This window comes from Triturus cristatus, chromosome 9 (genome assembly GCF_964204655.1).
Source record: "Triturus cristatus chromosome 9, aTriCri1.1, whole genome shotgun sequence".
In the NCBI taxonomy this organism is placed as follows: domain Eukaryota; kingdom Metazoa; phylum Chordata; class Amphibia; order Caudata; family Salamandridae; genus Triturus; species Triturus cristatus.
Window position 1 is genome coordinate 848,126,849 of NC_140592.1, and position 72,089 is coordinate 848,198,937.

Sequence of the window (72,089 nt, forward strand, 5' to 3'; positions counted from 1 at the left end):
TCATATCAGTAGCGCCATACAACAAATGAAATACACATGAGCGAGTAACTATAGAGAGATGAGGGGCACTGGACGAGGGTAGCAGAGAAGGATTCCGAGGAGGAGGGCATGAGTGAGAGCATGAGACCTGTCACTTGCCTACAACTCTCCCCACATCTATTTACCGTCGGGGAGGAGAGGAGCACACACATAGGTGCACTTGCGAGAGACGCACCTTGATGCAGTAAGCGGGTGACTGAAAAGATTGCTTAGAAAGGGGATACTTTTAAACTCTTTTCAACTTCCTGTTCATGACATTTTTAAGTTGAACTTATACAATTGTGTTCTTAAATTTCTTCTACTTCCAGAGTTTGACTACAGGGGTCTTCCCTTCTTTTGCCCTCCTCCCATGGGATATTTAGGTCTCTACTCTAGGGTAAGATGGACCCTCTCTCATGTATTATGTTTAAAAAATGTACACAAAAGAACATCACGTGTTACACATATAGCCACTCACTATTAATCAATTGTACATGTGGTTGAATGGAATATTGGCAAAGTGACCATAAAGGCTTTTCATTGTATTTTCATTTTACATTTGTTTTCCAGACTTCGAAATGAGTCCTTTCCTCTGTGGAGTGTGACATAGTCCCCCCACCTAGTGGCATCTTATCACCACAAGGCTGGTAAAAATGGAGCCCTTCATTAATTATAGGTCCTGATGAATGCCACGGACCCGATTGGGCCACACCGCAGAAACATGTCGACCGCACCTACAACGGTAACGGGACAGTAATTTCCCCATCCCACGGTTCACTTGTTTTTAATACCATATAGCTGCCTGACACATTAAAATTAATTTGGTAACTATAATGGTTTTTAAATCTGACTCACTTGTCACGGGCCCCCACTTAGTTTAGAAGTGCATCCCTGTAGTCAGGTGTATGTCCGCTCTCCACCAAACCGAGTTTCTGGTGGGCGAGGATTGGTCAATGATGAATCATGACACCAGGTGGTGTGTGAGACCAGTCCATCACATTTTGTGAGGTGCCAATACTCACAATTTAAGCTTCACCTAGGTCACTACACTGGGAGCGGCCCCATTTTGTGTTGAGCATTGTATGTTGGAGGCTGGCCTGCTCCTAGCACCCCGTGCCTCTAGTTCCCTACCCCAGGAACCCCTGGGAATAGTGTGGTTATTCAACTTGCCTGATACTGCCACCTCAGGAAACCTCCCCCTCCCATCAGGATGACCTATAATGGGGAAAAATACTTCTTGAGAGTGACAACATCTAGAATGAGAATTAGTAAGGAAAGAATGCATCTCCCTGGCCCTTGTAAAACTGAGGAGAGATAAAGGAGGGCCCTGAAGCAGGCCTGGCGAGAGACAGAAGTGACAAATCGGGCACGCAGTGGCCCACCCGAATGCCTTGTTAGACAACACAAATAAAGCTACCCTGAGCCGGCCCTGCCTGTGAGGCATCACAAATGTCGATGGCAGCCATTGATGGTACACACATTGGCCTCGTACCACCCCTACGCACAGGACACCATTGCCATACTGTCTCACTTGCTCCCCAACTCACTCTGAGGCAATCAAGCGCCTGTACACAAGCAGACAAGTTGAAGACAAGAAACGTCTCCAAAAGTGAAGTTGTTACTACAGTGTCAAAGCAGGCAACATACGTGCCACAACATGTTAAAAATGCAAGACTACCCAACCAGTAACCACAGTGACACATCCATTTAATATGAAGCTAGATGTCGCATCAACAATCCCTCTGGACGTCGAACCACATGCATATACCCCCACCCCTTGTCAGAGGAGTTGTATGGGATGTCCCTGGTCCATGGCCTTTGTCAGTAGAACCCATTACTCAGCCTATACATGGTGAAATTACACCACATTTGCTGTGTCAAACTCATCACTGGATGGATCACCCTCCAAGTGTGGGGCATCTGGCCCGCAAACCATTGTCATTCAAAGGGGATCCGTGTCCTCCTGCAGCTGTGAGACCATGTCCAGTTGGGGTGCTAGGGCCTGAACAGAACTGAATGACAAGGGACAAGGCTCTCCGACCATGGCCAGAATGTCCAGACAGTTCTCCAGGACCGTGCAGAGAACAATCTCTGCGGACACCTCTCATGTGACAGACATGTACTAAGGGACTTGCAGGGCACAACTCCTAACAAATTACGTGGGTGGCGACTGACCAATTAGGACAGAATGCAAAGGAGCTCACAACGTAACGACGTAGCGCTATGAAAGAAGCTAAGTAGTGTGAATAACATGATGTTTGCAAATACTGGGACAGACTAACCCACCCAACAGTCTAACAGTGTCCGCATTGAGACACAGGGACTGTACAACGGCAAAAGCTTGCCTACCCTAAGTACCTGTGAAGAGCCGGCAAGCTGTGTGCATATGATTCCCTCTGTGGCATCTACATCTAAATGTAAGGTCCAAGGCGGGGCCCAGTCAGCATGTACACACAAAAGGAGGCCGGATGGACCCTTGACCTTGGCCAGGCTGGAGGTGAGAAAAGGCTCCGTCGCTGCCTGCACGTTGCTGCTGGGAATAGACAGCAGTCAACGTGCAGGTGCTGCTGAACGTTCACCGGTATCTGGAGGGTACGCCAGGACAAGTTACGCATATCCATGTGGGGACCAACGTCCTGGCTGGAGGGACGGCACCCACCCCATGCAAAGAGGTGGGGGTGCCGTGTACCTGTGTGTACCCACGACTCCAGCCCTGTGTAGTTGCAAAACAACAACGCCATGTAATGTTTGTGCGCTACAGCTGCATCATGGAAGCCGGGCTCATGCCAGCCGACAATGTCCACAATGGTCAAATGACAGCCTATCCTTGCTCCGGTCTGTGGTACCAAGACAAACAGACCGTATAGCACAGCACAGTCCAAGCCAATGCAGACTGGGCCAAAGTCAGAGAGCTGTTTGCCAATTCTTGTCAGGAGGCGTGAAGAAAGGGAAATGATGATTGCATTAGTCACCAACAGTTCCTCTTGCTGTAAAGTAGTTACGAATCCAAGAGGGCACAGGCAGCTTCGAAGGCAATCAGTTCCAAGAGATGATCCAGTTCATTTGCCGCAAAGAGGACCTACATCCAATCCAGCAGTATGAAGGAACAGATGTGCTCCTCGCAACACGAGGTTGCAAGGTGCATCCCATCGCAGAGGTTCGATGTAGGCATTGAACAGGAGCCATTGCAAAAACACATAGGTGAAGCTGTCAGCCTGCCTGACACATTGTAGGGCATCCCATAAATGTGTCTCACCACAGCAGACTTGCACGTGGACCACCAGAGGAGTCACCCACAGCTCATGATCCAGGTCAGCAAGGGATGTGTTTGAAAGGCAGACATCCATGGCCCACTGAAACAGACATCTTCTGCAGGAAAAGACAGGTTGCAAGCAGGTGAAATATGTATGACAGAACGTTAGCCTATAACTGATGCCCAGCACAGCCAGTGGGACACATCCAAAGAGAAGCTGCATGCGGGCACGGTACAATTGCAAATTACTGGGCTCTGCCTGGACCACTGGATGGTCAGACATGGCGTGAGAGCACCTTTAGAACCAGCGCTCAGCTGTACAGCCAAACCTATGATCAGAAAGCGCGAAATGCGTTGTGCTAATTGGAGGACTGACACCCGGAGGTACTCCCTGTAAATCATGGAATGAAGTAACGAGGCCAGAGCCCACAAATCTGAAAAACGTGTGCAACGGCCTTCAGTATCAGACGCTATCAATACTCTGTGTCTCAGTTCACCTTGGAAATAGTGGGCGAGCCGTGTTCAGCACTGGCTGCATCGCGCGAGACAGTCAGGACACCTGGTATCCAAAGGTCTTAGGGCTGGTGTGGGAGCAACTAATTGTCCAAACAGAGGCCCATTGTAGATGCACACTCATGGTAGTATGCTTTCGCTGTGGGAATGTGAGGCCACGATTGACTATCCACAATCACCTATGGGGAAGTTAGCAGAAAATTGGTACAGAAAGAGCATGTTGTGCAACTGTTACCATGTGCGTATTGCCTGGCCTATGCACGCAGGAGGGGCAATGTAGGTCCTCCTCACCTGACCAGACCAGAGACTATGCATCCGAGGCTTCTCCTTACGGGGGAAGGGGGGGCAGACTGGGCTCGTCCATGGCACGGTCGCCTGCTGTTGCTATCGAGTCACCTTTTTGGGTTTGGTCACTTTTGTCAGCATGTTCTGAACACTGCACAACTTTGCTGTTCATGTGTGCCACATTTGAATTGAGGTGACATGACTTTTGCCTTGACTGTACTGGCATTCATTTCAGAATGTCATCAGTCGTACATGGTGTTGATGTACATACAGGGCTTTCAGTGGGCCTGTTCTCATCAGTGCTGTGCACCGTCCCTTTTTCAGAGTGTGCCTCGGTACGGGTCTCTTTCGTGCTCTGCTTTGTGCCCTGCCACAGGCGGTCCGTTCTTTCTGCTGGAATGCATAGCCAGCAGGCACATCAATGTGCGCATGGTCACACTCCTCACTTCTCACTGGTGGAGTAGTTAAGGCATGACGTCATGCCAGGTGAGCGTTGTGGGGAAGTGAAATCCTTTGTGGCTTCAGTTTGACTCTGGAAATCACTCCTTTGGAGACTCATGAGCAGCGTCAGGCGTTAGTTGCAGCTTCCTTATCTTGTGCAACTGACAGACATTGCCAAGGCCAGTAGTCCGGAGTTGTAGTAGGTATCATGTTCCTTGTTGTCTCATGTATCTGGGTGCAATGGCAGTGACAGGAAAATGCTAGTGGGGTAGCCCAATCTGCTAAAACCAAATTAATGTCTGAGTTTTTTGGGCCATGCCCTCAATTATATTGTCCAGGTACCTTTGAGGGACCCCCCCCCCCGTTTTTTAAGCCCACTTAAAGCCCTGGGTACCTACATTGCTCGTTAGTGATATGACATGGCTAAAGGGCCAATTTCATATGTGCCGATGTTGAATTTTCGAGGACATGTCCTCTGGTACTGACATGTTGCTCATCCGATTCAGTTAATGCTTGGACATTTCTGTCTTTTCTATGTGGGTCTGACTACTCTGCCGCCATTTCATGCTTTGTGTTGTGTTTTTTGTGCATGCCTCCTGTGTTTTTGTGATGTTTGACACAGTTTCCATGCATGTGTTGTGTTGTCCCGAGTTTTTCTGCTTTGAGGCAATGGGACTTACACATAGATTTTTCTGGTCGCGTTCTTGTATTATGCTTTTCCTTTTATCAATGACACTGTGAATCCTGTGGCCTCTGGATGTATTTCTCTGTATGTGCACGGCCTAGTAACTGATGGGGGTTTCCAGAGCTGGCTACAAAGAGCGGGATGTGGGGGTCCTTTGGCTCCATGCTGTGGCGGGAGGGAGACCAGAGTCCAAGAGCTCGCCACCTACCTGTGAGGTTGAACTGATTGAGGAAATGCTGTCCTTGTTACTCATTCATATTGTAAGCTTGCATTCCACATGAGTTTGATGTGGGCGGGCGATTGGGGCTCACTTGTTGTGCACAACAGTGTATTGTAGTGTGATGTGATCATTTTGTTGCGACTTACCAGCCTCCAGTCCCCCCTTGATTCCTATGAGACTCTCTGGATGCATTATGGCAGACACCTTCTTCTCCTATTTGGTGTGAGTTGGTGGTGGAATGGGAGGGCTGCCACCAGTGCTCTATGCCATCTCGTGGTTCCTCTGGGCCGGATGCTTGTACCGGCCCTTGGGGTCGCCCCGCCGCTTCCTGCTTTTGTGCACAGTGTGTAAGGGGGTCCCTACAGCCTTGACTTTGCTGTGGATCCCTGCCCACATCTTCTTGTGCGCAGGTGGGGTGTGTTGGACCAGGTGCCCGGACAAATATGGTTCTGCTCTGATTGTCTCAAATGCCATCGCTTTCAACTCTGAGTCGGTGAAGTTGTGCATTTTCGGGGGGGCATGGTGCAAATGGATGAGGGGTGCAAGGTAATGGTGGAAATATGTGTAGTATGTGAGGTGTGTGGGTGTAAGTGGTGTTGTGTGGAGATGGGTGTGTGCGATGTTGTGCAGTGTGAGTCAATGGTGTCCTGTCTCTCTGTCTCGGCTTGTGGTGTGCTGAGGATGCTGGTCCAGGTAGGGGGTTGGTGTCATCTGTGGTATTTGGGTGTGTCCACATGGGTGCTAACCTCCTGATGTCTCTTCCATGCTGCACATGGCTTAACCTACCAGGACCAAGTTGGGGTGTGTCATTGTGGTGAGTGTGTTGTGATTGAAGGCGGCAGGGAGTACAGGCACACTTCGGCATTGCTGTGGGGTTGGTTCCGCCCGACATTCATTTGGCCTATGTGCGTCTGAGGCAGTCGGATGGCAGTGCTCGGTCCGCCAGCTCCGCACTCTCATCGTAATTGGCTGTGCGGTCATGACGTGGCAGGAGCGGCCTTTTCGGGCCATTGTACAGCTATCCACGTGTTCCGCGGTCGGATTTGCAGATGTTCCGACCGTGGTGGACGGTGTTTTGTGTCATCCGCTAGCCATGGTCTGATTTTCTGGACGTTGTATCATAATTTGACCGACGCACATGCCGAGGGCCATGTGGGGAGATATTTTCCGACACCATGGCGGACGGATGGCTTTTTCGTCCTGCATCGTAAGAGGGCCCTTAATTCAGGCAAACCTGAAAGGAACTTTGGGTGCCTAGGCTCTGGTTCAAATAATTTGTTTCTACAACTCCTTTCTTATACTAAGAGTTTAGGAGTTTTGACAACTGAAATATAATAGCAAACTCCTGCGTTTGGAAACTAGTGACTGGTACGTTGCATATCTTATGTTAATGAAAGAATGTTTATGAATGCATAAACCAGGTTTATCTTGTAATTCTATTGCAGGCTTAGAAAGTCTACACAACTTTTTGGTTATGTTGTTCAATCATAATTAATTGGGAAAATGTAAAATACATTTCAATTTAACAAACGTTCAGTTAATCAAGAAAAAATAAGGTCTGGTTGATAATTTTTTTTGATTATTTTCCAAAAAAAGCAGTGTCGTCTAAATCATTATCAACTAAGGTATTTTGTTGCTGTTGAAATTTTCTAAAAGTGCCATTTTCAGAATTGCAATTTAAAATCCGACTTCACCATAAATTAGGATTTTAAATTAGGATTCCAGAATCACCAAATATAAACCAGTTGTATCTTCCCATTTCGAAATTATGCTTATGAAATGTAATAAGGTATTCGCAGAGTTATCCTACGGGCGATCTAGGCCTTGGAGTAGTGAAAAACGAATTTAAGAGTTTATCACCAACAAGACATGCAAAACTTAAAAAGTACATGTCCTGCCTTTTATGGACATTGCAAGCTTACCTCTGGGTTGTCCAGGGTCTACTTTAAGGCTGACGTATATGTACAAAAAGGGAAGGTTTAGGCTTGGCAAAAGGTTTATTTAAACTGCACACGGAGTCACTGCAATCGCAGGCCTGAGACATGGTTAGAGGGCTACTTAGGTGGGTGGCACAATCACTGCTGCAGGCCCACTAGTAGCATTTAATTTACAGGACCTGGGCACATGTAGTGCACTTTACTAGTGACATATAGGTAAATTAAATATGCCAACTGGGTTTGACCCATTGTTAGTGATGGAGCGGGTAGTACAAAATGTTGTATACCCCCCCAATTCTGCATGAATATACTAATTGAATAATCTATTAATTATAATATTACTAAATAAGTTTGCATGTGTATTAATCAACCTTATTAATATACGAAATAAACGTGGGATTTGCATTTTGCATGGCTGAATACTTGTTATTACTAAAATACGTACGCATACTAACAGTAATATATGTAGTAAATAGAATACTGCATGATAAATGTGGCTTTTGTGATGTTTTCGTTGTGTTGCCCCAGATGACATCAAATGGGTGAATATAAACTCTTCAAATGTCGCTATACGCTAGATAACTGCAAGCACATAGAGGGATTAGTAAGGGGTTAACATTTCATTCATTATTTCTATGTATTAATTACTGTTATGTGTTTGTTTCGCTTAAGTTGTCCATTGGGCCTAAAAAACAAGATGGCCGCCAACATAACACGACGTGATGGCCACCATTCCACGAGGTTTCGGGCGAAGTGCGACTGCGCAACAATTTGTTCCCGTGGCCTCGTCATGACCCTTGTCGTACTGTGCCCAAGCAAGGCCACGGTGGGAAGCTGGCCAAGTACCATAACAAAGGACAGTTACAAGAAAGCGGAAAAATCTAAAACGATGACCTAACCTCTTGAACTGTGTGAAACCTCACCGGACGATCCCAACCGACCAATGGGAAAAGCCCAAATCCTGCAAAAATGTTACATCTTGACTTTACTTTATTATAAAAATGACGGTAGAATAGAGAGACTGAGCTGTGCTTTCCCTTTCCTTTTTGCTGACGGAGTCGACGGTGACGCTACGTGACTGCTGCGTTCCTGAATCTTTGACAGACTGAATGCTGCCCATTTCTTTGATGAACTGCAAACTTTATGAAATTTATAGGCACTGGTAGATGCTTGCACGTCTCTGGTCCATGTCCATTCTTGTGACTGTAGCGTGCTGTATGAAGAACTTCTAAATTCCGACTGATTGACAGCTAATTTGATGACTTAGAGAACGCCCGATAGACAGTTTAGGTAAATATGGTGTTCTTTGATTTACATGAAAATTTAATAAATTTACTAGATGTAAACTAAACTCTTTGCGATAAATAGATAAACAAATATTGATTAACAAGCAAATGCATTCTGTGTTTATTGAAGAGAGAAGATCAAGATCCTAAAATGTGGTTTTAGCTGGTTCTAAATCACCAATTACTAATCCAACTAAATGATCCATTGATCACGTGGGAGGAGTATCTTGATGTTTAGGATTGAGATCGGTAGGATATTAGTGTGTAGATGTGTAATATAACTTTTCTTCCTATAGGTTATAAGATATTCCTTTCATGTAAGCGCATGGAACATTCATCTCTCCTGTAAGTGCAGACTAGTGTGAAGTGATGTGTGACTGTTGGTGTTATAGGCCCCACCAATGACTGCAACAGTGAAAGAGTTAGGGTGATATTTGGTCTGTGACGAATGGAGGATATTTGGTACAGGTTTTGTCATGTTCCCCATTACCCAGGTTTCCGCGCTGCAACAGTTTTTCTGGTAGCAGAGTTATGGTTTTTATTGTTTTGGTTTGGTGATTATTGCTTGTAAATAGCTTATTGATTATTGGAAAGTATTGGTCTATGTATTAACACTCTATGTTGAATCGCGTCAGGTTCTATGTTGTTTGCACGGCTTCTGGAAGGTAGGAAGTCGGGAGTTTGTAACGGTTCCGTAGTAGAGCAGAGGTAAGCGCTGTTCTCGGGAAAGACGGAATTGTTGTTGCCCTGTAGGTACACAGGGGAAACGTGTAACGATTGAAGTTGCACGACGCATTGTCTGGATTCGATTTGGTGACATCGTCGTGTGTTGCCATTAGAAATATCTCCTATATGAAAGAAGTGTATGGTAGCGAAGGTCACCTGTGAAATGTTGGTCTTAGGTACCAGGAGTCCAGAAGGAGCTCTGATAACACTTATCACTGGAAAGGTAATAGGTGTTCCCTAAGCTTGTTAGAAGGATAAAGTAGAGGGAAGTGCTACTTTGTTAACAAATGTCATAATTCTGTAGTAGGACAGACTGTTCGCTGTTCTCGGGAAAGACAGAATTCTGTGTGAATGAACTACATTTTCCCGTGTGAAAGTGCGTGAATGAAAAGGCATTCGGGTTAATTGCGAAACTCTGGCTTTATTTCTCAGGAGCATTGGGTCTCCAACTAGGTGTCTTAATTCTGGAGAAACAGTTAGCTAATGCTTGCTAGAAGGGTAAGGTAGAGGGATGTGCTACTTTATCAACGGAAGTAACGATTCCGTAGTAGGGCAGAGGTAAGCGCTGCTCTCGGGAAAGACGGAATTCTTGTGGTCATTAACTATTCTTTGGTTAGCGAAGCGGACAATGGTGGCGTTTTTATGTCGTTACTAACAGATTTGTAAATAAAAAGAATGTAAGAAAAGTTACTGATAAAATTTAGTAAAGGAGGGGTCAGCAGGAGCAGGAGCTGCGATAGTGAGAAAAGCTGACGTCAGAAAAGCCGCGCTGGGATTGGCTAGTCAGTAAGAAGCGTAGACACCCCTGATTGATGTGCTAGTGCATGCTGCGCTAGGAGTGGAGAATTAAGGGGTGACGTAGATGCTGCTGATTGCTGCGTAAGTGTGAGACGCTCTGGGATTGGAGAATTGAAGAGATGACATAGACGCTCCGGATTGGTGCGTTGGTGTGAGTCGCGCTACGATTGGTTGAAATAACAGAACAGTCGTAAGGAAAAGACTAGCGATACACGAAAAACAAAATTATGTATTACGATCCACCTGAAAAGGAGAAAAAGTCCTGGTTTGGGAAAATCAAGAAATTGTTTAAAAAGGACAAACCGATTGTGACTATGGAGGGACAGTTGCTTCCCCCACCGAAAACCCCCGCATCCTTTATGGTTGTGAAATACGGATATCATACTTGTATTTGGTTAGATAATTGGGTGAAATACACAAAGAATGATGGAATTCCCAGAGCACGGTTCGTTTAATTTAGCGGTTTTGAGAAATTTGAGAGAGAAAATGATGAATCTAGAACCCAGACCTAGACCAACACAGTTTGAAGCACTAACGGAATGGGAAGATGAGATGCATGACAGAGAGAGACAGAGGAGTGGCGGAAGATACAGATACATGTTTGGTAGATATGGACATGAAAATCATGATGACAGAATGAGGAGATGGAGAAATGCAAGTATGACTGATGGGTTGTTTCCTGTAAGAAACGTTGAAGAAATTGGAGGTAAAAAATGTACGGAAAAGAGACATAATATAGAATCAAGAGGTTATGGAGTGAATGAATCGGAGGATGATGTTCTTGATGACATGTTTTATAAGAATCCACCCCCATATCAACCAGAATCTGAAATGTTTACACCAAGTACCCCAATGAGAGAAACTTTGCGAATCATTAAAGACTGAACCAGTTCCTCAAGAATTAGGGAAAAATAATTCTTTCAGAGAAATAGAGAGAAAATCAGATGATAAAGTGAGTGGTGAAAATTCGGCAGAATTAGCAAAAACAACTTTGGAATTAACTGAAAAGATAAGAGAATTGACTAAAAACCTAGAAGCTGTGACTGTTCCCATGACTAAAGGCCCAGTAATGCCTATTTTTGATAAACAGAAAGATAGTGAACATTGTTTAACGGTTCTTTACAACAGTAATAAACAGAATGAGAGGCCAAAGCAAAGTATAGATGAAAATCCATGGAGACAAACAGTGAGTACGATTGAGCCAAATGTTCCTAGAAACCTGATATTAAGTCCAAATATAACAGAAAGACCTACAAAGACAATGGAATCAGTATTAGAAACTCAAAAAGACTTAGAACGAAGTAATGTAGAGAAACCAGTAGGTCCTACTTCAGAGGAATTAAGTGAATGGTTGAGAAGCTTGCAGAGAGTAGACAAAGAATCCCAATCAATAGATGTGGCCAAGCTACGAATGGTTCTGGAAGAATTAATAGTAGGGACTCTCCCCACAGAGAAGTTAAAAACAAGATGAGGAATTACTATTTCTGTGTAAAAGTATAAATTGGAGAGCAAAAAATCTGCATGAAAGATTAGAAGAAGTAGCAAAGGAAATCGGTATAGATATTGAAAAGGTAAAGGCTCTAGAGAAACCATATCGAATAGATTTTACTGAAAAAGATATTGAAAATTTGAATACCACAGGACGAATAAGTCAGATTAAGGAAATAATTATCCTGTTGAGAAAATGGGGAGATGTGGATAAATGGAGAAGCAGGTGGTATCGAAAACGAGATGATGCCTCAGATAAAACTTTTGCAGCTTTCCCTGAAAGAGAAAAAGAAAAAGTAGTAACAGAATGCCCCATGAGAGAAATTCCAGGAGGAGGATATGTACATGTTCCATGGACTAGGCAAGATATTTTGTCATTTACCAATGATTTCCCTCGACTACGCGAAAAGCCTGTCGAGTGGTATAGGCAAGTGGACAGATTTGTGAAATTATCTAAAGTATTATGGATTGATCTAAACTGTCTGTTTGACATAATAGTACCAGCAGATTTATGGACAGAGTGCAAGCTAATGATAAATTGGCCTACACAAGAGTACCCTAGGGATCCAAAGACAGGTGCCCCTGACCCAGAAGTTATGAAGAAATATGAACAGGTTATTGCCTTTCTGAAAAATAAAGTACCTCCCAAAGAAACTGATTGGGTAAAAATTGACAGAACTCATCAAGAAAGTAAGGAGTCAGTACATGCATATTACGAGAGGTTAATCCTGGCCTTTAAACAGTTCAGTGGTGATGAAAACCTGAGTGAAAAGGATTTGAGCCATTTTGTATACAGATTTGTATATGGTCTGCGTCCAGAAATTAGTGAAATGATCAAGCAACATACCGTAGATTGGTAAAACAAGAAAATAGATGAAGTATTGAGACATGCAAAATATTTTAGTGATGAGATTGAAGCCAAACAGCTTAAACTAAAAGAGAAACCTATGTGGGCACAAGTAAAGGTGGCAGAAAGACAGGAAGCTCAGTTAGTGGAACAAGCGAATAATACAGGACCCAGATCAAAATTCATTCCTGGGAAAGGTAAGGGAAATTTTAATATAGAAGAAGCTAAAAAGAAATTTCCATGTCATAATTGCGGAAGAGTTGGGCATTGGAAATTCGAGTGTAAATTTCCCCCAAGTACTAATAATGAAAATGCATCATTGAATCCACAGGTGCAGAATGAGTTGAGTGGTTAACCGCAGCGACACCAGCAGGTTGTTACCCAACAGAATCAGGTGCCAAAACCGCCATTTCCACAAAGCAAAAATTCACAGAAATACAGTAAGGAGACAGGATTCTACAATGAAGAACAGTTAACCAAGCTGCCGCGCGCTAGCGCTGTTTCGCAGTATTGGCTACAACGCGAGGAGAGTGAGTCAGAAGAAGGTTATTGATGGTGCCGAGGGGAGGAAGAAGAGTGCGTACTTGGCGCAACACTAGAAGTAGACCAGACAGGCCCATTTGTGGATGGGAAAATAAATAATGAAAATATTACTTTTCTAGTAGATACTGGTGCTACACGATCAACTGTTAGGTCAGCTGATATTAAGGAACTTCCTCTCTCGGATGAAACAATCCAAGTAGTTGGTGTATCCAACAGACAGATTAAAACTTATTTTACAGAACCAGTGAAAGTTAGCATAGGGAAATTTCCTGAAATGCACCGCTTTGTTGTGTGCGACACAAGTCCTGTGACTTTGTTAGGTAGGGATTTGATGTGCAAAATGAATTGCACTATTTTCTGTACCCCTGATGGTATAGCATTTGAGACCCCTGATGAAGATGTGCTGTATAAGATGACTATGGCAAACAGGGAAACTGAGGTTACTGAAGCTTATTCTGTATTTAACCCTGATGAATTACCTAAAGAATTGAAACAGACTGTAAAGGCAGAAGTCTGGGATTTCACGGGAGAAGATGTGGGACTAATGAGAAATGTGGACCCAGTAAAAATAACAGTGAAGGAAGGAATAAGCTATCCAAATGTCCCTCAATATAAACTGACACCTGAGATAATTGAAGGAATTACTCCTATAATTGAGAAAATGTTAAAACAAGGCATTTTAAGAGAAATAATGAGTAGTCTATGTAATTCCCCAATTATGGGACTGAAAAAGCGTAATGGGAAGTTCAGGATAGTGCAAGATTTGAGAAAGATAAACAAAATCGTTGTGTCATGCTGTCCTATTGAACCAAATTCATCTGTGATTTTGTATCAGATTCCCCATGATGCAGAATGGTATACTGTAATTGATTTATGCCATGCTTTCTTTTCCATCCCATTGCACCATGACAGCCAGCAAATGATTGCGTTTCGTTTTGGCAAACGTATTTTGGCTTGGTGCCGAATTCCACAAGGGTATACAGAAAGCCGCTCAATATTTAATCAGATATTGAAAAAGTCCTTAGAAAGCCTAGAAATGCCTGAAAATTCAGTGTTAGTACAGTATATCGATGACCTTCTTGTGGGGTTGAAGACTCATGAAGCTTGTGTAATGGACACTATAGCCTTGCTGAATCATCTGGCCGATGGAGGACTCAAAGTGTCACCATCAAAGTTACAATTTTGCTAAAAAGAAGTACATTATTTAGGCCATAATATCAAAAAGGGACTGAGAAAAATAACAATAGATAGAATCAGGATCATAAAAGGAATGAGAGCCCCCATGACGCAAAGAGAAGTGAGAATGTTTCTTGGAATGGTTGGATATTGTCGTCAGTGGATAAGCAATTTCTCCCTGATAGCAAAGCCTTTGGTACGTTTGACATTAAGTGATGTTAAAGATCCCATTGATTTGAATAAAGAGGAATTGGCAGCTTTCAAATGACTGAGAGATGGTTTGTGTGAAGCACCAGCATTAGGAATGCCTGATTACGAGAAGGAATTTGAGTTGTACTGCAGTGAGAGGAATGGATGTGCACTTTCTGTTTTAATACAGAAGCATGGAAAACTGAGGAGACCAATTGCATACTTTTCATCTATGCTAGACCCAGTAGCTGTAGCTCTACCTGGGTGTCTGAAAGCAGTGGCTGCTACCTGTAGGAGTTTGGAGCAGAGTGAAGGAATTGTGATGGGATATCCTGTGAAAGTGTTTGTACCTCATGATGTGTCAATCCTTTTAACCAGGAGTCGCACTCAGTTCATGACACATAGTCGGCTGACTAAATATGAAAAAGTCATATTAGGTTCAACGAATGTGAGCCTTGAGAGATGCTTGAATGTGAATCCTTCAACGTTGCTGCCTGATGCTGAGAATGTGGAAGTCAGAGATGAAGCAGATCGTGATTGTCTGGATGTACTCGACTTCTGCACCAAACCACGTCCGGATATAAAAGATGTACCATTGCCAGAAAGTGATTTTGTGATGTTTGAAGATGGGTCTTGCTTGAGGACAGATGATGGAATGCTGAGTGCAGCATATGCAGTATGCACAATTGCAGCAGTAATGTAAGCATCCTACCTGAAAGGTGTAAGATCAGCCAAAGTAGCTGAACTTGTTGCTTTGACTAGAGCATGCAAGATTGGAAAGAACGTGAGAGTGACTGTGATAACTGATTGTCAGTACGGTTTTGGTTTAGTGCATGACTTTGGCCAAATATGGCTACAGAGAGGATTTTTAACATCGAGTGGAACTCCCGTCAAGAATGCTGAAGTGGTTGGGAAGTTGCTTGAGGCGATACAGTTGCCTAAGCAATTGGCTGTTGTAAAGTGTGCTGCACATAGTCAATCTGGCGATTATACTGCCATCGGTAACAAATACGCCAACGATATGGCCCAATACTGTGCACGTAATCAGAATTCTGTGAATCGGGCAAAGGAGAGAGATTTGAAAATCTTGCACCTTAATGTTTACTAACATTGTGGGTACCTGGGGGGAAGTGAGGTAATTGCAGGAAGAAGCAGGAGATGAGGAAATGAAGCAGTGGGTAAAAGCAGGATGTGCACCAAGGGAGAAAGATCATGTGTGGGTCTATCAGGATGGAAGACCAGTTATGCCTGATAGCATGGTGTCTGCCATGGCACGGATGTATCATGGACAGGGACACATAGGGAGAGGTGCCATGATAAGGTTGTTTAAACAGACCTGGTACAATGCAAAATTTAGACTTGTAGCAGAAAGTCTTTGTCAAAGATGCCTTATATGTCAGCAGTACAACCCTGGAAGAAAAACAGTGGTGAGTATAGGATCAATAGGTCGAAAGGAGGGCCTTTCACCAGAATGCAAGTAGATTTCATTGAAATGCCTCCCTGCAACAGGTTGAGGTATGTTCTAGTCATGGTCTGTTTGTTTTCTAGATGGGTAGAAGCATACCCAACAAGAAGAAGTGATGGAATCACAGTGGCAAAATTGCTTTTGAGGGAATTCATTCCTAGATTCGGGTTTCCAGTGACAATTGAGTCAGATAGAGTAAAACATTTTCATAATGAGATCGTAAAATTGATTTGTGAAGCACTGAATGTACAGCAAAAATTACATTGTGCCTATCGCCCAGAAGCTTCTGGTGTGGTGGAACAAATGAATGGAACTACCAAAAACAGAATAGGGAAAATGTGTTTAGCCACATGTATGAAATGGCCTGATGTTTTGCCTCTAGTATTCATGACTATTAGATAAATTCCAGACAGAACTACAGGGTTGAGTCCCCATGAAATTATCATGGGCAGAGCAATGCGTCATGTGTTCATACCAGTCAACAAGCTGTTACCTATAACTGATGACATGGTGTTGGATTACTGTAAGGGCCTGGCTGACGCAGTTCATTCTGTGTTTCATCAGGTTGGAGCGGATGCCACCACCCTTGAAAAGAAGCAAGCTCATGATCTGAGCCCAGGGGACTGGGTGAGAATCAAGGTACACAGAAGGAGGAACTGTTTGGTCCCAAGGTGGGGAAAACCACGACAGGTGATTTTGACTACAATAACAGCTGTGAAGTGTGCCGGAATCAAGAACTGGATTCATGCGAGTCACACAGTGAGGATTCCAAATCCAGTGGATAACAAAGAAAAATAATATTTCGATGAATCAGAATCAAGTTCTGAATCGGATGATGAAGAAGCAAGAATAAGAGAAAACTCTGAAAGGGGGGAAACAGAGTCAGATCTAACTTTTGTCCCAAGAAGTATTTCCTTGAGAAGAAGGTTACAGATTTCTGATACCAGCTCAGACTCAGAGACTGAACAAGTAACTTTGCGTTTGAGAAAAGAAAAAGACAGTGAAAAGACAATTAAAGAAATTGTTGATAAAGAAGTTCCAGATGAAAAGTTGAGAGAAATTCCACCTGAAATAACAAAATTAGATGGGCAGGTGCCAGATACAGAGAGAAAGGGAAAGATTCTTGCGGAAGACCCCCGAGGAGGTGTAGGGAACTCCAACATCCAGTTAGAGAAAGGTACAAGTAGTCAGCAGGAAGATTGTGCGTCGGAAACTCGAGGAGGGACACAAGTAGGGAAATCGAAAAAAGCGGTGGAAAGTAAAGCTGTTGAAAGTAAAAAGCAAGCTGAAACAGAGTCAAGGGAAAGCGAAGACGAAGTGCCAGAAGGTCGAGTCTTAAGAAAGAGAGCATGGAGAACTGAAAAGAATGATAAAAGTAAACTGAAAAGATCAGCAAAAGATGAAGTTTGGCCACACAAAATAAAAAGGCTGAGATATCGACTGACACGAGTAAATTCACCAAGAGCTGAACAGGTGAATGAAGTAACTAGTCAAGAGAAATCAAAAGATGAAGAAATAATTGTAATAGAGGAAAGCAAAAGAACGAGAAAACCTAACCAGAAGTATAAGTCGCCGGAATAAACGTATGTTGCCCTGCCTGAAATAAAAGAAGAGGCGGATAGCCAAGAAAATCCAGAGATGACTGTACCGGAAGTGGTTGAGGAAGACGAAGAATCAAGAAGTCCTGAGAGTTATCTTGTCCATATTGGAGAGGAGATGGATGTTCAGGAAATTCTGTATTCAGATCACGAAGGAAAAGTGAAGGATGATGAGATGCCAAACTGAATAAGACAAGAATGCTGCTAATGGAAAGACAATAAAATACGGGAAAAAGACAAAAACTGGTAGAACCAAGTAGGCGCTTAGAGCCTTGGGTTAGACAAACTAGCTGTGAAGTAGATTAGGCTAAGTCAAAAGACACTGTTCATTTTTACAAAAATGGCAAACACAGATAGTAGAAAAGATAGATGTATATTCTTGAAGCGATGGTGTAAAATGTGTTGTTGTTGTACAGGGTTACTAATGCTTCTGTGGAGTGTACTAGCTCTGATGATCTAATTTAAGGTTACCATAGACACAATAGAAGGACATAGTGAAACAAGACTAATATAAAGAAGATTCAAAAGGTGGTTCCGACTAAAATAGATAGAAATTATTTGCATAAAGACAGGTCTATAACTGATTTTCCTAACAATGTATTTTCAAAATTACTGTATGAATATGTAAAGACAATGGACGTAAGGGACTGCTACGGTTGTATGCCGTTACCTGCATCTGTATCGGAGGGATTGACCTATCACCACCTTCCAGTAACTTATGGAATAACATGTAGTGTAATAGCTAGTTTATTTTATCAAACAGGGAAGTTAGAATATTATTTCCCAGATGTAGATAACATATTTTCACAAGTACCATCAATTAACAAGCTAAACAAGGTAAAACCTGCAAAGGTTTTAGGTGAATTTTAATTAGAGACTAAAGAACTAACATTAGAGTATATATTTAGAAATAATTTGACTTGCAGTTTAAAGAAAGAAGAAAAGACGTTTTTGGATATGGTTGAAGAAAGGGGATTGAAAATGCAAAGAAAGGCATCTGAGGGAAAAGTGGAAAAGACAGTTTGGGATGTAGAAATGGAAAAACACTTGAAGGGAGAAGCTAGTCCAACTATGGCTTTAGATTGGACTCAGATAGGAAAATATTGTATTAGAAGGAATCAGACTGCATATGATAATTACTTTGTAGGTAACAGTGAGTGCCATGATACATACCGAATCATGGGTGGATGGGGATTTAAAGGAGGAAATGATCCAGTTTTTCCTGGGTTATATTTTATCTGTGGGAGCAAAGCATATTATCGTTTGCCAGACCATTGGTATGGCACATGTTATGTAGGCCTGGTTTTCCCAAAGATTTTTCACATGGGAAGAGGAGAAGATGGTGCACATAAGTTAGGTAGTTATTTAGCACGTAGAAAGAGAGAATCTTGGTCAGAAATTGTAGGTGACATCTTTGGAGCATTGATACCAGCAGTGGGAATATCTCTGAATGCAAACAAAATTAGAAGGCTATCAACAGTAGTGGATCGCTTGTCAACAAGCACCGCTGGAGGATTTCTATTGGTAAGCCAAAAAAGCGGAGATAAAGCCCTTGTAAATATGCCCCGCACTTTTTAAAAGTATTTAATCATGTGTAAACGTGCAACATTTACTCATCTGTAAATCTATTCATGTGAGATTTGCAGCTTTTAACAGAATGGCAAAAAATTGTAAATTAACTCCAAACAGTAAAGTAAACCTACATTTACAGACGTAAGCTGGAATGGGAGAGGTGTGATGCAGCGGCCAGAGCGGCTGACTCCGGAGTGTGGGGCTCAGGGCTCAATCCCTGGCCGCAACTCAGCTCAGTACCTGGTGACTGTGGGCAATAGCTCACATAATCTCCCCAAGGGCCCACAGCGTGATATGTTTGTGCTTTGCAAATCAGAATTATTTTAGTATTAAGACAGAATTCCAGAGTGGAGCTGACTTGCCATCCCAGATGTTAATTTTTGATACAAATTCCGCTTGTTTTTGGTGGGGAGGCTGTTTGATGTTTACATGCTTTATTCCAAAAGATTGAAGCCCCCAATATTACACCAGTAAGTTGTAAGCACTAAACTTTAAACCTAATTCCAACAGAATGATAACCAAAGTGGTCAAGGGGTAAGAGATACAATTGTGTAAGTATGCTCTGTGTGTGCTCCACATTTACAGTCCAGTCACCTCCTCTGTTGATTGGGTAGCTAGTGATCGCATATTTATGAAATGAATAGCAATCAACTCCCCAGTGCACCATGCAGGGCACTGCATACCTTTACAAACTCACAAAGTTACTGTGGGAAAAGTATTTTAAATGTATGTTAATAGCCTCAAATTAAGACTGTGGGTGTTGATCTCACTTGCTGTACCTTTTCCTTCCCGCCTCTCTGAAGGTCTCTTGAGATTCACCACAGACACTTTATTGGACATCACTTACAAATGCAAAAAATCAGATGTTACAGTGAATTGCCCACATGCATAAATGAAAACTGACCTTCCAAATCACATTTCTATTTTACTTGCAGTTTTTCAACCTTTTCTGATGTACATGCCTGACTTCACATTGAGAAAGCTTTAGGCTTCTGGTCTATTGAGTTTTTAACACATTTGGCCAAGGCCAAACAGTTTGATCTAAAGGTAGATAGCATCTACTTGAAACCTTTGGTCCATATGAATTCGCAGAGCTGTGCAAAATTATAATAAGGGGTCATTTACCATGCCTACACAGATGGTGTAAAATGTGCCATGGCCATGTCACTGGTGACATTTTGGACTTAAACTAAATAAACAAAACACGTAATTGCCTTCATGCGACTCTGTGTTTAAAATTCAGAGCTGCCCTGCAACTTGAAATGAGAGCTCATTTGAACCTTCAAGCCCAGTCAGGGCTCGAGGAGGCCGGATACATTATCTCAAATGTTTCCCTCTTTCACTCAGTGTGCACAGATTACAACAAAGGGTTGTGTTCTATTGGGTGAAGTGCATGCGCCGGACCACTGTGTCACAAAGTGCCCGTGATGGGATCCTGCAGGCCTAGGAATGCCCCACCCAACCTACCTGGGTTAAGAAGCTATTACCAGGCCATGAGTCAGAGCCCCTCAGCCATGGGGATGAAAGCCCCTTGACATGGGCTCTGCCCTCGGCGTCCTGTGCCCCAAAGTGCCTGGGATGGGGCCCTTTTGTCCTGGGAATGTCTGCACTGCCTTCCCAGGTTAAGAAGCTCTCACCGGGCCTCAGGTCTGAGCTCTGGTTGGACCTGGGGTGGCAGACACTGGCTATGGGCTCCATTCCACAGCCTGCAATGACCTAAAGAGTGTGGGACAGGGTCCTGTGTGCCAAGGAAAGCCTTCCCTGCCTGCCTGGGTCAAGAGGCTCTGATCAGGCCCTGGGTCGGAGCTTCGGCAGGCCTGAAGTGGAAGCTTCAGTCCCTGGACTCCCTTTCCTGGCCCACTGCATCCTAGTGTGACCGGGAGGATGTCCAGCAGGCCCATGAAGGCCTCCCCTGCCTGCCTGGATTAAGACACTCTGACCGTTTCCCAGGTCAGATCTGAGGCGGGCATGGGTGTCGAATCCCCCAACCCTCTCCCCAGCCTGCTGAGCCCCACAGTGCCTGGTACTGAGTTCTGCAGGCCCAGGAAGGGCTCCCATGCCTGCCCAGATTAAGATGCTCTGACCAGGCCCTTGGTCAGGGTTCTGGCAGGCCCTGAAGTGGAAGCCCCTAGGCTCCATTTCCCAGGCATCAGTGATGCAAAGTGTGTATTACAAAGTCTCACCTGCCAAGGAAAGCCTTCCCTGCCTGGGTTAAGAGGTTCTGACTGGACCCCGGGTCAGAGCTCTGGCAGGCCTGAGATGAAAGCCCTCTGGCCCTGGGCTAAATTCCAAAGCCCGCCAGGTCCCAAAGGGCCCTAGTCAGGGTTTCATCAGCCTGGGAAGGCCCCCCTGCCTGCTCAAGTTAAGAAGCTTTGACTAGGCTCAAGATCAGATATCTGGCGGACCAAGGGGTGAAAACCACTGCCCCTGGACTCCGTTCCCTGGTCCGCAATGTCTCAAAGTGCCTTGGATGGAGCCCTGCCACCCGAGATGGGTTCCTTTGCCTGCCTGGTTTAAGAAGCTTTGACTGGGTCCCATGTCAAAGCTTTGGCAGGCTCTGGGGTGGAAGCATGCAGTCCTGGGCTCCCTTTCCTGGCCTCGCAACCTGGACAGGGCTTCCCTTCTTGGCTGGGATAAAAAGCTCTGACCAAGCCCTCGGTCAGCTTAGTGAGGCCCCTGACAGCCCCATGCCTGAGGCCTGAAACAGGCTCTGAGAACCTGGCCCAGAGAGACTCTGGCACTTCTAGGACCAAGTTGAAACTGATTCAGATGACAGTGCAGCCAGATGGCCATCCTTCAAACCCGGTCATTAGGTCACTATTAGTCCAGCCTGGAAGTTCAGATGAGAGCTCATTTGATCCTTCGAGCCCAGCCAGGGCTCCAGGAGGTTGGACACATTTTCTCGAATGCCCCCTCTCTGTCACTCTGGTGCACAGATTACAAGAAAGGCAGGTAGCCTTCCTCCAGATTGGTAGGGACAAGATGCTAGGGACACTATTGCCATCCTGTTGTTCTCTGCGGGTGCTGCAAGGAGCCTGTCCAGTCTACCCCAGGCCTGGTCCACTGTTCCATACCAGCCCTGTCTGATGGACATTTTCTTCTGAGCCTTCCTTCCCGGAGAGCAGACAGGGATGCAAAACTGACATCCTCATGTGGGCCGGCCAACTCAGGATGGTTTAACTAGCACTGTACTCTGATTGATTGGGCACATTTGGTCCATTTAGGCATGGACTGCTTGGCCAGCCTTGGCTTTTGTTTCAGGCAGAGCTTCCACCCTGCCTGTACTGTCTAACTCGAGGGATTGCCTTTTGTGGAGGTTGCCGAACAGAGCAAAGGCCAAGCAGCCTGGCAGTTTCTGCTTGCCAAGTGGTCTGACCAGAGCAGATGAGTCAGTTGATTCTAGTCCTGGATCTGACCTGGCAGCCTGGGCCTCACTCGCATTTCCATTGCCCTTCTCCACCCAACAAATTTCCACATCAGCTTGGAACTACCGCGCAATGGGGTGTCCTTGCTGTCCACGCCAGCACCCCATTGTCTTGCTTAGGCTCAAATCTCTGTCCACCTCTCTCATCAATTGTCAGGGACAAGGCTGGACCTGCAGGTGCCTGTGTGACTGCCCTGTACCCCCAGCCCCTGCAGAGAAGCAGGGGCTTCCACAGCAGGCTCCTAGGGGGTGTGAAGGTTGGTTCAGGACAGGAGCATGGCTCTGCCCCCCATCCAGTAGGTGCAACTATCTGGTTGATCCCAAGAGTAGCATGCGCTTGTCTCAGAGACTAAGCCATGCACATGTAAGTACACATTGCTGGTATAGTGAAACTGCGAATAGCTCATTGAATCAGTTATGTTTCTTTTTATTGGTCCATCTATTATTTGAATAACTGTAATAATTATTGAGTTAATACATGCCGATGAGTGCTGACCTCCTGTGATGCATACATTTATTAGAACAAGACCAATCCAGACACAACTGGTCACTTTGATGACCCTAGATAACCTTGGGACGATCGCACTTCTTTGTGACAACTACGATAGATAAGGATGCTTGCCCTATAAACGCAAGATGTTACTTTCTTCGCCCACCAAGGTGACCACAGGTAACGTGCAATCAGGATTAGATTTTGGAGAGGGAGCCTGAGAAAAACTACCACATTCAAGGAATGCGGCACGTGCACAAATTACCACTCCTGACTCAGGGAGTTAGTGATGAAAAACAAACAAAACATGATTCTTTCGAGGCCCTTTAGTTGGAATGGGTACACTCTAAATCATTTAATGGGGATACATTTCAGGGCTAGTCTGGTCCCAGCATCTGTGATAATTTTAGCTCCAATATCTTATATTAAAATTGTTGCAGTTAAAAAGCTTGAAGTTGGATCTTGAGATTGAGCTGGCAGTCCATCGAGAGGCCTGTCCCAACCCCTGCCTCTCAGTGCCCACTTGATTGAGTGTTCTGGGGGTCTGAAGCATTTACTTTGAAAATATTTGAGTGCTCAAACCAGGCCAGTCACCTGAACACTTCAGCTATGAAAAATGGAATAGGAATCCGGTTATATTTTGTTGTTTTTTTGGAACAGGGGCTCTGATTAAGAGCGACAGCCGCGGGCATCCAAATTGTGCCACAAGAGGTGAAAACTTGGACCGGCGCAAGACAAATCAAAGCAAAAGCATTTGCCAGGAATGTTTTCATTAATCAAGAAAGAAAGTCAGAAATTTGAAGATGACCAGATACCGTCGTAATTCAAACCATTAACAATGCTGACTAGCAATCCATTGGTTCTATTCCCATCACCTGCTGAGTAGCTTTTGTTTTGAGTAACCAAAGTCTTTGGGTTCTTTGGTGAGTACGGTCGCAAAGCAAAAACATAGAAGAATTGACAGAAGGAAACCACATGGTGTGGTGCCTGTAGCTTACATTGACTAAACATGGGAAACTTCACCCTGCCCGGACATGAAATGATTAGCAGATCAATAGGTCTTTCTCGATTCTGTGGGTGGCAGTGCATGGCTGTTCCTAGTTGGTGGAGCAATTTGTTTGGTTAATTCTGATAAAGAACGAGACACCTCCATGCTAACTAGTTATGTGACCCCTAATAGTCGGCATGCAACTTCTTAGAGGCACAAATGGTATTCAGCCACACAAAATCGAGCAAAAATAGGTCTGTAATGCCCATAGATGCACATGTGCTATATTGAATAGATCAGTTTATGTCTACCCTTCGCTGACAGGTGTTGGTAACCCGCTGAACCCCTTTCCTAACAGGGATTGGAGATTGCAATTATTTCCCATGAATGAGGAATTCCCAGTGAGTGTGGGTCATAAGCTTGTGTTGATTAAGTTCCTTCCCTTTGTACCTTTCACTACAACCTATTTGGGTGATAAGTGGGTGGGGTCCATCCAGCCAGCACAGAAGATTAAAAACGGAGGAAAGGAAGGTCACCCAGGGAAGGGGATTGCCTCCACAGGACTGCTTCCTGTGTGTACCCGGCTCCTGCAGGGCATATTTTCACCACAGCAGTGCGATGTGACTTGCTCCAGGTTGGCTGTCTGCTCTGGTTTGGAGTGCTACATTCTACTGGCAGCAGCTTTGCCATGTCCGTAGGGAAAATGGAGATTGACCACCCCTGTGTCTTCCCCTGCAACTGCCCCAGCCCCTCTCAGGATGCACCACTGCAGGTAAGAGGGGATGGAGCAGCCTGCTGCAGGTCTGACTGTTGACTGGGGTATACCATACTATGTATGTGCCCATTCTACTGCACTGCTTGGCGGGGAATTCCACGCCGGGTGCAAGTGGTCTGCGACAATGGTGGTTACCAAACTGACTTGTCTTGAAAAATGACCAAGGTGTCGAGCACATGCATTAGTCAGAGGGAGAATTGAAATCATGCAGCACAATGAGGGAAAGGGGCGGTGCTCTCCCACTGAGGTGGGATCCTGTCATGGACAGGTACGCCACTGCCCGTCTCCTCCACTCTGTTGGGAGCTGTAACATGAGCATGTATGATAGGACCCAATCGATGTTGAACTATGCTCGTGAAGGGCAAATCCAGAGAAAATTCTTGTAGAGGTCTGTACTGGTCCTGACGTGCAAATCGTTCATCCAACTTGGGTATATGGGCAAAAGACTAATCGAACCATCTAGTAGCTAGTTCCTTCCAATGTTTCCCTCAGGATAGCTGTCACTCGAAAACCCTAGTTTTACCTGGTATGGTGCATGATTAAAGGTCTTTGGGCTAAAACGATCACAACCTATTCTCAAACTTTAAGTGGGTAAAAAGCCCAGTTAGCTGACTCGGAGTTGGGCATCAAAGGGTGTGCCTAGTAGGCCACTTTTGATAAGTACAACTGCCATTGTGGGATGAAGCGAATGCCAGGTTAAGGCGCCTGATACCGATGCTCATCAGATACCAGAAATGGTGCTGGTTGATATAGACAGGAGGGTGGTGACCATGGAAATTGAAAACCACTAAGGAGTGTGTGACAACGCACTTGCCAAATCATCCAACCCTGAAAATGGATGTCTCTGGAGAGGCCTTTGGCACTAAGAACAATGGGGGCTAACCTGCAATGAGTAGGAAGGCTGCAGCAATGTGTATAGAAGCGTGTGGTGAAAGCCCAGTTGGAGATGCCATAGGTGCAGAACATGGGGTAATATTCAAGCATGATCTTTAAAGACCAAAGTACAGAAGGGTTCCATGTGAACCACAGTTGAATATGGGTCAGACGGTTTTAAGAAATGGGTGGGCACACTTTGGAAGGGACGCACCATGGCTACCTTTGCCCTCGGCTGATTAAAAGTGAGTCAGGTTCAGATCCACAAACCCAGAGAGGCAGAGATGGATGTCCTTGCGGTGTCCAGTGCAATAATGCAAATAATCCCAGAGAAGCCAGTGGGTGCCCCGTGGAGAGTTCTCTTCTCTTTGTTGCAGGGCAGGGCATCCTGAAATGGGTTCATCTCAAGGCGCCTTGGAAATTGTCATGGTTCCAACAACATCCAGTGCACTCTGGCTGATCCTTTAAAATCTGGGAGAGTGGTTGAATCTCCATCAGGCTGTACCCATATCTGCAGCAGGTCTCCAGGGTGAACAGCTTCTGGCATCTCAGAACAGTATAGGTGAGGGAAGTCTGCAAGTCAGATCCATACTTCCAAGGTAAGGATTAACTCTAAGGACTGGGTCTATTGAACTTGAGGGAGAAGTGGGGCCGGTACACACAGCAGCTGGATGATGCATCCCCCTCAGATGCCTTCTTGGACACACTTGTGCTGACCTAGAGGTCTGCCTCCTTATCAAGCTTCCTGGAGTCAGTAAGCCTGCTATCTAATAGATGTTGGCGCAGCTCTGTGAAACAAGTATTGAGCACGTGATTCCTCCGAATCAATTTGTACAGACCAACAAAATCATCAACTTTGCTGCCCCTCACCCAGCCATTCAGCGCCTTGCTGGAATAATATATGACATCTCCCACAAAGTGGTTTGGGAGTTTGTGGCCTTCCCTGAACCTCTGTGTGTATTTCGCAGGGGTCTTCCCAAATTTGGTAACAAGTATGGCTTTCATAGGGGCATACTTTGTCAGGTCATCTACCTCAAGTGTGAGAAGTGTGCCTCTCCCCACTGTATGCATGGACTTCCATAAGCTACCCCTCCCCCCCAGTACTCTTCAGGACCCTTGTGTACCCTGTACCTTCAGAGCTACCTCATAAGCAGAAAACCAATTGTCAATATCACCTCCTCCCACATAATTGGGCACCAGTTATTGGGGTATAAGGACCCTCAATTTTCAAAGTGGACACAGCAGGTATGCCACCACCATTATTGCTGGACTCTGGAACCAGTCTGGCCTTCAGCTCCAGCTCCTTCAGTCTCATTGCATGCGCCAAATGCAAAAAGAACAATTGATGGACAGAATGCAGTACAATGTCATACATTCACCCCAGTACAGAGATCTGGGCAGAAATCCATCGTTTTTTGCTCCCCATGCCATTCCAGCCATATGCACATCAGTTTCGACCCTGCTCCCTATGGGAGCAGTCCAGCCCGAGCTGCCAGGCCAGGTCCTTCTTGGACTGGAAACAAGCATCCTAGGACCGGTTTCACCCCTCATCAGCCAGGCTAGCTTGACTCCAGGTGGGCATACCCGCCCCACTTGGGTGATAAATCCAAATAGATCAATTGATGAACAGAATGCAGAACAATGTCATACATTCACCCCAGTACAGAGATCTGGGCCTAAATCCATGTTAATTTAGGAACATGGTCAAGACTGATTTGCATATGGCTGGGTCCAAATGGGGTGGTGTAGTGAGCAAAAGAACAATGGATTTAACCCAGATCTCTTGACTGGGGGTGAATGTTTGATTCATTCAACATTCCATCCATCTTTGTTGCTGCATCACTTTCCGCCCTAAGTGGGATGGGTATGCCCAGACATGGGTCCCTTGCTCGCTGTGCCACCGGACTCAAGCTAGCCTGGCTGATGAGGGGCGTTACTGCGAAACCTTTCCCAGGATGCTTGTTTCTGGTCCAGGGAGGACCTGGCTTTGCAGTTCAGGCTGGACTGTTCCCATGAGGAACAGGGTCAAGACTGATTTGCATATGGCTGGGTCCAAACTGGTGTGGCGTAGTGAGCAAAGGAATGATGAATTTAACCCAGATCTCTTGACTGGGGGTGAATTTTGATTAATTCAACATTCTGTTCATCATTTGTTGCCGCAGCACTTATCTCATGTGCCAGCATAAGTTTCCTCTCAGCCAAGGCCCTCTCTGCCAACTGCCAACTCTGTGCTTCTTCCAAAGCTCTGAGGGCTGCATGGATATCCAGTTTGGCAGCCTTTTTGTCTGCTGCAGCCCTCTGTTTGGAAAGCTTCAGCATCTCAGCATGGCTGAGGGTGTCAAAGTTGCACAGCTCCATCTCCATGGTGCAAAAATTAAGGTAGGGCACTTAAATTTAGAAAAGGGAGAAAACAGTCAATGGATATCTAGGATGAATTTAAAAAGAGGCTCACTCTGGTGTCAAAATAATTATCTGGGATTTTTGTATAACACAAATCACTGTATGGTACTGCACAAACACAAGTCCTGATCTACACCACTGGACACGAATGTGAGAAATTGGGTTGTTGGTTCACTGGGGTGTGAGCCCTGGTGAAGCAACAGTCACGATTCCTGGCAGGGTCAACCACAAAACATTGCTTGTTAACCTGTGCTAAACCTTGGGTAGATTGGCACAAAAAGCAGTAAGCCTTAACTGAGAGGCAATGCGTAAAGTATTTATGCAGCACACAAAAAATAACAAAGGGAAAACACAGCATAAGAAAAATCCTACACCAATTTGGGGAAATAGGTACATTTTAATAAATTATTTTACACCAAAACGACAACAATCCAATTGGTAGAAGCGGAGTTATAATTTTTTTTAGTAAAAACTGGCGTCAAAAAGATCAAAATGATAACTGCAAACATCTAGTTGCGCGAGACCGTGATGGAGCGTGTGTCGGATACAAGAAGTGGATTTGGCCCGGTCAGAGCCTACCTTCAGACTTAGAAGAATTTTCAAGAAAAATGTTCTGAAAAGGTACATTTCAGCAGGAAAAAGATGCAGGCTTCATCCAAGGAAGGAGTGTTGTTCCCAGGTAGCCACTAGACAAAGTCGCAGTGAATATTTCTTTGTTCGGACTTTTATGGTAGTCGAAAATCTCCAGCAGGACAAGGAAGGAGGCTGTAGCCAACGCGAGCTCTAGAAGGCAGATACCCCTTTGGCGACTGCTTCACAGGATTTGCTGCTGTTCCTAAGAACATAACGGGAGAAGCTGCAAAGTCAGGCCAACCTGCGATGCACCTTGGGCGGATAGACAAATTGATTGGTCCCAGTCTTCCATCGGTTTTCAGAGTAGCTTTAGCCAAACAATTTCTAAGTCTCAAGTTTTCTATTTTGGCTTTCTGGGTATCTTTAGCACCACCACCAAGGGACTAGCACTGGAGGGGCACCACTTGGTGGGTTAAGACTCCTGTAGGTTGGGTCCAAGTGCGGCTTCAAGATGGTGGGAGCTTGTTATGTCCCTGTGGCTCTGAACAGGAGGATAGCAAACTAACCCTTGAAGTCACTCTGGTAGTCCTGTGTACAGGAAGAGAAGCAAGGCTCAAGCAACAGGGCAGGCCTCTGAGGGTTCAAGCAGCAGAGCAGTCATTCTACGTGCAGCAAAGCAGTCTTGTGGAGTATACAGCAGGCCACAGCAGAAGGCAGTCCTCTAATGTTATCGGCCGGGCGCTGTATGCTGGAAGTGTTGAGATCACAAGCTATCTTCCTAACATGCTTCCGGAGGTCTGACTCACGGAGACAATCCCGACTTTTGAAATCTTGGAAAGAGCTACTTTTCGTGCTCGTTTCCAGAGGTCTGACTCACCGACACTCTTTCGACCCTTAATATTCTGGAAAGAGACGTTTGCCTTCTTTATTACAGCCATGAGATAGATTTTTGAATTCTGCGCAGAGTTGAAACATTTATACACTGGGACTCTTTAAAGCTCGGGAATAGATCACTGCAATTCTTTTTGAGATTGCCAAGCTTGGCTTTCTCTTATATATTCAAACGAAATAGGGGCCTACAGTGAGGCCTTCTGTGTGTTCAATATTCGATCACTCCGGCGTGAGTTATTTGCAGAAGTATATAGGAGGGACTTGTTTTTCAAACAATTGTATGTCCTGAGGATGGTCTGATGGATGAACTCACTAATACAGACTGAAACGTCGACTGTTACATCCTTTTCCTGCACATTTGAGTTGTTTGAGGATTTGTTCTTTATTTTCTTAGACTCACCCTCTTTCCTATATTCTTTTGGAATGGTTATGTGCACTCATGATTTGTAGGCTCTTTTTATGTACACTCCATCATGGTGTTTTATTGACTTTAAACGTACCCCTTACATTTGTGTTTCACATTAAAACTGTGTTTCTAGAAAAAAAGATATACCCGTGTTTCTCTAACTATTTTGTTTAATATCTACTCTATGAATAATCACATTGATGTTTTTGATTTGTTCAATGTTTAGTCACTCTTTAGGGCTTAAACTGACTATTGACATGTTTATATTAAATTTGACTAAGATTTGTGAATAAAATCCCTTGTAGGCATCTCTACCTAACACCGCTGGAAGAATGCATCCTACCCGTTTGTTATACTTACATTTATAATAGTTAATATGTATGCAAATGATATGTAAACCATAGGCAAATGATATGTAAAACATTTTTAGAAGATTTGGCTAGAGAAAAATGTTTACTTTCTCAAAGGTGAACAACTGTTATTAAAGAACGGTGCCATTTCAAAACAGCTATTTAATTCGGAGAAGTAAACAAGGCAACCACATGGAGACATCATCACTCTACTATTAACAATGAAAGTTTCACCTTCTTTCAACTCGCAGGCAAAGTGGAGTAATGCACTCTCTGAATTAGAGGGACAAAATGTGGCACGTCCACTACTCACAATCCCCAAATCTAACTCCATGCACATAAACGATGTATTTAACCCTAGGAGTGCTAAAGTGCCAGTACAACAAATTGTAAACTGCCAGGCTTGGGTAAGGTCAAAGTGCGAAGACTGAAAAGTAAACAAGACACCAGAACCCTGTTTGCTTCCTTTTCCTGATGCGGCCTTCAGGACCTCTGATGAGGGGTAGCAAGAGCAGTGTCAGGGGTATTAATGGGAAAACCAGAGGTGCTGAAACTAGTGGCACTCTTAACTGAGCCCACGTTTAACTTGTCCTTACTGCTGATGGAAAACTACACAAGGGCAACTGCAGACGAAGCATTGCACGTGCACCAGGACGGACATGTATTCAACTGGGTAAACATGACAAAGTTACCCCTCTGTCTAACTAATGGCAGGTTTTCTTAGCTCACGGTAGTAGGTGCAAATATTGTGCTAGGCATATGAGGTTGGATTAAATAGAATGTACATGTGCAATTGTACAGCATTGTTTCTGGATTACATCGATTGCATTGGAAAAATAATCTTCTAGAATATCAAGACTTCAATATAAACTCATAAATGTTGTGGCCAACATATTTACTGCCACTATTTCAGGAAGGTAAGTACAGATCAATGAGTATAAGTTTACGATTCTTAAATCCACATCAATGTACCTTGGCAATATATTTATTTACAAGGAACATCAAGAATAGTACATCTATACTAAAGCATTATAGCCCGCTGCAAAGGGGTATACCAATGCAGTAAAGTCCTAAACCCGAGTTATGGACAGGTGAAGGTCTATAACAAGGGAGAAGTCCTTTATGTACCGGTATAACCCAAGGCAGAAAAGCTATAATGCTGTTATAACATTCTACCTACTCAAGGCAAAATGTCTAAATTAAAAAGGTAGGAACATAAAGACAAAAAATGGAATGTTGGAGCGGTAGGTCGGTACCAGCCATGCTAGCCCCAATGTCACTCCATTGTCTTCATTGCAGTTCTCAACATTCCAAGGTTCTACTTCCTTATATAGAAATGCCTTCATGAGACAGTGGTAGTTGTTGTACTGTGTCTTCTCCTCAGGGCCGGCTTTAGGGCGGTGCGACCGGTGCCACCGCACCGGGTGCTGGCTTCCTGGGGGCGCCGTGTTTGAAACTTTATTAAGCTTTTGAAGCACCTGCTGCAGCGTTTCTTTCCGCCTGCAATTACCAGGCCTCACATAAATGTCAAGAAAACGCGTGTGATTAATTATCTTCCTGGAGAGAGATCAGTGTTTTGTATAGTTGAGGTTTTGACTTAGGTGAAGTTAGTGCAGAGGGTTAATATGCCTGCTGCAAAGAACTTGTATCAAGTAGATTACATATGATGTAGACAGGTCAGCAGATTACTGCTTTCAAAAGAGACATCCTTTTGTTACTTTGAATTTTTTAACTTAAAGTCCTAATATACAACAGTGAGCTATTAACTTTCATCCCAGAACTGCATACACACTGCAAAGTATGCATTATTAGAACATTGATTAATGTTGCAAAAAGGGTTAATTTGGCTAGAAATCGATTCTTATTATTAAAGAAAACTCCCAACTATGCTGTTTCTTTTTCGACTCTGCGTTTGTGCTTCTCCACACCAAGCACTCTTAAACTATACTGCCTACCAGTATGGATGACATGTGACTCCTACACTTTTGGTCCTTTGGCTTATGTAACATTTCCTATACACTGATTTATACAGTATGATTGATTGTCTCTGTGTAATGTGCGTGTGATGCAAAGTGCTCGGACACCCTACACTGGTATGAGTGGCGCTATATAACGAATTCAATGCATCTGAGAGAGTGTGGTTATGGTGACTTGGTCACTGTTAAAGGGTGCTCGTGAGAGAATCCGTGGTGGAGGTGGTCATTGGGGGGGGGGCGCCAACAAACATTGTCGCACAGGGCGCCACCAGCACTAAAGCCGGCCCTGCTTCTCCTTACTGTATCATCTCTCTCGTGCCTCTGCATCCTGCAGGCACGAGAGCGTCTTTCATCTGCCATGCATTGTGTCACCAGTCTCACGCCTCCTCTCACGCCTCTGCTTGTCAAGGGTGCTAGAGCGGGTCCTCTATTTTTAGGTCGACAGCGCTTGCGCTGTTAGGCGATCTGTTGTCTCTACTTTGTGGAGTCTGACTCCTCGCACATTTTGCATTGGCTTTTGTGTGTGTCATTTTGAAATAGTAGCCTGCAAACGGCTAATGGTGGGTGCATGTCCCAACTTTTCTGGGAAGTTCACTCCCATGGAGTATTGCGGCAGGAGAGAGCAGAGACGTGCACACAGTCCCTCCTGAAGTGCAGCTGGTGAGTGCTTGTCGTCTCCTGTTTCTTTCCGGCGCGCCCGCTCTGTGGAGTCTCTATTCACGGGAAAAGGAAGGAATAATAGAGCACGCCTCTAGCACGTGCCTCTTTACAGAAAAATAAATTGCGGGAACCCGTGACATCTGCGAAGTAAGGAAACATAAAACTTCAAGAGTGTAAAAAACAACAAACGCGCTTGTGCGTCCAAACAACCATCCAATGAAGAGCGACAGGACAGGAGTCAAGTGTCATTGATGGAGAGCGCGCGGCGTGGCGATTCAAGATGGCCACCGGGTGACGAGCTCCGTGAGAACGAAGCCGATCCGAACGTGAAGGCTGCTTATATATGCACCGGAACTCTGCTTCCAGGATGGAATTCGCAATGAGAAACTGCAGAGACTGATTTGGCAAGTTTTTTTTTACCAAAATGCGGTCTTTTTGTCTTTTTAATTGCGCATTTTCTGCTTCCCTCAGATGGCGGCCGCCATTTTGCTTTTTCTACAGCGTTTTTTTCTGCGACACTGCTGCCACTGAGTTCTTTGACCAGCTCCCTGTTGTTTTTCAACGGTGTTACTATGGTTGCTGCGTTGGTTTATAGTATGTCATCTTTTTGCGCAAAAATCGTCAGTGGTGAGACTCCTTTGCTGCCTCTGTGGATTCCTTGGATTATATTCTTGTAAAAGAAGCCAGGTCTGTTTACCTCAAGAATCGTCCCCAGCCTTCTTCAATTTTATGACATACCCCCATCTTTTGGGGTCAATTTTGGCTGTTGGTATTGCTGGCTCCTTTTTCCTTTGCCACTTTCTTCGCCTTTTTCTTCAGTTGCGCTTTCAGCGCCCCAGTGTCCTTCGCTGTGCTGTGTCCTGACACTTCCATCTTCGGCTGCGCTTCCTCTTGCTATTGACTAACCAACATCCTGCCTGCATTCCTCCATTTGTTATTTGTGACATTGTTGGTTGTGATACCATCAATATGGAGGGTGCACACTCAACTAAATCTCATGGTGGCTCGGCTGGGGGTAGGAAGGACTCAGGTAACCCTTCTGTCAAGCGTACTAAAAAAGACCCGCCTTCCCCAAATAAATCTCCGCTGCCTCTCACTCTTGAAGACATCATGGAGGAGTTACGCCTTATTCGTCCTTTTATGACAGACACTGTTGCTACGCTTCAGAGGTTAGATGAAAAATGGTCTAGTTTGGACACAAGACTTTCTGAGGTGGAACAGAAGATCAGTGACGCCCAGGATGTTGTTACTAAGGTGGACGCTCTTACCAAAGAGGTTGGCCTGCTCAAGAAGGTTGCGGAGGACTTGGAAAATCGCAATAGGCGCAACAACCTGTGCATTTATGGTATTCCGGAAGGTTCGGAAGGGTCGGACATGATTCAATTCTTAAAGTCCCAGGTTCTTCAAATTGTTGGTCTCCCGAAATCCTCTGACTTCAACATACAACGAGCTCATCGTCTGGGACCTAGGAATACATCTTCTGCATCTAAACCTCGGGGAATTATTGCATATTTCCTCCTTTATTCAGACCTTATGTCCATCCTCCAGGCTGCTAAGCAGCACAAGCAAATGATTTGGTCGGGGCACAAGGTCTTCTTCACTCAGGATGTCTCCAAGCCTACGGCCTCCCGTCGCAAGGAATTTTTGGATCTCAGACCTGCTTTGAGAGCTATGAATGCACGCTATGGCCTAATTCACCCTTGTTTTTTCAAAGTGATTTATAAGGAGAGAACTTTTAGTTTTGAAGATCCTGCTGATTTGCGGAAGTTTATACATACTCACAAGGGAGAGCTCATGGAACTGAGCAAACCTTAGATGTATTTCTTTTTTGTGGTATTTGACCACTGTGTTTGTCTTCAAGTTGTTCTGCTATAAGTTATGTAGTTTGTGCGCTTCTTTTGCTCACTCCTGGTTTTGCCTCTTGTTTTGCAGGATCTCCCTCTGTAGTGTTCTTGTCAAGGTCGTCCTCTGTCCCATCCTGCCGTATACAGTGTTTATCCCTTCCCGTTGCTGTTCCTTTCTCTAGATGTTTGGTAAGTTCCTTCACTTGTCTTATTCGAGACTACCAGTTTTAGTTTTATATTTTATAGTCTTGTGTCTTTCAGTTTATTTATTTTTTTTTTTTTTTTATTTATCTGGTGAGTAGACTATTTAGTAGTCTGTTCTCGTATGAGCCCCTCTCGATGCGGCTGTCTTGTTCTTCGTCGCCCCCCTCTCACAGTAATGTTTTTTGTTCAATCGTTTTTTGTGGCTAAAGTCTGCTGGCTTTTTGTCACCCTCCTTTGGATGCCTTCTGGGGGTTTATGTACCCCTGTACCCTCCTCTTCATCCTTCCCCTTTTCCTCTTCGCTTCTTCCCCCTTTTTGCTGCGTATTCTCCCTTTCCTCACTCCTTTTTATCCCTGTCATCTCTACTCTTTTGGCAACCTCTTCTCTTTTTGATACACTTCACATTTTCTTTTTTTCTTTTTCCAATCATAGTATTCCTTTGTCTGTTTTCTCTTTTATATTTACGTCACTTCATTTGTGGTGGTTACTTGCTTTAATTTCTCCGTTTCCTGCTATCTCTACAGTGTCCTACTTATTTAACTTCCACTTTCAGTCTGCTTTTCATTCTATACCTTGTCTTAACTTTCACTCTTTCTTCTGCTTAGCTTTGCTTTATTTCCAAAAATGAATGGTCTTCGTGTAATTTCTTGGAATGTTAAAGGCATTCGCAACCCTGTCAAATAACAATGTGCACTATCTCATTTAGCAAGATTGAAATGTCAGGTTACACTGTTACAAGAAACCCACCTTAATTCTCAAGATTTGTCTTCACTGCGCAGACAATGGGTTGGGGAGGCGTTCTGTTCCCCAGCAGTCAATAGTAAAAATGGTGTTCTTATTTTGTTCCATAAGTCATTATCTGTTCAGTTGCACAGTGAGCTCCATGATACGTGTGGTAGATGGCTTTTTTTAGATGTTACTGTTAACAATACGCAATTTTCCTTTTGTAATGTTTATGGTCCTAACGGTGTTGATTTATCCTTTTGGAGGGATTTCTCGAAGCTTCTTTCCTCTCACGCAAGTGACAATCTGGTGGTGGGTGGTGACTGTAACCAACTAATGGATCCATTTTTAGATCGTAAATCACATACCAGATATGTTCCCAATAAGATGCAAAAATCCTTTTTTAATGCTATTTCCTCTAGAGGCCTTATTGATTCATGGAGACTTTCTCATCCAGACACTTTAGAATTCTCCTTCTTTTCTCCAGTACTCTCCTCACATTCCCGTATAGATTATCTTTTTCTCACACAGCATTTACTCCAATTTATGACTAACTCGGAAATTGGCTCAATTCTTATATCTGATCACGCCCCGGTGATTATTGATATGGACTTTCCCTCACCTTCTCCCATTTCCAAACGTTGGCGCTTCAATAATTCGCTCCTCCTAGATTCACAGTTTGTTGAGCAATTTATTTATTTTGCAAAGGAATTTTTTATAAATAATCTCCATTCCACTCCTCATTTTCACTTTATTTGGGATTCCTTCAAAGCTACTGCTAGAGGTTTTATTATTGCTTTTGTCTCTCGGAAAAGGAAAACGGCTTTATCAAAGTCGACCCAAATTCTTAAACAAATTAAGGACCTGGAGCATCTCTATTTTACCACCAGTTCCTCAGACTCACTCTCTTCCCTCATCAAAGCAAAAATGCAATATAATAAACACTCTTGGGACTCTGCTTGTAATAATCTTCTTAATTTTCATTCCAAAATGTACGGGGGACGCAATAAGGCCGGTAAGTCTCTTGCTACTTATCTTAAAATTAAAAAACAAAAGTTTAAAATAACAACTATTACTGACTCTCACGGGACTCCTCAGTATACTGATGATAAAATTCTTGATTGTTTTGTTCAATATTACTCCACACTTTATACGCCCGAATCCGCTCCCTCACCTTCTCAAATTGACTCCTTCTTTCAGTCTCTCCCCAAGGCCTCGGACAGCTTTGTGGATCTTTCCTCCTTGGACGCTCCCCTCTCAGAAAAAGAGTTACTTAATGCTATTACTCTTCTTCCCAAAGATAAAACTCCGGGCCCAGATGGTTTTACGGTTCGTTTTTATCTCCATTTTAAGGACATTCTGCTACCTCATTTGTTTTCTTTGATTAACTCCTTTGTTGCTCAGGGAGAGTCCCAGGGTTCTTTTACTCAGGCTATGTTATGCTTAATCCCTAAAAAAGATAAAGACCCCTCCCTTTGCAAAAACTATCGACCAATTTCTTTAATAAATACTGATTGTAAAATTTACGCAAAAGTTTTGGCCTCTCGTATTAATAAAGTTATTCCTGATCTCACTAACATTTATCAATCCGGGTTTGTTAAAGGTAGATCCATTACTGACAATTCGAGAACTTTTCTTAACATTATTCATCTGGCCTCAAAGATGGATTCTCCAATCGCTGCCATTACTTTAGATGCTGAGAAAGCTTTCGATAGAGTCTGTTGGGATTTTATGTTTGGTCCTTTGCGGTGGCATAGCTTTAGTCCTACCATCATTCATCATGTTAAATTGTTGTATTCTGCTCCCTCTACTTCCATTTGGGTTAACGGGTCCCAATCCCCTTATTTTTCTTTGCATAGAGGCACTAGACAAGGTTGTCCTCTCTCTCCTCTTCTTTTTATTCTTGCGTTAGAACCCTTTCTGGAAAAAATTCGTCGTTCACCATCCTATACAGGTTTCATATTTCGCAACATTGACATTAAGTTTACGGCCTATGCAGATGACATTTTGCTTTACATTTCTAACCCATCTACTTCTTTACCCTCACTCTTTTCCTTGTTACAAGAATATTCTTTGGTTTCTGGATATAAGCTCAATATAGATAAGTCTGAGGTTCTACCACTTAACAATTTTTGCCTTCCTCATATGTTTCAGGGTTCAGGCTTTGAATGGAACTCTGGTAATATTAAATGTTTAGGAATTCTTTATGCTAGCACTATTAGAGATACTATTAAGCTTAATCAGAAGGACATAGTTATAAAGCTCTCTTCTCTTATAGAACGCTGGTCCCCCCTTTTCTTGTCCTGGTGGGGGAGGCTCGCCACCATTAAAATGATGCTTCTTCCCATTGTCAACTTTTACCTTTCAATGCTTCCAATTTCCCTTCCATTCTATTTTTTTAAAACCATCAACCGTATTTTTACCTCATTTTTGTGGAATAAACGTAAGGCGAGGATTTCTCTCTCCCGTCTTCAGCAACCCAAAAATTTGGGTGGAGTTAACTTCCCTAACATTACTCGATTTCACTCGGCTTTTACTTTGAAACAAATCTGGCCGTTTCTATCTGACCTGTCTGACCCCCCTATAACAGCCTGGAGCGCTATAGAACTTGCGCAGCTTTCGCCCTTCTCATTTGTCGCGGCTACTCGGCTGTCTCATCCTCCGCAACGTTTTCTCACTCCTATCTTCAGACACTCTAAAGCACTTGCCCTTTCTGTCTTCCGCTCTTCCCTCTCGCAGTTGGAATTTCACTCCCTAACTCCAATCTGGTATAACAAATTCGTTAAGGTTAATCATAAAGCGCTTTTTTGGAAAGAATGGATTGATAAAGGCATTATTACTTTTGACTCTTTACTCAGCAATAATTCCCTGCGTGACTTCTCAGACATTCGTGCCTCTTTTCACCTCTCCACGCTCACTCTTCTCAGTATCCCCTGCTTAAAAACTCTTTAGATCTCTTTATCTATCATGGTGCTTCACTCTCCACTGCGGACTCAACCACTTTCCCTTTACCAGACTTCTCTATTCCGCTTAAAGCTGCTGCTATCTACAAATTGCTCTCCCTTTCTCCTGCCGAAAGAACCAAGTCTAAACTTGAACTTTCCTGGGAAATGGATCTAGCTCAAGAGTTCTCCCTTCAGGTTTGGAACTCCTTATGGTTAAAATTGCACACTGCTTCGCGTTCTGCAAGCACCACTCAGACTTTGTATTTTTTTTACAACAAACTTTTTTTTACCCCCTCTGATTTGTTTCGTTTCAAACTAACTGATTCTAAAAAATGTTGGTCCTGTCCCTCTGACAACAGTGACTTTTTTCATATGTTTTTTCACTGTCCGATGGTTAGATCCCTCTGGTCCCGTATTTGGTCTAAATTGAACGAAATCCTAGCCACTAACCACACTTTTGAAATTGTCCATATCTTTCTGGGTGGTATTGCTCCTATATGGAATGTTTCTAGCAATGTACGCAAATTTATAGATTTGTATATAGCCATTTCTCTACAGATAATCACGACTAACTGGAAAGATACTTCTAAGATCTCATACAATGCGTGGTGGAACCTATTGTGTCATCATCACCGGCTGGATCGTGCATTTGCCACCACTGCTCCTCTTTTGATCAAAAAAGACTTGTTATGGTTGCCATTAACTAATTTTCTCTCCCAATCTGCCCCTTAAACAGTTGTTTTATTGCTTTTTTTTTTTCTCTCTTCCTTGGTCATTGTTCTCATACCGTTTCTTTTACTTTATATTTGCATTTATTAACTTACGGTAATTATATGATGCTTATTTTGTACATTGTTTGCATTTCCCCCTTCCCCTCCCTTTCTTTCTCCTTTCCTCTCTTTTCTACCCTCCCTGCCCTTTAATCAAAACCTTTTAAAATGCTTTTTCACTAAGTATATGCCCTATTTTTGTATTGGCATTTGCCAAATTGTATGATTTGAATTTTATTATTGTACTATTGCATTGCCTTTGTTTTTCTCTGTACTGATGTTCTACTTGGTTTATGATGCTTAATAAAGCTTTCTAAACTTAAAGTGTCATTGTGGCTCCCAGCGATCAGCCTGTTCAAATCTGAGGGCAGCGCCAGTGTCAGGACAGCAAAAATGCAAAGGAACATGTTTGTAGTGAGTGAGAAACGAACGTGCTCGTCTGTCACAATGTGGAAACAAAGATCACACATTTCTGACGTGTAGCACTTAAAGCCGGCCAGCATTTGGCCTGTTTGTGAAACCAATGAATGATTTATGTTGAATAAGCGGTCTGAGGCGCAGGAAAGGCAAAATGATTTTCCCAAGAAAACACAGTTTGCTCAGGTGCAAATTCAATCCGAAGGCATTAAAGAGCTTTACGTAAACACCAGTTACATTACAGAAGGACGCATTCATTTTTGGTAAGCACGGATAGATTACGTGATTTACCTAGAATCACAGGATGCTGAGCCGATGCCGAGACTTGAACCCAGTTCCCCACTTCTAAAGTCGGCGGCTATGGTTGTTACTCAAAGTGGCGATGCCCACAAAGAATTACATTTTTCTGAACTTTTGCTTTTATTCCGAAGCGAAAAAAAGTGTTTTATAGTGAACACTTTGGTGCTCACAGGTTTGGGGCTTTGTTAAATCCAACGCAAACTCTTTTTACATCTGTCCCATGGGTTTTCTCGACAGAAAGGAAAGGAGGAGACAAAATAGTAGAAAGAGGAGACAAGGCTTCCGGAGGATTTAGAAACCAATGGGGGAGGAAACTGCATGACCATTTAAGGCTGGTGGGAGTCAGGATACGTGGCTGACTATTAAGAGATGCTTGGGAGAGCCAGGTACTCACGTGTACAGATCAACACACAGAAGTGCACACACACAAACTATAAACAGGCAGACAACATGGTCTTGCACAACTCAGACGCAGGAAGCACACCAGAAGTGAGGGACAGTGAAACCAGCCGCGGTCGGTAGTAGGAGTAGAAGCAGGGCGGTGACGTGGGGAGGGGGAGGGGCAGGGTGGGGGGTTGTAAACTATGGATTACGGAGGTTTACAGGTAAGTTAACATATAAATAATAAAATAAATTTCGTTGTGTGCACTGCATCGCATTTGGGGATACAGTGCACGCAACGAAATTCAGCCAGGCATGAACTCTACATCTGTGTCTGCCCTGTCCTTACCATAGGCCTACACACACGTGGCTGCCCACCTTCAACGCACAACATCACTGTGTCGTTGTCAGGCTTGTGGACATGCGCAGACAGGCATGACAATGGTGTGCCGTAGGGGTGCAAGTGATGCAACCGTGCTGCGCACACTAGTGAATTTGCTCGGGGGGAGGGAGGAGCAGCAGTGAGGCTATGTACTACACATTGATGCGGCTCATTTGCAACAAGCAGTACATGTCATACAGAAATCACAAAGCCACACATATTACACACCAATGAACCAGTGAGCCTGCCAACACATCATGCAGAACCAACTAGTGACTCATGTGTCTCTGCACTGTCACAGGTGACCAAGGATACGCATTCTGCGCTTGGATGACGACACCCCTCCGAGCCCCGAACACACAGGCCCAGAGGCAGTACAATGCCACCCACAAACGCACCAGGGGCATCGTGGAACACACATTTGGCGTGTTGAAGTCACGTTTCAGGTGCCTGGACCTCACGGTGGAAGTCTCCTGTACAGCCCAGGCATCGTGTGCAAAATGATCGTTGCATGTTGTGTGTTGCACAACATATGTGTACGCAGCAATGTCCCATGGATACAAGTGCCAGATGCACCGGACGATGATGATGACGATGAGGCAGGTGGACCACACCCCACTGCAGCCGCAGCAGGAATAGCCTGTAGGAACATCATCATTGGCAATTTCTTCACATGAGCACGTCACATTGTGACAGTCCTTAGCAATCATGGGTCAGTACAAAATGACCACAGGCACAGCATAATGAGGATAGCCTAGTGTTGTCTTCCCATAAAGGTTCCAAATATGTTTTCTAGACGTGTTTCTTCACCAAGACCCAGTCGCCAGGACTGAGGTCATTGCACTGCTCCTGATGCACTGGGTTGGTAGAATCTCCAACCTGGTGAGACACAGAATGCACCACATCAGCTAGTTCTATCATCTGCAATGTTCACAAGCGCATTTGCAGGCGCAGCTGGCAGTCTCATTGTTCTACCCATGATGATCTCATGGGGTGACAGTCCTGTCCTCTGATCAGGAATGCTGCGAAGACTCATTAACGCAAGAGGCAAAGCATACGGCCACTTCAGAGATGTTGCGGCCCACACTTTAGCCAGTCAGAATTTCAATCCCGTTGACCTGCTCCACCATACTAGAAGCCTCAGGTCGATAACTGCAATGTAGTCTTTTCTCCACTTGTAATGATGCACAAAACAATTTTAGGATCTCATTATTGAAATGAGTCCCTCCGTCTGACTCCAGCTAAGTTGGGAAACCGAACCTGGGGATCAGGTCCCTCAACAACAACTTTGCTACTGTGAGACTGTCATTTCTTCCGCTCAGTTTAGCTTAACCCGCCGTGAAAAGATACAACCAATCACCAGAGCATATCTCAGCCCATTGCACACTCATGCATCTCAATAAAGTCCAACTGCATTCTATCCTGTTGAATGGCCCATCTGATCTTCCTATGCTGCTCAGTGTTACTGCGGTTTTTTCCCTACGTTCATCTGTTGGCAAATAACACATCTGTGACACAATCTTTTAGCCAACAACCTAAATTGGGGGTTGAACCAAGTTTGTTGAAACAATCTGACCATGGCATCTCTCCCTACATGTACAGGGCCATGACAATTTCTAGCCATTGGAGACAACAAGCTTACTGGCAACACAGGTCTTCCATATGTTGAAACCCAGATGTCATCATCTCTTTTGACACAGCCTGCTCTGACCCAACTTTGCTGTACTGCTTGTGGTACTTTCTCCTGTAACCTCTTAACTTCCACCCAAGTATGAGCTTTTGTTAACAAAAGGTTGTAATTGGACTAATTTTCAGATTCGTTAATATATTTACCATTAATTCTACAAGCTCTTCTACTTCATCAGAGTAATGGTTGCCAACTGTCACATAATCAACTCAGCTGCGGTGGGTGGAACGTTTCACAACCGCAATGTTGACAGGCAGTTGCTATGCTTCCAACAGTCTCATGACATGTGCACCATTGCATATGGGGGATTCTGACAAGGCCATAAATCCCCCTTGTAACCATAGCTGACAGAAGTCATGAATGACACCAAAGCCATACTGACTATCAGTGAAAATTGTCACATTCAGCTGTTCAGAAACGCCCTGGTAAGAGTGATCAATTCAGCCACTTGTACGGATGTTACTCCTTGAAGCCAGGAAGCTTTGACTACTCCTGTGACTGTACAGATAGCATATGCAGCTCTTAGGGTTCCTCCATCATCTTTCAGGCAGGACCACAACAAACAATATGAGATCAGATTCAGTTAACAGCTCACCTTGTATATCTGGTCTTGGCTCTGTGCATAGTTCAGTGACTTCGAGACGGTCATGCTCAATAACCTTGCCATCACCTTCAATTTCTGGTACAGCAAAAGAGTTGTGGCACACCATTTAAGGGACACATTCTCAGCTGCGAGAATGATCTGTTCATACTTAGTCAATCGACTATTGGTAAGGTGTTGAGTGCATGTACGTGTTAACAACAACTCAACTAAATGGGGCACAAATACAGTAAGGGTTTGACCCATGACAATGCTTTCACAGCATTTGATGCTGACACCACACATGGACTTAAAGGCAGTGATACTCACAGTACGGCCTGGGGGCCACTTGCGGCCCTCTTGACCTATACATGCGGCCCTCTTGGTGAACAGCAGAACCAGCTGCTGTTTATTTGCTGAGCACAACTATTCAGAAAACAATGTTAAATAAATGGCAAGCATTTATTAACCTGAAAATAAATGCTTGCCCATTTATTTAACATGTTTTTGAACTGCCTTAAACAATCCCTGCACCACCCTGCTGGCAACAGTGTGGCCCCCGGTCACACCACAAACTGTAGTTTGTGGCCCCTGGGCCAATGTTTGTGAGTACTCATGCTTTAAGGCTTTAAGCAGCCTTTCAACTACGGGGTCAAAGGTAGCAGAAAAATAGGCAACTGGTCTTTGGGCATTACCATGCATTTGTGAAAGCAATGAAAGTGTGCAGCCCTGCCTCTGACTGCAGAAAAGAGCAAAAGTTTTATTGTAATCAAGCATTCCCAGTGCTGGGGCCCCAGAGATACTTTCTCTCAGCTTTAGGCAGGCAATCAAACAATTGTTATTCAATGGTACCGGATATGACACATCTTTGTGTGTCAGCCTCTGTAAAGGCTTGACAACTTGGGAAAAGTTAGGTATCCACGGACAACAGTAGCCCACCATTCACAAAAACATCCTGACTTCTCTCTGAGAGGTTGGTGGATTCATTTCCAGAATTGCAAAGATTCTTTTTTGTGAGACTTTCCTTACTCTTTTCTCAATGTGATGTCAAGGATACAGAACTTCTTTTTGACAAAACTGCAACTTACCTGGGGGCACTTTATGTCCATTCTCAGCCAGATGGTTCATCAATGCAATTGTGTCTTGTTTACACGCTTCTTGTGTTCCTGATGCAACCAATAGGCCGTCAATATACTGCATTAAAACTGAATTACAAGGGTTCAAGATACTTTTTAAGGATGTAATTAAATATTGACAGGCTTTCTGTATACCCCTGTGGGACTCAGCACCAGGCCAAAACACGTTTCTGGAATTGGAGGCCAAAAGGTACTGATTGTCCTCATGCAAAGTAAAAGATAAAAAGGCCTCACACAAATCAATCACAGTGAACCACTCAGTTTCACCTGGAGTTTGAAATAAAATTACATCTGGATTCAATACCACGGGATAACAGGGAACAATACTGGTAATTTTTCTCAGGTCCTACTATATGGTACTTACCGCTAGGCTTATGCAAGCCACTAATGGATGACTTACATGGACTTCCCATTCTCTTTTTCAAAATTCCTTGGTCTATCATTGACTTAATCACCGGTGTAATTCCAGCAATCGTTTCAGGAGTCGAATTGCACTGAGGTATTCTTGGGTACTCATTGTTAGGTTTGGCAGTTATTCAGATAGGCTCAACTCCTTTAATGAGACCTATATCTTTTTGTGAGAAGTCCCAGGCTTCAGGCTTAACTGCATCTATGAGATCCAGTGTTAAATCATCACTTGTCATCAAAGGGTACAATTCAATGGTTGGCCCTTGACTCGCAAATCTAAAGGCAATAGCTTCATCGTGACTTCCTTTAATGCAATGAAACTTGCACAATAAATCATATCCCAAAAGATTTACTGGGCTAGAATCACACCCCACGTACTGGTGTTTGTATCTTCAAAGGGCCCTATTTTAACATGTACTTCTCATGTTACTGGGTTTGTCATGCATTTATTTGCAAATCCTACAACTTGGATTATTTTTGCCGAGAGAGGTAGGTCTAGAACTTCTGCAGTTCTGACAGTGGAACCGGTAGCCCCAATATCAATCAAGAATGATACAGGCTGGCCATTCACCTCAACTTCTACAAATGGACCACTCTGGTCTAGCTCCAAGACTGCGCCAAGAACGCAAGCTTCCTCCCCTCTCAGGCACCATCATAGTGACTGATCTGACCTAACCCTTAAGTGTATCAAACATAGGAAACTGCTGAAATGGGTTTGGGTTCTGGAAGGTATTCTGATTAAAATTTAGGATCTGGTTAGAATGAAATCTTGGAATGTTTACATTTTGCTGTGGAAATTGGGCTCAAGGAACTTGCATTATGGGGACTTGTTGTTGCACATCGGGACTTAGCATTCTCTGCCTTGGCAAATTTTTGTTGGTGAATAGGGTTATTAACCTATGTCTGTGCAAGTCCTGAAACTTGATTCTCATTTATTCTTCAGTTGGGATTAAGACAACTTTCCCTCTTCCAATGCCCTAACTTGTTAGAATAATGCCATGGATTTGTTTTCTTTAACGTGGCAAAATCAATTCAGGTACTCGGATCAATGGGGACACCTTGTTCTCTACCCTGTTGTGCATCAAACCATTTTCAACTTGCATTATAGGAACGCCTTGTGGATATACACCTTGCATAGCACCAATATTCTCTACATATGGTTGACTCTGATTTCCTCTCTGTTCTCTGTGCTGCTTACATCTGTACAAACATCAATTTCTCCTTTAACCACTTCTGTTTCGTTTCCAAATCATTACTTCAATACTTTACATACCTCAAAATTTCATCAATCGTTTTGTTCTGCCAACAAATCAAATGTAGTTGACTCCTCAGGCTAACCTCAGGTCTCAATCCTGTCACATACCTGGACACAACACTTTGGATTCAAGACTCTCAATTCCACTGTGTTGCTTGAACACCTGCAACAATCTCTCATAAAAAGAATGCAACAGTTTCCTTAGGTTCTTAGGTTGTTCTGTAATTCTTAACCCAATCAATGTCTTTCGCTGGTAACTTTCCTTTCAAAAAGGTAATTACCTGTTGATACTTTTTCACCAACAAAAGCAACCGACATGTGCAATCAAATTTCTGTGTGTCTCCTTCTCTGGCCACTGTACAGCTACTTTACATTCTGCCCATATATCACTCGGAACCACAATGTCGAATAGGGTGTTCAAATCTATCCACATACCTGTGAAATTTTTGCAAACTGATCAAATTGGCTCTACCATTCCACTGACTTCTCTCTCAGTTTGGTGAAACCTTTTGTGAATGATGCAAGAACCCAATAACAACTTCAACTTCCCAACATTAAGCGCATTCACATCTGTACCACAACTAAAACATCACCTCATCACACCACACAATCTCAGCAAACTACTGCAAACTTGACATCAACAATTGCAATGTGCAACCCTATTAATACTCACTCTCCTGCTGTTACAACTCTTTTCCGAACCGCTGGCACTCACCCGATCCTCAAAATCGGGACATGGGCTCTAAAGGTTAGGGCTGGGTTTGGGTAAGTCTAATATTTCTCCAAGAGATATATTAACGCCATTTGCTTCAGTGGCTAACCATCTGACATGCTACTATCTTGCTGGAGTGTTGTGGTCCTTACAAATGTGGTCTCTCTTAGCCAAGTCGTTGACAATCTACTCACAAATTTCATGGATCTTTCTAGCTGACATGAATCATTGAATGGGAGAAAACATCAACAACCAATTTAACTTGTGAAGCCCACATGGCTCCACAAAGAGGACCAGGAATCAATGGATATGATTAAAGGGTTTTATTTGGATTACCAATCAATCCAGTCAATACTCAAAGTATATGTAAATGCAATAAGTACATCAGTAAAATAGGCAGAGTAAAATATCTTAGCTGATTGAGATGCCATAGAGCAATATACAGAATTGCAACAGCCACAGTCATATAATAGCAAGTAAAAGCAAACAGGTGTTCCATAGAGAAACTACAGTTCTCTACTATTACATGGGTCAAAGATAGGATCATCTATTAAGGTCTCTAATTTGGGAGCATATAAGCAGAAGGTTTCAGCATGATCAGACTCCAGTAGAAGTCCAAAAGAAATTGAAGTAAGTGTTTAGCATGAATCCTCACGCTCACAAGAATAAAGAAAGCAGAGAGGGCTGTACCTCTCCAAGTCTAAAGGGGATCTCTCCTAACGCCTAACTTCAACAGAACTAACTCAAAGCTATGAAAGCACCAATTTAAAAGAAACATGAGATTAAAATGTTTGTTTTCTCTGTTCACACCACCAGCATCCACTCAGAACACTGTTTGTGTGTTTCTGTAACATTGCTCTAAGTTCCTAACGTATTGAACTAAGGCTACTGTTCTCAGCATTGAACATCTTGCCATCTTGGTACATGGTGAACAGCAAGCTTCTCTCGACCTTTGTTTCTCAATGTTCAATGTCAAGTCTCTCTCAGGCCCCTGTCTCAGTCATCTGATACAGACAATGAGTCTTTCACTAACTAAATTAAATAATAAACCTGCAAATAAAGGAACAATCAAGCAAGCAAGAAAATACATTTCGACTCAGGCCTGTAGTCAGGCTAACTAAATCTCTAAGTTCTATAGTGAAAACATTTCAGTAATGAGTTTAAATGCTACACACACATAATAAGATTAAAGTACACAGTGAATATAATGTCAGGTGTGCGCATTTAATCGCACTTCTGTGATTTGTAGTCAAATTACGCTGCCCCAGATGCATTTTGCTCTAAACAAAATAGCACAAAACAGTGCTGATCCCTTCCTGCCTCATTGGGTTCACCACTGTTTCCTTCCTCCATGTGGGAGCCATTCTGTATTTTCCAGGCACATGGCCACATGCTTTGCATAGTGGACACAAACATGGAAACAGAGTGAGCATTGTCTCACTTTCAATATGGCGGGACTCTTATCATATGGGACACCAGTTCACAGGTTAAGCCTGGCAGAGTCAGTAAAGACTCCATAATGTAAAGACGGCACTTTGCCTGACTGTAATAGAGAACGGGAAGCACAAGCTTATCCTAAATCAGTGGTGTTCCTCCTCTTCTAAACTCTAAATAAGGCCCTCTCTTTTCTTTTTAGAAATTTCTGAAAAAATTAAGGGCTATTATTAAAAGAGTGCATGATTCTTACCTGTTCACCTTACTATCTCGATTTACAAGATAGATCAAAGATGTTTTTTTGTTAATATTTCTGAAGCCACGCAACACTTTATGAAAGAATATTTTGATTGTTTACATGGAACCACATATTTTTACCATGTTGTCTTTTGTTGTATTCAATACTTGAAGTGCATTTTGATATATTCATAAAATTAAAAACATCCAAAACTGTGAGACTTATTTATTGGGTTCTCAGGCCGTCACAGATTATTTTGTTCCTATTATGCCAATTTAATTTTTTTATTGAGCAGAATCAGAGATGAGTTGTAAAATGCAAGAAAACATATCATAGCAATAAGATATAACTAACAATCAAAGGTTCATATTAAGTTCTGCAATAATGTGCCTTCGTGCCCTATTAGGTCCAACCTCCCCAGTGCCTTTTTGATATAATAGAAGGACAGATTATACAGTACAATTATAGTAGTAGCCATCAGAAAGAAAGTGCCATTGTGCCTCATTGAATCCCCTTTCCTGACATTAAAATGACCTCCTTCCCCGTCGAGAGGCACATTGAATAGGTTTTACACTTGCACTAGTACTACTTCAGCGGCCGCCTTTGCTATTGCATCCATAAATTGCCATGAAGCATTTAAGCTTTTTAAATCCCCTACCTGTTCTCTGACCTAATGATTTTTTAATACCACTCTTGGCATGTTGGAACACTAGATGAATTCCAGTTCTGTAAAATCAGTGAGAGAGCAATTAAAAAACTTACGCTATGAACACCTGACTCCACTTTAGCCCTGACTCTTACTAACAAACCCAAACAGTGCCACACAAGCCTCCAGATCGACCTTAATCTGGAGACCAAGACTGAGAGCATAAAACGCCATTTACCCAAACGGTGCCTCTATTTGGCAGGTGAAAAAACATATGCAACAACCTCCCATCAACTGTTTCTGACAACAAAAGTAGTCAGCCTCCACTGCAGGGTACATTCTGTGGAGAGCCACGAGGGTGTAATAAGCCATCCTTTGTTTTTTTTTTATTTCACCATCGGTAGGGTACATTCATATAAAAGAATCCATAACAAGAATACAACAAGCATTTACAATGCAATGGTCTCGGCATTGGTAAAGTTAGAGCTATTGGCATTGCTCATGACATTATTTTTGTTTATGTTTTTTGTTTTTAAAACATTTAAAGAAACGGCATTGTCAGGAGCAATGGCAATAGCTCTAACTTTAACAATGCCGAGACCGTTGCATTGTAAATGCTTGTTTTGGGTAGGCACGGGCGATTAAGTGATTTGCCCAGAATCACAGAATGTGAAGCGTCCCTGCTGAGACTCAAACCCGATTCCCCAGCTGCGAGGTGACCGCCCTAGCCGTTAGGCCACATTCTCTCCCCATTAATGGAGCCAAGAAGCTTTACGTGGATAACACGTAAAATTTACAGAATAAGAGTAAGTGAATCATAGACTGAGTAACACCATTACAACACAGGCATGCAATCACATCTAAGTTGGTGTGATACCCTATTGGAAAGCAAAGTAGGTCTTTTAGTGTCTGCCCTGGATCTAAATAATAGAGAGCGCTCCCAGGTCCTCCTTGGTTTCGATATGTAGCTACCTGATGTAACCTCCGTATTCATGGACCGATATTTTCCAATCAATGCTTTCCTATACTCCTCCAAAACCCTCTTATCAAGCGATTGTGCTAATAACATTGATGAAACTTTTCTTTTATTAATGGATACATGTGTGGTGGTATCAGAAAAAGCATATGACAGACCATCCTCATCAAAAGAGCTTTTCACGTAAGCCAACCATGGGATTGACATACCTTTGTCACAATTCAAGCAGTCACTAATTATAGCCCTTGTTAGTCAGGCGTCCTCATGTTAAAAATATGTAATAGTTCATCCATTAGTTCCCTTCTTAATGATTATTTGGCTTTTATCTTTGAGCAAATTCACAGGACTGGTGAAAATATAAACACGACTGGGACAATTTAATTTAAAAATGTATGAATAAACCCATCTAGTTTTATGTTAAAAGAAGCCTGTACACTACGGGCTAGGGACGTTCTATCTTGTGTACACCACAGTCTGATTCTCCACATTGCCAATTGAAAACGGGATACTGCATAGACAGTTAAGTAACTTACATCGTTCTTAAATATTTGGAATGCAATAATATGAGCTGTGGTGCCCATGACCTGGCAAATAGGGATAAGCCACTTTTTCCTGGATAATGTATAGGTGGGGCAGAGAAAGAATACATGCTCTATAGTTTCCCTCTCTGCTCCACAAGTGGGGCAAAAACGTCCCATTAAAGCCAGTGTTTTTTTAGGGGTTTGATAGCATCAACAAAAAAATTCAAGGCTGTTGGATACTTTAACTTTGAGAAATTGGTCCCTCATAGTGCCTATATTGGAATCTGACCCAATTTAAACTGATAGTTGGGTTTGATCGTGGATTTGCTGTTGGCAGGGTGGTTCTTGCATGCTTCCCATAGATCACTACACCCAATCTTGCCTAGGGTGTCTCTCACATATTTGAACCACAGGATTTTTCATGCATGACTTCCGAAAATCCTAATCCTGAATGTATGATGGTGTACACTGCAAGTAGCAAAATTGCAGAAACAACTTTGCCTGGGTTGGGATTCGGATGTAGAATCAGAAAAGCTGAGTGCAAAATCAGGGAAGAAATGACTCAGCATACTGAATTTACTTTATTTTTTATTTTTACAAATTAAGCACTGCCACGAAGGCTGACTTTCCACTCACATTACCAGAGATGGGCTAAAAAAAAACGAACAGTCGACTCAGCAACATGTCAGATTAAGAAACTTGTGTTTATATGCTGTGCTTGTATGAACGGGCTCCTACCATTTGTACACAAAATCTACCCATTTTGGACACGGGACCCCCTTCTAACCACACCTGTTCAGCACAAGCCGTACAAGTTTAAAACAAGCTTTTTCAAAGCAGGAATTTTTAAAATTCCCACCGTGACTGTTGCACCCCAGCAAGTACACACACACACACCAGAACAGCGGGGGATGCGTCAGTCTGGGCCTGCTCACTACAACGGATGTGACGTTTCACCAGTGGCGCGGGTCTTCAAGAAACCGAGCTAAAATCCATTCTGAATACACCAATGTCCCGAACACGCGCCATAAATGTGCTGCGTTTAACTAGAATGGATTTAAGCCATGCCTGAAACGTTCCAACTCATTTCATGAAACAACCTAGTGCATTCTGGGCGTTGCAGTTCTGGCTGGCTTGAAGTAACCCAATATGAAAAATGTAATAGCAATTGTCTGCATTTTAATGCGGGTTTAGAGATCGCCCTCGACCGCTCTCTAGCGTTTGTTTGCCCCGTTTTCACTGTTGATTTGCCCCTATAACTTCGAAATAAAACATTCAGAACTCAGCAGCGGGTGTAAATAGAAATCGATGCCGATTGAAAAAACGTTCAAAAAGGCAATTTTCATTGAAAAAAGCAATACGAAATAAATACACAGCATAATTGACATTTTGGGCGAGGAGACATTTAAGTAACTTATAGAATGCCAGGTTCAACAAGCATTGAACACGCCCGACCATCGCTCTGGGAAAAGCGCTCACAGAAACCGAGGCGCAGAGGTGGACCTGTGTCCGAGGAGTCCACGCCCGCCCCCTCCACTCCCCCCTCAAACCAAACACAAGTGACGGGGCTCATTCATGATCAGCATTGAATGAAGGCTTCGAGGGCAGAGGCCGGCCTGGCTCGCGGCAGCGAGGTTTGGAATAAAGGTCCAGTTTGTGGGTCACTCCTAGCCCTACACGCGCACACGTCTTTATGACCCTCCCCCCCCGTTCATCCCTTCCGATGCCTCCCGCCCTCTGTTCGTGGTTTGCTCCTAAACGCTCACAAGTAAAAAACACAGAACTTGGAGCAGATTAAAAAAAAACAACTGAAAGTTGAAGTATAAAAATCAAAAACCAGGATAACTTTTTCTGATAAACCTAACACAGATAAATCACAATACAAAACACAAACCCTTTACAACCTCCCTCCCTGCAACCAACCCCACTCGCACAGTCAGAAACACCATCAAAATTTACTTTAAAGTTGCTTGCTGTCGCTTGCGAAGGATAAAAAGCCGTATCGCCGCGCCTTCTGCAGGGCGTCTGATGAAAGCGGCGGCCATGTTGGAATGGGAGTAAAAGAGAGGCGTATCTTATCAAAAGAAGTCCATTAAATGTTTAATTAGGTGATTACATTTAACACTATCGCAGACGCTCTAGCGAAAAACTAAAGTGCTGGTATTACTGGACACCGAAATTCTGTAGGGGTATCTGCAGAGAAAACGCCGCCTCCTTCTACCATGATAACCGCGCAGCCCTCCAAGCGGCCGAGACTTCCTGACCAGACGCAGTGTATCATGATGGCAGCGGCACAGACAGTGAAGGTAAGTCTGCGGTACCACGAAATACAGCCATGAAACTAAAGACATTAACAGCGCCACCGGAGACCTGTTCCAAAGGTTTCCTATTACGAAAGCCACGTGCGCCCTTTCACGAGGACTTGTGTGTTCGAGCTACACTCCCTCCACACGTTCAATAATAGTGCAGCACCGGGACAAAGTGTCCCTGCACCTCCGCACCAGCTCTTCGCAATCACGTCTCATTCACTTCATTGGTCTTGATTCGGGTTTACCGTTACTGAATCAGGAGCTAACAATTCAGGATCTGTGAAGTACAGTGTAAATCCACCGCACGCATACATTCAAAATGCAGATCTAGTGCAGCAACTCGCTTCCTACGTACACTGGTTTTCACGAGTCGCCCGAAACAGATAAGCGCTCCAGACTCATGCGTATGTATTTCATAGCTGCGAAGAAGGGGGCGATGGGAGTAAGCCATTGGCGTGAAAAACAAGGCAGAGCAAAAGGCACACCACCGCCTTTCTCCGAGGCAGAGAAGAACTGCCTCGGAGAAACGCAGCGTCCTTTTCGGATTCGTGTTTTGCTGTTGTCTCCTCCCTGAGACTTTTCGCAAAAAACACGCCCCCCGATCCGAAAAGGACGGGGCATGATTGGAGTGACGGGACCTCTTCTCCAATGGCTGGCCAGCATTTACTAGGCCAGCCAATGGAGAACAGGGGAGAAGAGGGGCGGGTTCAAGCCCCTCTTCTCCCAAGTCATTATCTCTCGCGAGCGAGACTGCGCAAGCGCAGCCATCGCTAGCCGAGACCTAAAAAGGGCGGCTCTGAGTATTAATATAGATTTTAGTATAGGCACTCGCAATCTCTATAGTCTGTAGAACCCACAGACGTTCTAAATCCTAACTTTGTGTTTCTCCTATGCATTGCCTCCTAACATGCATGAGACGAGACTCCTACACCGTGACCCTCGTTGTCTTACAGTGCAGGTATACCTCTTACATGTACACGGAGGGTTGGAAAAGTTAAAACCCGGACTCTCACTCAATCATAGTTTGTCTCTTAAGCCCTTGTGAAGAGACAGCAGGTTGAGTGTCTGTGCTTTCCTCCTAGACACTGGCATCAAGACACAAGGCACCAGCTAGCTCCTAGCCTAAAGGACCAAGAGGAGTACAGGTGGCCATGTAAGTGAGACATTTGCGTTGCAACCAGTTCAAAATGAAATAAGAAACCTCTCTCATCCACTGTGGGTTGCTGGTGTGCCCATACTTTGTGCGGTCGCTGCTGAATCTGTTCCAGTGTCTTCCAGTTACACCGGGACAACGTTTGCACATTTCCCTGTGACCGGACTGAATCCCGGATCCGGATGAATAATAGCAGCTGAGCAGGCAGGATTCTCTTATTGCATGCACTCACGGCCGCAGCGGAGAAACCAAACAAGTTTAAAGGAGTGGGGTGAAGGTGAGGGAAGATAGGTGCGTGCGCAAATCCAACGCCGGGAACGTGCCATGGTGGGCGCCTCATGCTCTAACTTATGAGAAAATAAGAAAATGCATGCCCGGCAGGCAGTGCGCGCTGTGCGGACACCAGACATCCTGTGGCAAAACACCGGTGTCGTCAGGTGCAGACTTCTGCCATGCACAGCCGCGGAAAATAAAACACCGCGAGGCTGAGAAAATAACAGTCATTGTAAAGCGAGACAGAGATGGTCCTGCGGGCAGAGGACCCGCTGCCACTTGTGTGCCGGCGCTCGTGCAGGCAGGCGTCCCGGAGAGGGTGCAGTTTACTGGCAGCGCGGTGACAAGTGCACGGAGCTCCGGCTGTGTGTACAGACTGTCTAGCGCGCTCATCATCACACAGACCATCATCCTCCACCCGGAATGTGTCTGCGAGGGGGCGCTTCACCTGCGAGCCAATATCCACCCACAAGTGTGTCTCGCGCCGGAGCTCGCCTCTCACTGGCAAAGGGGCAGATTTTGTAAACAACGAAGCTACTTTGGGAATGCGATCAGGTGTCTTTAAAGAGATTAGCCGTATAAATGCATGCTTCTTCCCACGCCCTGGCTCCTGTCCCACCATGCACTGGATCCCGTCCACCACCACCCCCCGGCTCCCGCTCCCTCCATCCCCGTACCTCTTCCTCCTCCGGCGTGTCCAAGTCCTCTCGGCCCCCGTGTCTGCCGTTCAGCTCCATGGCTTCGGTGTGAGAGCCCATTCTCCCGGCGGGATCCCTTCTGCCGCTGGCTGGAGCAGGGAGGGCGTGAGGCCTGGGCAGGCGTGGGAAGCAGCGGGCTGCAGTAGGAGGGGATGCCGCTCTGCGGGAGGGGGCAGGGGTTCAGAGCGGCTGATGCCCGCGCGGCGCTGGCTGAGGTAAGGGCTCTTCTCTCACCAGCCAAGTCGGGAAGGTCCCCTCCTGCCGCAGGCTGGAAACTCCCACTACTGCAAAGTGGAAGTGAGGGAAGGAGGGGGTCAAAAGGGGCCTGGGACTCAGTGCTCAGCTGGCTGGCTCGCGAACTGGGCTACGCACAGAGTACCGTGCAAAATACTGCTATGTCATTCATGTTAGCTACAACCTCTCTCTTTACAACTACAGAAAAAATAATTTGTATTCAGCGCTGTACAGCGCACATATATTCTAAGAGTTTTAAATGACAGGCATTAATAGCACTTGTTGTCAGCTTGTACAATTTATGCGAAACATTTCCCAAGTGTTAATTTTAAGCATTATATCTATCAACTTTTTAATTCCACAATTCTAAAGTAGCCCTCATTCCAAGGCAAGCCAATTCATTCTCCGCATTTTAAAGTCGCTCTTTAGTGAACCCAGATGTTTCCGTTTATTGCCAGTAACAGATAAAATATTTCGTGAGCCACAGCGCCATGGGCAGCTCTGCCCGGCTTTCCGGTGGATTCCGAAAGCACATGGACCTGACAGCTATGAATAAGCTATAAACAAGGAGGAAGCTGCGAGCTGCACGAACCTGATGCTGGACACCACCGCCTTTCTCCGAGGCAGAGCAGATGCCTCGGAGAAAGGCAGCCTCCTTTTCGGATTCGGGGGCGTGTTTTGCTGTTGTCTCCTCCTTGAGACTTTTTGCAAAAAACACGCCCCCGATCCGAAAAGGACGGGGCATGATTGGAGTGACGGGACCTCTTCTCCAATGGCTGGCCAGCATTTACGAGGCCAGCCAATGGAGAACAGGGCAGAAGAGGGGCGGGTTCAAGCCCCTCTTCTCCCAAGTCATTAAATCTCCGGACTTCCGGTCTGCCGACCGGATGGTCCCGAGACCTAAAAAAGAAGCATAAAAAAGCAGAAATAATAATTCACAGATAAATACGGCACAGTATGGATAGCTTACCCCGAAAGCCTTAGATCACTAAATTGTGTCTAAAGCAGGTTCGATTCTAGTTTTCCAATTGATTTTAGGAGCCCAAATAAGGTTTCCTAGTTGCCTAGCCTTCCACCCTTTCCCCTCATATAGACCCTTTTCCAGATTATACATAGCTAAGAGTCGTGCAAGCCATTGTTGAAATGTGGGGGGTTTAGGATCCACCCAAGCAGATGCTATACAAATTATACAAATTCTAACTACAGCCATGGCTAGAAATACATATTTGCGCTGAACCAACGGCCTTCCATTCTGAGCCACACCTAATACCATCACCTCGGCTGTAAGCTTTATTTGGATCCTCAGAGTTTGCCCCAGAAATTCTTCTATAGATCCCTTTGAAGAGTCCAGCATTGGACAGGAGGCAAACATATGTACTATATCTGCATCATCCCCCTGACAGCGGTGACAACAAATACCTTCCGTCCCTTCCTATTGAGCAATATTAGCTGGTGAATAATAGAGTGAGAAGATTGTTTTAAAGTGTTGTGCTTGAAGGTTAGCCACTCTCAAAACAGTGTAGCCAAGCTTGAGTGACAGTATAAATTCATCCCCTTTAATATTCGGTTTCCGCTGCCATTTCTCACGATGTTTGTCTCGGTCGTCAGCCAATAGTTGACTCAGCCGCCCATAAATCTGGGTGATAGTACACCCATCTGAGTTCCTAACAGCTTCCATAACTGGGTCTTTAGAGAAAGATTTCCCTCCCCCTTTCTTCTTTATGATGGAGGAGCGAATCTGGAGGTATTTAAAAAATTCCCTGCGATCTAAATTAAAGAGGATTTGAGCTTTCTCAAATGAGAATATACCATCTGAGTAGAAAAGGTTCCCCATCTTCTTAATTCCCAGCGAGTCCCAACGCAGCATAACTCCATCCTGAAATACCTCGGGGAGTGACGGATTTCGGAATAAAGTGGTGTAGAAATTCATTCTCCCTAGCCCCAGTTTGTTTCTAACACCAGTCCAAACCGCTGCTGCTGCACCAAGGGTCTTAAATTTCACTTTTTTGCAATAGCCTGCTTCACTAAATCTCAGAAGCCAGTTGGGAGCCTCCCTCTCTAGTAATAGTTCATATACATCCAGAGAAGCATCATTCCGCCACTGATCCATAACCTTCCCACCCAATAACCCTCGGAAGTATTGGATTGCCGTGGCCCAATAATACATTTTTAAATCCGGGACCACCCAACCTCCCCTTTCCCTAGGCAGGGACATATATCTAAAGGCTCTTCTAGTTTTACCCTGTGCCCATATAAATCGATTCATCAGTCCCTCCATTTCCTTAAACCAATAGTTCTCAACATTTTAAAGGTATCTTCCTAAACAAATACAGTATTTTTGGAAGAAATATCATTTTGATGATATTACATCGTTCCACAATTGAAATATGGGGATTTTCAAATCTGTCAAAATCTCTTTTGGACTTTTGGATCACAGGGACAAGATTTTTTTCCACTACTTTACCTAAATCTGATGTTATGATGATTCCAAGGTACGTGGCGGACTCCGTCACCCGTGGATCCGACAGGGACAACCTGCTATTGACAACGTTTTTTCCCGATTAAGCCGATATCCTGATAGTCCCCCAAAGCATTCAGCCTCATGCTCTATTTCCATTAAAGCCACCCTGGGATGTGCAGCAGTTATTGCCAAATCGTTTGTGTTTCCTAAAATTTTAGTTTCAAATCCATTTAATCATATGGGAAGGATTCCCTTATTTGCTTTGATTTTCATGATTAAAGGATCGATATAGAATGCAAATAGGAGGGTAGAACATGGGCACCCCTGTCTCGTCCCCAGTGTAATAGAAATTGACACGCTCTGCCCACCCATTAGCCAGAGTAAAATTTTAGCGGTTCTATATAACGTCTGTATGGATTTAATGCACCCTTTTCCAACCCCCACATTCTCCAGTACAGCCCAAAGATACCCCCATGAAAACCTATCGAACGCCTTCTCTGCGTCTAGCAGGATAAGTTCCATAGGATCCCGTGAGGCAGCGGTGCCATCAAACATAGTGATAACTCTATGAATATGTTCGGTTGTACCTCTACCTGGATTGAATCCGAACTGGCTGGGTTAAATCACCTTCCCTATCATGGTGCTAAAGCGATTGACTAGGATATTTGAGAATATTTTTAACATCCCTATTCATTAGACTACTTGGTCTATAAGATCCGGGCTCATTAGGGGGCTTTCCCTTCTTTAGAAAGATAACCATATTGGCTTCTGCCCAGAACTCTTGAGGTGCTTCGCCTCTCTGTGCTTGACGCATTACAAATCTTAAATCATCCCCCAAATTTGGAAACAGGTCTGGGCCTACTACTTTGCCAGATGGGAATTCACTGAGGGCTTTTTGAATTTCCTCCTCTGAGAATATGCCCTCCAAAATTTCTGAATCTTCCTGTGAGAATGCCTCAGCAGCGATTGATGCTAGATCATTCTTTATGTTCTTCAACTCCGTATGTCCCTCTTCCCCATATAGCTTCTCGTAGTAGCTTTGAAATACCGCACATATTTCCCTGGGTGCTGTAACTGCCTCCCCTATTTGATTTTTAATCTCCAAGATATCCCCCCAGTAGTTTTCTGTCTTGTTTTAATTGCTAGCATATGTCCCACTTGTTCACTATATTCATAACAAGATTGCCTCCAGGCCAGAAATGTTTCAGCTGCTCTTGTTGCCATGATTTCTTCTGATGCAGTCTTTGCTAGTGCCAATTTCTGGTGGATCTCTTCTGTGTTCCAGCCATTGACAATGGATCTAACCAGTTCTTCTTCTATATCTTTGTGCTGTACAGCTTCTTTAGATCTTGCTTGAGTTTTTTATTCCAGTTCAGAGAGCAGCTCAGGGTTTCCCCTCTGATACCTGCCTTCAGGACATCCCATACCATCCCGTACCGAGCGCTCCCCCTGTTGTCCTCTGGAAATTCTCACGCCACTTATTCATATGTTGAACATAGATCGGATCTTGCAACAAGGCCCTCTCAAATGTCCAAGTGCGCTCGGGTCCGCCTCCCACAAAGTTTTGAACCTCCAGAACCAAGAGATTGTGGTCGGACATGACCCGGGGGAATTTTTGAATCATACAGGTAGGTAGGAGGGAGGATGAGACCAGAAAGTAATCTAATCTTTCTACAGCCCTGTGTGGTGCCGAATAGTATGTACAGCCCCCATCCTGCGGTTTAAGTTGCGCCCAGGCATCAACAAGCCCATTATCTTCCATCATTTGAATGAGGGCCTTATGTACTTTTTTCTTCCGACCTTTATAATTACAGGGGTTCCCCTTCCATATCCCTCCCATGCCATTTATATTAAGATCACCACAAACAGTAATCAGTAGAGGCCACTTGGTCAATTCAGAATTAAGGTACTCAAATACTTCGGGATCATCCCCTGTCGACCCATATACTGAGTTTAATGTAAAATTAAATCCCTGCATTTGGCCTTCAGCAATTGCCCATCGACCTAGTTTATCAGTTGAGCAAGCTTTAAACAAAATCCCCCTTCTGTGCCAATATCGCCACCCCTCGCGTTCTGGTCCCTTGTGTGGTATATGCAATTAGTTGAAATCCCAGCTGCTCTAAGAGATACTTCCGTGTCCCCTCTACATGTGTTTCCCACATACAGATTATATCCGCATGCAATATCTTAAGTTGTTCCTTAACTATCCTTCGTTTTGCAGTGTCATTCAACCCACAGATATTTATCGTTGCTACCCGCATGTAAAGTATGTATTGCCACCCTGTTTCCACATTGCTCCCTTTTCTTTTTTTGTTACGTCTTCCTGATTTTGGTACCCGATGGTGTTTTTAGTTTTTTTCCCGCAGCCCCACCCCCGATGACCCTCCCCCTGCTACCTCCTGGCCCTCCCTGCCCTCGAAGCCCACCGCCTCCCCCCACGCACCACCTACATGGTGAGACAAGCAGACCAATGGTCTCTGTGATGGAGCCTGAGGGTCACCCCCCCTTGCTGCCAGCTTGCATACTTCCACCTTTGTCTTCCCCCCTGTCTTGTGGATGCTATTTTAACCCCTAAAAGTGCTATCCACTGTTAGACTCAGAATTTAAGACACCACAAAATTCCTTCCACATAAGCCACCCGTTGTAAATAAAGAATAAAAAAAAGGAAAAAGAAACAGAAAAAAGAGAAGGGCCCCCAAATCTTGTGCCCCTAAGGCTTGACTAGGCTGAATCAATTGCCTTAACTTCCTTCGTCGTTCCACCGTAACGTGGCAAAAATCTGGTTTGGCAAAGAAGGGCTGATTTTCGAAGGTCCATCTGGCGTTCAGCCGGGCTTTTGCATACACTTCCTCCCGAATCAGAAAATTTCCAAAGTAGATTAATATTGCCCTTAGCATGGCATTACCTTCTCTACCACGCTGCATTGGTTTCTTTAAGGTCAAAAGATAGCGATGAACCCGCTGTACCTCTGCCTCCCAGTTCCAATGCTGGAGTTCCGGGAAAGCACCATTCATTAGCTTCAGTACATAGGCCTGTATATCATTTCCTTCTATTCCTTCTTCTATGCAAAGTAGCCATGGGTTATTCCGCCTTTGCCTGTTCTCAAAGTCTTCCATCTTCCATTGAAGGTCTGAAAACTGGGTTGCCTGAGATTCAGACTGTGCCTGAGTCCTAGTCAAGCCATCCTCTAATGTACTGGTGCGCTCTTCCACCAGTGTCAGTCTCGAGTTTATATCCGAACAGGCTTTAGCAATTTTTCTAAGAGCACCCCGAAGCTTTTTTGTTGCCAATTGGTTCTTCTTCCCATCCATTCGAGTCTCCTCTTGCAGTTGCTTGATAGATTCATATATCATCTTCAAGGAGAGCTGTCCAGCTTGTGTCATTCTCGGATTAGTGTCGACATCACCCGTGAGGTCTGGGTAAACTCTCTGAGTAGCGGAATAATCCCATTTCAGGGTAAGATCTGCATTAGGCCTGGCGTTCTCTTCTGCTTCTCACTCCGAGGGGTGTGAGTCTCTATACTTCTTCGAAAGTGTTTTCTTCCTGACCACCGTGCTCTTCTGTAGGGTACTTAGACTTGAGCTAGAGAGCTGAGCATCGCTACTATCCTCTGCATTAGAGGAGCTAATTTCGGAGCAATCAGTCACAGAAACAAATGTATCCCCAAGGTCCAAGGTATCTTCCAATCCTTTGAGACCTGTTGCCTCCTCAATTAGCATACTGGTATCTAAGGTGGCTGTAGTGCCGATAGCTTGTTCTTGTACCACAGAAGACTGAGATGCATCCAGATGAATATCCACCGTTGCAAAGGCTGATTGCCCGGGTACAGATGGTGAAACAATTCCCTGGGTGTTGATGCCCTCTATTCTTTCAGTGGTCGGATTCTGAGAGACTTCAGCTTGAGCTACAAACACAGGGTCTAACTGCCTATTTGAGGCATCCACAGTACCTGGCAGAGGACTCTCAGGATCAACTTGCTTAGTTTTTAATTCTTTGTGGTTGGCCATTGCACCCTTAGCTAGAGGGATCATAGCAAAAAAGTCTGTGATGCTATGCTGCTGCTGAACCAGTTCCTGCCCCAGAGATTCCAGCTGTGGTTGTGGCTGTGAGTGTAGCAAGGGCTCAGTTAGGCAGTCTTTCACCCCCTTGGACCCCCTATCTGGGATTTCAGATGCCTTTAAAGATTCATTTAGCTCACCTTTCCTTGGGCCATCCTGGGTGTGTCTCACCTTCAGAGATGTCCTGATGATGGAGTTTGAGCAGCCCACTAGCCTCCCTCCTTTGGATCGCTGTGCCGGGGTGCTGGTGTTTGGATCTGCGATAGACTGCCCATCCAGAGCCTTCTGACGTGCAGCGCGACTGGGTTTGGGAGGCATTCTCCCTGCCACGAGTCTTTTGGTGCGATTCCGCACCGTGAGCCGCCTGGTCCGCACAGAAGCTCCAGTTCCTCCGGCCCTTCCTCTCCTCCAGTCCCAGGCAGTCACTGACACGGACTGTAGCGCTCTCTACACTTCCCGGACGGCGGCCAGAAACACCAAACAAAATGCCTCCAAGGTCCGCCAGACGTCAGGGACACGAGTTTCCAGCCGGTGAGTCAGCATGCGGGACATATGTTTTAATTTCTAGCAGGGGTTGAAGTATGCTTATATATTAATGCATTCAGCAGCAAGGGGCGACCGGCACGGTCGTCTCACTCAGTCGCCATCTTGCCTCAACTACAGAGCAAACAAGTGTATAATAAGCCATCCAGAGAGATAAAAAGGACATCCTCTTAAAATGTACTGCCCTTAAAGCTTTATGGCCTGATAGCGAGATAGGCTGCCATTCTATCTCTGAAAAAGTGCATTATGTGGACAGGCTGACTTTATCTAAAAACCTTTTCTTCTGCTGACTACCCCCTTGCTCCTGTAGTAATCTATACCAGTTTCCGATACCCCTGAGTTTAGACCTTAAAAGTGCATGCATAACACAGTGGGAGTTTAGGCTGGGTTCTGGCAGTGCTTCTTTAAAAAGAGGGTAATCTGCTGAAACCCCAGAAAAAACAACTTGCATCGATTGCCACATCTCGCATGGAGTTCTTACAATGTAATACATCTGCCCCTCAACCAGAAATGCCCTAGTGTTTTTTAAAACCACTGACATTCCAGAATCTCAGCTGACTATAAAGTATTCTCAGGCCAAGATACTTACACTCATGTAAAGTAAGATACTCATAGCCTACTGGAATGCACTTAGATATATAAATTGCTTGATGTAGGGTGCCAAACTTCTGTGCAGCCTTGTATCTCATTGTCTTTGGGAGTTTAGCTGGGATCCCGCTTCCTTAATTATTTTGTCTATTTAGGGGCCGATTCCGATACGCCTTACCGGGCGACCGACACGTATCCGTGGCCGGTCCGTCCTATAGAGGAAGTACGATGCGCATAACTCAGAGACAGACAGAACTCCTGAGGCGGAAGCCGGGAGATAGCGTATTTTGCTTTTAAACGTGTGTAAATTGTTGCTTATTTTATTCACTCACCTCCCCCTCTTGGGCACTTGCACATGAGATCTTGGCATTTCCCGCGCAACCGATTGTAGAGCTGCAGCGGTGCCACAACTTCTACGCCGCCATTCTCCTGAGGCTGCTGGCCACGCCCCCCTCCAACACGCCACGCCCCCCCGCCGAAGCCTTTAAAAACGAGCTGAATACGAGCGCGAGGCAGAGACAGACAGAACTCCTGAGGCGGAAGCCGGGAGATAGCGTATTTTGCTTTTAAACGTGTGTAAATTGTTGCTTATTTTATTCACTCACCTCCCCCTCCTGGGCACTTGCACATGAGATCTTGGCATTTCCCGCGCAACCGATTGTAGAGCTGCAGCGGTGCCACAACTTCTACGCCGCCATTCTCCTGAGGCTGCTGGCCACGCCCCCCTCCAACACACCACGCCCCCCCGCCGAAGCCTTTAAAAACGCGCTGAATACGAGCGCGAGGCAGAGACAGACAGAACTCCTGAGGCGGAAGCCGGGAGATAGCGTATTTTGCTTTTAAACGTGTGTAAATTGTTGCTTATTTTATTCACTCACCTCCCCCTCTTGGGCACTTGCACATGAGATCTTGGCATTTCCCGCGCAACCGATTGTAGAGCTGCAGCGGTGCCACAACTTCTACGCCGCCATTCTCCTGAGGCTGCTGGCCACGCCCCCCTCCAACACGCCACGCCCCCCGCCGAAGCCTTTAAAAACGCGCTGAATACGAGCGCGAGGCAGAGACAGACAGAACTCCTGAGGCGGAAGCCGGGAGATAGCGTATTTTGCTTTTAAACGTGTGTAAATTGTTGCTTATTTTATTCACTCACCTCCCCCTCCTGGGCACTTGCACATGAGATCTTGGCATTTCCCGCGCAACCGATTGTAGAGCTGCAGCGGTGCCACAACTTCTACGCCGCCATTCTCCTGAGGCTGCTGGCCACGCCCCCCTCCAACACGCCACGCCTCCCCGCCGAAGCCTTTAAAAACGCGCTGAATACGAGCGCGAGGCAGAGACAGACAGAACTCCTGAGGCGGAAGCCGGGAGATAGCGTATTTTGCTTTTAAACGTGTGTAAATTGTTGCTTATTTTATTCACTCACCTCCCCCTCTTGGGCACTTGCACATGAGATCTTGGCTTTTCCCGCGCAACCGATTGTAGAGCTGCAGCGGTGCCACAACTTCTACGCCGCCATTCTCCTGAGGCTGCTGGCCACGCCCCCCTCCAACACGCCACGCCCCCCGCCGAAGCCTTTAAAAACGCGCTGAATACGAGCGCGAGGCAGAGACAGACAGAACTCCTGAGGCGGAAGCTGGGAGATAGCGTATTTTGCTTTTAAACGTGTGTAAATTGTTGCTTATTTTATTCACTCACCTCCCCCTCCTGGGCACTTGCACATGAGATCTTGGCATTTCCCGCGCAACCGATTGTAGAGCTGCAGCGGTGCCACAACTTCTACGCCGCCATTCTCCTGAGGCTGCTGGCCACGCCCCCCTCCAACACGCCACGCCTCCCCGCCGAAGCCTTTAAAAACGCGCTGAATACGAGCGCGAGGCAGAGACAGACAGAACTCCTGAGGCGGAAGCCGGGAGATAGCGTATTTTGCTTTTAAACGTGTGTAAATTGTTGCTTATTTTATTCACTCACCTCCCCCTCTTGGGCACTTGCACATGAGATCTTGGCTTTTCCCACGCAACCGATTGTAGAGCTGCAGCGGTGCCACAACTTCTACGCCGCCATTCTCCTGAGGCTGCTGGCCACGCCCCCCTCCAACACGCCACACCCCCCCCTCTACTTTTCATCCTATAAAAATGTGCTTTTCCCGTACGCGCAGCGGACGGGCGCAGCGGGCGCGCCGTCAGCGCGCCAAAGGCGCGCCTAAGGCAAGCCCGTCTGCGCCCGTCCGCGCCTGGCCCGCGCCCAGTGCCAGTCCCCCTGCCCCTTGCTCTCAAACCATCACCTGGACCAGGAACCAACTTCTTACTTTTAGGCTAGGCACTTGCTCACCCACGGTCTGCTGTTGCACGTTGGACTTGGAAAAATCCTCCTTTAACTGCGCTCAGTGTAACTACTCCATTCCCATGATGCGGAAACGGGTTCCTCAAGCTCGGCTACCTGCTAAACCGGTGCCTTCGCCCAATCTAAAGGCAGCTCTAGTAAACTGCCGCTCCCTGCCCGCACACTCAGCAGACATATGGCTCCTGCTGGATACTCATAAATGGGACGTACTTTTCCTTACAGAAACGTGGCTCAAAGATTCCTCTAAACCAGACATATATTTGGCCATTCCCACTGGCTATCGCCTGTTGGGAGTTAATCGTGCCAACTCCAAATCTGGAGGAGGCCTTGCTGTTATTGCTAAGTCCCACTTTATTATTAACATAAATAAAATTCCCAACTTGGGGCTCATTGAAGCTATGTATCTCACAATAATGGACTCCGCCTCTACAATTTTTGCTGGCATCCTGGTTTATAACCCTCCCTCCGCTTCTTCCGCATCCCTCAGCACCCTGCTACACTCAATTGCAGATTTTTCCCTTAAACACTCGTATTTTACAGTGTTGGGAGATTTCAATCTCCACGTTGACAATCCCGCCTGCACCCAAGCCTCATCTCTGCTCGAAACTTTACAGGGTTTGACCCTGTCTCAGCTTATAGAGGGTCCGACCCATAATGCAGGTCATACACTTGATCTTATTTTTTTCGAACCACCCTGGCATCTCTTCTCTCCCCTCTGTACCCCTCACGTGGACAGACCACTTCCTCCTCCCTTTTGAATTCAACTTCCCCTCCCTGCCCCCCCCCTACTCCATGAACAGAGAAATAGGACGCAAATGGTCCAAAGTTACCAATGAGGCCATTAAGACCTGTTTGGACTATCATTTTAATCCATTGGAAGACCTGGACAAGGAAACAGCGAGATTTAACTCTGCCCTCTCTTCTGCATTAGATAGTATTTCCCCCCTGGTCCCTTTGACTTCCTTCAGATCTCGCCCATCTGCTCCCTGGTTCTCCTCCACACTGAGAGAGGAAAAAAGCAGATGCAAACAGTTGGAAAGAAAATGGCGCAAGTCCTATGACCCTATCAGCAAATCAGCCTATAAAACGGCATTAAATAAATTTCAAAAACTTAAGAGGTCCACAATGAGAGCTTACTTTTCTAAACTTATCCAACAGGCGGAGAATTCCTCAAAAACCCTCTTCACTATCGTTAAGGATTTTGTGAATCCGCCTGCCCTGAAAGCCCAATCTTTTCCCACACAGGGTCTCTGCAATGGACTATCTGATTTTTTCCAGGATAAAATCATCAAACTATCAGCTTCCTTTGAGCCCGTACCTTCCAGCCCCCAGCTGGGTCCGTCAGACACCCAGCTCTGCTCTTTTAATTCCTTTGCTGAGCTGACCTCAGATTCAACCCTGTCACTTTTAAACCAGGTGAAGACTGGATCTCCTTTGGACCCAGTTCCGGCGAAAGTGATGGTCAATCTAGCCCCTGTTTTAATCAACCCTCTCCTTGCTATATGGAACTCTTCTTTGAATCATGGCCATTTCCCTTCAGTTTGGAAACAAGCCAGGCTGCTTCCTATCCTAAAGAAACCAGATGCAGATCCTTCCCAATTTAGCAATTACCGTCCCATCTCCCTTCTACCTAAACCCGCCAAAATTCTGGAGAAAGTGGTCTAGAAACAACTGGCCCTTTATCTAGAAACTAACCATCTGCTGCATGATTCACAGTCCGGTTTTAGAACGGGATACAGTACTGAGACTGCTTTGCTAGAGGTATCGGAGACGATTAGGGAATCGGTGGACAGAGGCGAGGAGGCCATGCTAGTCCTCCTGGACCTGTCCGCCGCATTCGATACTGTGTCTCATGATATCCTGGTGACTAGGTTGCAGCAGTTGGGGATCGGAGGCACAGCCCTGGCCTGGATCAAATCATTTCTCACAGGGAGATCTCAAAGGGTACTTCTCCGTCCTTTTGAGTCAGAAGACAAACCCCTTCTTTGCGGGGTGCCTCAGGGCTCTGCCTTGAGCCCCCTTTTGTTTAACGTGTATGTGAGCCCTCTTGCCAGGGTAGTCGAATCGTGGGGAGTCAGGGTGGTCTCTTATGCTGATGATACCCAGCTTATTTTCTCTTTCAGAGACCATTCTGACTCGCATTTTTCCAACTTTCGAAACTGCCTTGGCAACATCTGCACCTGGATGGCTTCCAATCATCTGGCCCTTAATACAGACAAAACCGAGGTGCTTTTCTTTAGTCAGAAACCAGCCCCCCCAGCCAACCTGTGGTGGCCTACGGTGCTGAACCCCCCCCCCAATCCAGTAGAGTCAGCCCGTAATCTCGGCTTCCTTTTTGATAACACCTTGTCCTGCAAAGCCCAGGTTAACAAAGTCACCGCAGCTTGCTTTGGCAAACTGCGCATGATTAGGAAGATCTTCCCTTACCTTCCCCAGACTTCCCGCAAAACTATTGTCCATGCTCTCATTACGGCACACCTGGACTACGCCAACAGCCTATACGCTGGAGCCCCCCTCTATCTCATTGACCGATTACAAATCGTTCAAAATGCGGCTGCCAGGCTTATTGGAAACATCCCTGCCCGCAACTCAGTCAAAGCATATCGGAAAGATTTACACTGGCTCCCTATCGCTCGTAGAGTTCAGTTTAAAATCCTTACCCTTGCCTTTCGAGCCATTCACGGAACTGGCCCATCCTACCTGAGCCAAAGACTCAAACTTTCGAAGTCTGATAGAAACCTAAGGTCCAATAATCTACGTCTACTGGTTGTTCCCAGATTCAGGCTAGCCCGGAGCGGTGGTAGAACGTTCGGTGTGACGGCGGCTAAATGCTGGAACGACCTCCCTCTGGACCTTAGGTTTATCGAGTCTGAGCAGATCTTCAGACGCAAATTAAAAACTTGGCTGTTCACCCAACCTTGAGTAGGAGGGCTTCTGCTACACTGGGTTGGAAGGGTAGGACCCGGGATGCCTCCTCTGGTGATATTCTTGCTCTCTCAGCGCCGGGACACCCCCGACGGGGGTAGCTGCGCGCTTTATAAGCTTCTTAAATAAATAAATAAATAACTGCCAAAAACACGACCGACATGTAAGCTGTGATTCAAGCTCCATTCTCCGTCCGAGCCGTAACTCCTAACGCTGAACCAAGTAGCCCGGAAGCAGTATCCATAGCAGTTTCCGGCATGACAAGTACGATGCGTACTACCTACGCGCCAGACGGGTCGCCACGTACGGGACCTCACAGCATCTGGAAAACAAGCATATCAGCTACGATTCGCGCCACAACTCAATACACGGCTATGAGACGGACCAGCTTGCAGCGGGTACGAGACGGAGCAACAAGCAGTGTATACGACACCAAGACATCATGAATCCCATCGCGCAGGTCATACCAGTACTCTACATCTATAACCGGATCAGGAACCGACGCCGACTGCGCAGGAAGTAAGTCAGACACCTACCACATAAACAAACGACACGTACATGCAAAATGGTACACACACACAGGGGATCCACATCCTGGCCACTAACAACAGCCCACCATAGGGGTTGTATGGCCAGCACCACTACCACCCCCACCCACAGGGCTTATGTTCCCCAGCACCCCTGCCACCCCCAGCCATAGGGGACCTGTTGCCCATCACCCCTGCCACCCCCACTTATAGGGGACCTGGTGCCCATCACCCCTGCCTCCCCCAGCCATAGGGCATATGTTGCCCATCACTACTGCCACCCCCAGTCATAGGGGACCTGTTACCCATCACCCCTGCCCCCCCCCACCCATAGGGCTTATGTTGCCCATCACCACTGCCACCCCCAGCCATAGGGCTTATGTTGCCCATCACTACTGCCAAGCCCAGCCATAGGGCTAATGTTGCCCATCACTACTGCCACCCCCACCCATAGGGACTATGTTGCCCATCACTACTGCCCCCCCAGCCATAGGGCTTATGTTGCCCATCACTACTGCCACCCCCAGTCATAGGGCTAATGTTGCCCATCACCCCTGCCACTCCCACCCATAGGGGACCTGTTGCCCATCACTACTGCCACCCCCACCCATAGGGACTATGTTGCCCATCACTACTGCCACCCCCACTCATAAGGGACCTGTTGCCCATCACTAATTCCACCCCCACCCATAGGGGACCTGTTGCCCATCACTACTGCCACCCCCACCCATAGGAACTATGTTGCCCATTACTACCGCCACCCCCACTCATAGGGGACCTGTTGCCCATCACTACTGCCACCCCCAGCCATAGCGCTAATGTTGCCCATCACCCCTGCCACCCCCAGCCATAGGATGGGTGATGCGCCGCACATCCAGCATACTCCAACAACAGGTATGTCAGCAAAATACATCCCCCCTAACATCATGACAACAGTGTGTAGTCTGTGACAAATGCCCACAACAGTGATTATGACTTCGAACATACAATGTAACTAACAGCACATGTGTGACCAACACATGAGTGTGACATACACAAGGCAAGCATCACTATAGAACTATGGCAATGAAAAAGAACACCCCCTCACTGTGTAGAACAGAAGTTAAGTGGGGGCTTCCAAACTGCAGCAGATGTTGAGCATTGTGGTGATGGGGACTAAACCGCCCCTCATCACAGTCACCAAAAGGTAAGTGTCATCATGGTCAAAGCTGCAAATAACAAACAGCATGTATGATCCCTGCTCCCAACACATTAAACACTTCTGGATCAAACCAGTGGTTGTGTCCCATTCCCACAGAGATGTGGTGAGGCTAACAGTGCTGTGAAAACATAACACACTCTCTGCCATGTGCAGACAAGCACCACACATGGGGGCTGACAATGCATACAGTCTACAATGACACAAGAGCAGAAGTGACCATCACCAAGCATGCACACATCTCGAAAATAGACACACTAATCAAAACAACATGTTAAGACTGTAGGTGTCAGCTCACAAACTCACATTCCATGCCAGCAATGGCACCTAACAACCAGGATGAATGTTCACAATGATGTGATATGACTCACAAGGACAGCAGGCAAAATCACAGAAACAGCATCCAGACAAAGGCCCACAACAGCAATACCAATGCACTGGTGCAGATGCACAAACACAAACAGGCAACCTCACACTGCACATCTGACACAGCATGTGTGTGTGTGTGTCACAGTACCCCCAGGCAACTACACAACACATGAGGGAGGCTGAACCACAGTAACACAGATGTGGACACAGTGCCATACAAAAGTAAACCATCATTGGGACACCCTCAGTGGGCAATCAGGCATTGGGAGATGAGAGGGAACACAACAGACACATGTGACACAAGCTGGAATGAACACCAACTAACACAGCAAGATACTGACACACAACAGCACTACCCCCAGGGACCAGACATTGGGGTGACACAAGCATGCATGACACCTCCTCTGTGATGACAAAGGCAGATGTCGTACAAACTGGGAAACCCAGACATGTGTCCTGTGCCACAAATGTACATCACACATACACAAACACAAATCACTCAGCATGGCCCCTCATCCATGGACAAAAAGGAGCTAGGGGACCATCCATGCAAACATTTACATCAGTCCACCCTCAACACCACACACCCTGAACTGCAACAATGTGTATCTGTGAAGCCCACATGGACAGGTGACATTGCACATGCACCCATGACAAACACAGGAATGTTGGGAGGAACTAAGGTGCACAGACACATCACACAAGGACAGTTGACAACCCTGGGGAATGGCAGACAAACTGCACAGTATGCCGTACATGCCCATGACCTCAAAGCTCACGTAACCTTCAGAATCCCTGCCACTGTCCCAGGACAATGCAGAAGCCAAGGAGAACCACAAGGCACACATGCTGACACCTGCCGGCATTGCAGCCATGAACCCGACAAGTGGGAGCAGTCACACACACATACAAATGTCTCAATCACTGAAAGGTACCACCTAGGGACAACTAAATGATTTAGCAAATAAACAGGTGCCTTGGGGAACCCTGACTGTGTCCCATCTGTGTCTGACAACATCATCACCACTCAGAACTGACAAATACCAATGATGATACACCAATTAACAGTAGTGTGTCATGCACCCACAAATCTGGTAGCCCATTGGAAAAGTAGTGGGATGAACCCAGTACCACTCAGCAAGCATCAACAATAGGAACATATAAAGGGAACACTGTGTATGAACAGGGATGTGGACACACACACACATGCTCATACAACACACACCATGGGCCCAGGCTATGTCACTGGACAACACACTTACTTGAGGGGACCCAACTCCTGTGGAAGCCCAGCTGTGCCAAACATATTCACCGCACGTCCCACTCATGTCTGCAGAACACTTGGTCAGTCAGCCATCAGTTACCACACAATGAAGGCTCTGGTCACAACAGCCTGGGTACGTGAGTCTCCCCTAAGTCATCTGCACATACCCAAAACATATGTCTAGCAAGTTGCACAGAGGACCCAGTTGCTCCTATACCAATGATGCCCACACCTGTAGGTCCAGTGTTGATGCACACAAAGTCTGTGGAAGTGACAAATTGGACAATGGGAAGCACATCATATGTGCATGGGTGCAAGCCAGAGATGTGACCATGCAAATGAAATGTTCACAGAGATGTCCACAAATAGTTGATCCTGACACACCCAGGTAGCTGCAAAGGATGACATGGATACCCACCAGAATAGGATACATATCTCATGGACCACAGGGAGTACCTCACAGCAACACATCAGTATTCAACATTGGAAACCAAGCATCACAGGTGCAAGGGCATGTTAAACATCATCAACATAATATACAGCTAAATCTAGTTCACAGCGATAAAGAAAAAAGCTTTATTCAGCATATTAAAAGTTAAACGTCTGTTTAAACAAAAGGCCAATGGCCAGTCCATGTCCAAATGCCAAGGAGTGAAGTAGAGTGACAACTGTCACACCTTGCTTGCCTGCACTGCTAAGGACCGGGATCATCCCCTCGGAGGGGCATATTTGGGGGCAGGCCAG

At 45.1% G+C, this 72,089-nt stretch overlaps 2 pseudogenes; both read left to right on the forward strand.

The window, feature by feature from the left end:
* Positions 1–22,771: 22,771 nt before the first annotated feature.
* On the forward strand, positions 22,772–24,401 carry LOC146798945 (18S ribosomal RNA; annotated as a pseudogene).
* A 475-nt stretch (positions 24,402–24,876) lies between these two features.
* LOC146798946 (28S ribosomal RNA) lies at positions 24,877–26,135 on the forward strand (annotated as a pseudogene).
* The last annotated feature ends 45,954 nt before the right edge of the window (positions 26,136–72,089 follow it).